Source organism: Dipodomys spectabilis, unplaced genomic scaffold (assembly GCF_019054845.1).
Source record: "Dipodomys spectabilis isolate Male_0828 unplaced genomic scaffold, ASM1905484v1 ptg000094l, whole genome shotgun sequence".
NCBI lineage: Eukaryota > Metazoa > Chordata > Mammalia > Rodentia > Heteromyidae > Dipodomys > Dipodomys spectabilis.
The window spans coordinates 3,862,991-3,933,710 of record NW_024870771.1 but is presented as its reverse complement, the minus strand read 5'-3'; the positions used below and the strand labels follow the sequence as shown (position 1 = coordinate 3,933,710).

General features: G+C 44.8%; 3 protein-coding genes across 3 annotated transcripts; 1 reads left to right on the top strand and 2 right to left on the bottom strand.

The window, feature by feature from the left end:
* Nucleotides 1–612: 612 nt before the first annotated feature.
* On the bottom strand, nucleotides 613–1,374 carry LOC122112337 (extensin-like). Its single transcript, XM_042685114.1, has one exon. The coding sequence runs from the start codon at nucleotides 1,372–1,374 to the stop codon at nucleotides 613–615; it is 762 nt and encodes a 253-aa protein (XP_042541048.1).
* A 7,734-nt stretch (nucleotides 1,375–9,108) lies between these two features.
* On the top strand, nucleotides 9,109–24,272 carry Vstm5 (V-set and transmembrane domain containing 5). The gene is made up of 4 exons (XM_042685113.1): nucleotides 9,109–9,220; nucleotides 21,299–21,625; nucleotides 21,740–21,880; nucleotides 23,836–24,272. The coding sequence occupies exons 1-4, from the start codon at nucleotides 9,109–9,111 to the stop codon at nucleotides 23,877–23,879; spliced, it is 624 nt and encodes a 207-aa protein (XP_042541047.1). The 3' UTR covers nucleotides 23,880–24,272.
* A 12,220-nt stretch (nucleotides 24,273–36,492) lies between these two features.
* Nucleotides 36,493–61,967, bottom strand: Med17 (mediator complex subunit 17). Its single transcript, XM_042685267.1, has 12 exons — nucleotides 61,615–61,967; nucleotides 60,945–61,111; nucleotides 55,520–55,739; nucleotides 52,819–52,955; nucleotides 52,644–52,728; nucleotides 51,636–51,788; nucleotides 49,836–49,966; nucleotides 48,211–48,395; nucleotides 46,012–46,149; nucleotides 41,641–41,758; nucleotides 40,701–40,860; nucleotides 36,493–36,892 (listed from the first exon to the last, which is right to left on the bottom strand). Exons 1-12 carry the CDS (start codon nucleotides 61,856–61,858, stop codon nucleotides 36,681–36,683), a joined length of 1,950 nt encoding a protein of 649 aa, XP_042541201.1. The 5' UTR covers nucleotides 61,859–61,967; the 3' UTR covers nucleotides 36,493–36,680.
* Nucleotides 61,968–70,720: the final 8,753 nt, after the last annotated feature.

Here is a 70,720-nt window from a genome sequence, read left to right as displayed (position 1 = left end):
CAAAGTTTGAAACCAGCTGGGGCAGGAAAGTCTATGGAACTCTTATCTCCAATGAACAAAAAACCGGAAGTGAGCCCGGAGCCCGGAGCTCAAGCCTATAATCCTAGCTACTCAGGAGGCTGAGATCAGAGGATCATGGTTCAAAGCCAGCCTAGGCAGGAGAGTCGGTGAGACGCTTATCTCCAATTAACCATCAGAAAATGGGAAGTGGTGCTGCGGCTCAAGTGCTAGAGCGCTAGCTGAAGAGCTGGGGGACAATGCTGGAGGTGGAGCTCATTCCCCCTTTGGTCCTTTTGGTCCTTTCATCTTAAGGGAAGTATATGAAGGAATATCTACTGTCTTTGCTGTGAGCTGACCGTACCTCGTTTTCCCCTAGTCTATCCGGCTTCATTTCCCCTAAAATGAGTTTGTTCTCTTAATCTTAAGGAAAGTGTATGGACAGGCTCTGGCCTTGAATCCCGAGTTCCCGGCAGCCATTTACCATGCCTCATTTTCCCTAGGCTATCCTGCCTCGGTAGTGTCTCCGTGCCCAGTGCCCAACTTCGTTCCACGGAGGTCTTCTGCGTGAGTAGAAGGCCACATGTGCGGGGGCCCTGCGGACGTGGGCAGCGCTCAGCACACACTTCCTGGGTGAGTGCGGGGTGGATGCGGGGTGGATGTGGGTGGGTACGGGGTGGGTGCAGAGTGGATGCGGGTGGGTGCTGAGTGGATGCGGGGTGGGTACTGAGTGGATGCGGGTGGGTACGGGGTGGGTGCGGGGTGGATGCGGGGTGGGTACGGGGTGGGTGTTGAGTGGGTGCTGGGTGGGTGCGGGGTGGATGCGGGGTGGGTGCAAGGTGAGTGCTGAGTGGGTGCTGGGTGGGTGCGGTTGGGTGCAGCGTGGGTACTGAGTGGATGAGGGTGGGTACGGTGTGGGTGCTGAGTGGATGCGGGGTGGGTACTGAGTGGGTGCGGGTGGGTACGGGGTGGGTGTTGAGTGGGTGCTGGGTGGGTGCGGGGTGGATGCGGGGTGGGTGCAGGGTGAGTGCTGAGTGGGTGCTGGGTGGGTGCGGTTGGGTGCAGCGTGGGTACTGAGTGGATGAGGGTGGGTACGGTGTGGGTGCTGAGTGGATGCGGGGTGGGTACTGAGTGGGTGCGGGTGGGTACGGGGTGGGTGTTGAGTGGGTGCTGGGTGGGTGCGGGGTGGATGCGGGGTGGGTGCAGGGTGAGTGCTGAGTGGGTGCTGGGTGGGTGCGGTTGGGTGCAGCGTGGGTACTGAGTGGATGAGGGTGGATGCGGGGTGGGTACTGAGTGGGTGCGGGGTGGGTACTGAGTGGGTGCGGGTGGGTGGCATTGCAGTGCCCGCGTCGCCTCGGAGCAGGCCACTCCGATCATCCCACGCTGTCCGCGCGCTTCCCCGCCCGCCCCAGCCCGTCCCCGCCCGCGCTCGGGTAGTGGAGTGAGCGCTCGATCGATCGAGGCCAGTCAGGTCGGGTGGCCCCGGAGAGGCTCGCGGTTTGCCGGTGTTCGCTCGGAGTGTGTGCGCTCTCGTTCCTCCCCTCCCCTCCCGGCCCGTCCTCCTTCCTCCCTCCTCCCACCCTTCCTCGGTTTCCCTCCCTCGCGCTCTCTAGGGAGCCAGTTGTTCCACCCCAAGGTGCTGCTCCTCTGCCTGTGGCCTGCAGGACGGCCCGGGGCGGAGCCGGAGCCCGAGCCGGAGCCGGAGCCGGAGCCGGAGCCCGAGCCCGAGGCCGAGCCCGAGCCGGAGCAGGGGCCGGGGCCGGAGTCGGAGCGCGGGGCCGGCGCGGCGGGAGCCTGGGGGGCGGCGGCCCGGGGAGCCCCGCCCGGCCCAGCCGCCCCGCGCCCATGAGGCCCCGGGCGCGCCGGGCGCGGCGGAGAACGAGCCGCGGCGTCTTCCTGGGGCTCCTAGCCCTCTGCGTGGCCGCAGCCCGCGGTCTTCAAAGTAAGCCAGGGCGGGGCGGGCGGGGCGGGCGGGGGCGCGGGGCCCTGGCTCTCCCCGGCTCGTCTCTTGGGCTCCGGGCGGCTCGGAAATCCTCGCGGGGCTCGGGGCGGCGCGGTTCCCGGCGCCGGCGCGGCGGGTGCGGCCGGGCGGAGCGAGGGCGTCGTCGGCCCCGCGCCCCTGGCCACTTCGGGGCGCCGGCTTCGCCTGGGAGCAGCCACCGGATGGGAAGCCGGCGAGGAGCCTCCCCGCAACGCGTTGTTTCCCTTTTCTGGAGCAAGCGGACGGCAGCCCCCTGGGCGCGCGCACCCGGCCCTGCCACGGCGCTTCCGGGGCACCGGAGGCTGCTCCGGATCTCCCTGGCCGTTCCGAGGAACCCACAGCAGCCGGGTCCAGCGAAAAAGGAGGTTCTGGAGGTTTGGGTAGATGTAGGGCCTCCGCTCCTGAGGCCTGAGACGGCCATCGCGTGTTTGTCCCGGGTGGGACCAGGCCGCCCGCTGCCCTGCGCGGAGCGGAGCGCCTAGCCGTGATGGGAGACGCGCGCCGCGCGCTCGGAGCGCTGGGGGCTCAGCGCACACCCCTCGCCGGGAGAGGCTCCAGATCACCCGGACGGCTTCCGCAGTCCCAGACTGAGGCCAAAGGACTCACTAGATGGGCGTGGCGGGGGAGTTAGACAGGGAACACTGGGTGTGGAGACCCGAGAGCCGGTGCAAAACCTGGAGAGCAGGCCAAAGTTCACCGCCGTCCGTGGTCTGCGGAGCAGCTGTGCATACGCGGCAGGGCAAGCCCCCGACCAGCTCCGAGGCTCTGGCTTTGCCCAAATGCTAACCTGCAAAGTGTGAACTGTGCTTCTGCTTGAATGAGACCTGTGCCTTAGGCTAGACCCAAAGCTGTTGTTGGCCGACCTCCAGGCTCTCCCTCCAGGGCACCTATCAAGAGCTTCCTCTAGTTCACACTGGGGCCTCATACCTGTGTAATTCTAGCCATTCTGAAGCCTGAGATCCTTGTTCAAATTCATCCCCTGCAGGCAAATTCAAGACTCTTGTCTCCAATAACTTGGAAAAGCCACAGTGGAGCTGTGCCAGCAACGAGCCAAGCAAGAGCCAGGCCCTGGGTTCAAGTCCCAGTACAGGCACACACACACACACTCTTCAGTCTATGACCAAGTTGATAACTCTGTAGCAGAATTTTTGTCTACCAAGCACAGGCCCTGAGTTTGATTTGGGGGATGAGGGAGATAGCTTTAGTTCAGAAAAGTCTGTGTTAAAAGTATTCCTCAAACATCCTACACTTGGAGACTTTCCTCTCTAAATGAGGATGTTATGGACTAAAGGTTTGTGTCCATCCAAATCTCATAACCTCTGGTGATATTACTGGAAGATGGGCTTTTGTAAGACAATTCACTTTAGATAAGAGAGAATCAAGCAGTCACAGTTTAACAACTTAGGCAGAGGTCCCTCCCAGCATCTTGAACAGTGAGGAAATGAATGTTGGTTCTGTAGGTGTCTTCAAGGGGGAGGAATAGACAAATGTGACTCAAGATCATCTGCACTGCTTCCTCAGTCCAAAGGAGAGATGTGGAGATGTTGTTTTGTGGATTTTGTGAGCGCTGCCCAAGCTAAGACAAAAATTAGCAGGAAGGAGTTAGTGAGATTGTAATAAATAGGTAAAACTGTGGAAGTGGTTGTGGAACTGTGTAGAGCCTGGAGGATTTTTAAGGTGCCTGCTAAAAGTATAAGTGCTAAGGTCAGTTTTGCTGAGGTCCCACAGAGAAAGCAGAAGTGTAGTATTGGATAATGGAGAAGGGAGGATGCTTATAAAATGTCAAAAATTAACTTTATTCTAGTGTTTTGTGAAAAGTATTAGATATTTGCCTTAAAAAAAAAATTGTGTGTGTGGCAGTACGGGAGGGGTGAATGTCACATCCTTATGCTGTTGGTTAGCTTTTCTACACAAGGCTGACACTTTACCACTTGAACCATACCTCTTCTTCTAGCTTTTTCCTAACTGAAGATAAACACCTCTAAGATTTGTATACTTAGGCTGGCTTTTTTTTTTTTTTTTTTTAATGCCAATGCTAAGGCTTGAACTCAGGGCCTAGGTACTGTCCCTGATCTTTTTTGCTCAAAGCTGGTCTTTACCATTTGAGCCACAGCTCCATTTCTGGCTTTTTGATGGTTAATTCAAGAGGAGAGTCTGGTGGACTTTTCTGCCTAGACTGACTGGCTTTGAATCACAATCCTCAGTTCTCAGCTTTCTAAATAGCTAGGATATAGACATGAACCACAAGCATCCAGAGTAGCTGAGAAATTTATGCAAAGTGTTGAAAGAAAGGTTTGGTTCCTCTCATATGAGTATAGCAGAATTTGGGGAAGGGAGGCAATGAATTAAAGAATAAGGAAGCAAATCTTTTTTTTTTTTTTCCCAAGAAAATAGAAGAGCATGTTTGGAAAAGAATAAGGTTGGGGTGAACGGCCATTTGAGAATATTAATGCAGGGGGCTGCCAAGGTGGCTCAGTGGTTGAGCACTTGCCTTGCATGCCTGAGGCCCTGGGTTCGATTCCTCAGCACCACATAAGCAAAAAGCCGGAGGTGGTGCTGTGGCTCAAGTGGTAGAGCGCTAGCCTTGAGTGAAGAGCTGAGGGACAGCCCCCAGGCCCAGAGTTCAGGTCCCACGACCGGACTCTTCCCCCTCCCCGCAAAAAAGAGAATATTAATGCAGATATGAGCCTAGGCACCAATCAGCTACCCCAGATGAAACACTCGTAGTTTGAACTGAAAGGCAGAGAGAACAAGATGAAGGAGGAATATGAACACCTTAGATGCTTTGAATCTGAACCATAGAGCTATTCAGCTGTAAACATGCACAATTCTACAAGAGATGAATAACTAGAAGTCCTTCAGAGTTACCAGGGATGGTCCTGTATCCAAAGGGGAGGGGATGTAGTTTCAGTGACTGTAGCTACCTAGAGCCCCAGGAGGTAGAGTCACCCAGCAGACCATCAAGGGACACACAACCAAAGATTATCCTGTAGGGTTTTTTTTTGTTGTTGTTTGTTTGTTTTTTGTCGGTCATGGGCTTGAACGCTGGGCCTGGGTTATGTCCCTGAGCTCTTCAGTTCAAGGGCAGTGCTCTACTACTTTGAGCCACATCTGGTTGTTAATTGGAGATAAGAGTCTCTAACTTCTCTGCCTGAGTATTCTGTTTACTGGCTATCCTCTTACTAGGTTTTGGACTTGCTTGGAACCTACCATCATTTTCTTCCTTCAGCTTTTCACTTTTGGAAGAAGTCTTTATCCCATGCCTATCCCACCATTGTATTTTGGAAACATATCTTTTGGAGTTTGACAAGTTCATAGCTGGAGAATAATTTGCCTCAGGATGAACTGAACATGGCATCTCACCTATATCTGGCTTAGATGATTTAAAAATGAGACTGTAGACGTAAGAGTTAATGCTAGAATGTGTGAAGACTTTGGGGACTATTTGGGGTGGAATATGTATTTTCCATGCAAGAGGATTTGAATTTTGGGAGTCCAGAAACAAAAGAGAGAAGATTGTATCTAAATTTTGGGTCCCCACAAAATTCATAATTTGAAGTGATACTCTCCAGTGTGATATATAATTTGGAGGTCGGGACTTTTGAGAGTGATTACATTTAGAGAGGATCCTGAGGTAGGAGTTCCAGGATAAGAATAGAGTCCTTAAGTTAGGCTCTGGTGGCCTCGCTTACATGTCTGCAGTTCCAGCTACTCAAGAAGATGAGATCTGAGGATCACAGTTCAAAGCCAGCAGGCACGAAGGTCCATGAGGCTCTTAGCTCCAATTAACTACAGAAAAACTGAAAGTAGGGCTGCGGCTCAAGTGATATAGCACCAGCCTTGAGTGAAAAGGCTAAGGGACAGCACCTAGGCCCTGATTTCAAGCCCCAGTCAAAAAAAATAAAAAGATGAGTATCCTTAAAGAAAAGGTGTTCGGAGACATACCTGTAATCCCTGCTACTTGGGAAGTGGAGGAAGGAAGATACTAGTTGGGCAAAATTAGCCTGATAGCCTATCTAGAAAATAAATAAAATAAAAATAAAAACAAAATGACTGGGAACATGTTTCAAATAGTAGACACCTGCTTGGAAAACATGAAGCCCTTAGTTCACTTCCCAGTTGTGTGTGTGGGGGGGGGGGGGACGGGGGGGGGGGGTTAGGTGAGGGAACTAGATAAAGGATGAAGACTAAAAATTGCCTTTTCCTTGTCATGTGTGAACATAGCAAGATGACAGTCTGCAAACTAGGTAGAGAGGCCTTATCTTGTCAAGAACCAAATCTACAGGCTTCTACATCTTGTACTTTCTGGCCTCCTGAATAATGAGAAAAAATACTTTTTGCATGACACCCTCCCCACCCCCATTCTGTCTCCAGTGTATGCCACAGCCCAGCTGACTAAGACCGGGACTGAAAGGTTTGCCCTTCCAAAGCTGCCGGGAATCAGCAAGTCAGCAGCTCTGCACACTGCAAAGTAGCTATGAGAACTGAGTCTCAGTGCTGTCTCTCTCAGAAGAAGCCTGTGATCCAGGACTGGGGCTTGGGAACAGATGCAGCTAACATTCTTCCTTTGTTCCAATGCCAGTTTCTGAAAAGCAGTTCATTTCTCCAAAACACACATACATACACACAGCACACACTCATACATGCATGCAAACATGTATACACACATATATATAGCACACAGTCACATGAATGCATACATGTGTGCAGATATACACATACACATACCACTCATGCGTGCATATGTGTATGAACATATATATACCACTTATACATGTACACATGTATATACAGATGCATAGACATACACACATCACAACTAAGCCATGCATGCATATGCACATGCACAAGCACGCATATATACACATCCCAGTCATACATGTGTATATATTAACACACATACCCATGCATGCACATGTTTGAACATCCTTTAACAGGGTGGAATCAGGGATAGAGGAGTCAGCCACATTGAGTCACTCACCTTGGTATCATCCCAAGGAGAACAGTGGAATGGGGCTGAGTCTGGGTCTGAGTCTGGAGTATTCTACAAAACTTGTAGAATGTTTAAAATGTTTAAAACATTTTCATATATCAACTGAGAATATAGCTCAAGTAGTAAAGCTCTTACTTAGCAAAGCTAGCATGCATGTTACAGATAACTCTGCTGTAAGCATTGTTGACCTGGACTGAAATTAAGTCCTGCCCAAAACCATGTGAATCTTCCCTACCTGGCAAGTCCAAAGGGGCTTTATAGAGAAAAGGAGGTTGAGTCAGGAAAACCCAGTACCTACATTACACATCCTGGGTATAGAACAAGACAGAATGGAGAAGAGAAGTACAGTTACACAAAAAGTACTCAAAAAGCAGGTGAAATATTTGTCTTGAGTCTGGCAGGGTCTGGATAAGCAAGAATAAAGGGTGTGGACCCAGCAAACATTCTCTGGGAACACAGCTGGTGCTTGGCTGGCAACCAATGTGGCCACTAGCACAACCTTTCACAGCCTGAACACTCAGCTTCTCTGCACCCAGGATTTCCCTGGAACATGAGAGAGGTAGGAATGTATGGTCACATGATGCTGAAGGTGACCGTACAGCCTGAGAAATGGATAATCGGCTAGTTTCCTTTTGTTTTATGCCTGGGGCTTGAATTCTAGGTGCTGTTTCTTAGCTTTTTTGCCTAAGGCTACATATTGCCAATTGAGCTCTACTTCCAGCTTTTGGATAGTTTTGATTAGAGATAAGAATCTCATGGAGTTTCCAGCCTGCTGTCTTAGAGACCATGAATCTCAGATCTCAGCCACCTGGGTGGCTCAAGGGGTAGAGCACTAGCTTTGAGCATAGAGAAGCTCAGGGACAGCATCCAGGCCTTGAGTTCAAGCTCCAGGACCAGGGATTGGGTCGGGGGAGGGCCCAGAGGGACAGAGAAGTAGAAGAGAAAGGATTGGTAAACTCACAGTTGGAAAATGACTCTCCTGTAACTTATTTGCTAGGTTCAGTAGGCCCCAGTCAGTCCTATGGGCAGAGAAGAAATGACTGAGTCAAAAAGGGAGCACAGGACATTCCTTGTCCGAGTGTCCAGCCAGTTAAGGAAACATGCTGACCTTTCCCCTTGTGAGGCACATTCTAGGGGGCTGCTCAAACTGCAGCATGCTAACTCCAGGAGAGAAACCATAGACCATAGCTGGCAGAGGGCAAGGCCTGGGGACCTGGTGCAAAACTAATTTGTTGGACTCAGTAGGTACTAGCCAGCCCTACAGGCAAATGGAGAGTGGTACAGTGGACCGTAAGGTCCTGTTTAACTAGAAAATGATCATCTTTCTCCTAGCAGATGGACTCCACGTGATTCTGGTAGTTCAGACCTTTCTGTTCCTGCTTACCTAACCATGTCCTACTTTACCTTAGTTTTCCTCTTCAGGAAGTTCTTGAGCCCAAAGGAGCCCCCACTTTTCTCAGTGCTTGGGGTTCCTGATGTTCAGTTATCTGCAAGGGGTCTGCCTTCCCCTGGGGCTACTCCCCAGTCTTTTGTGACAGGAACCTGCTGTATACTCCCAGCTCCTGCTATGCTGCCCAGTGCACAGTCAGTGAAAAACTTCAAAGCAAACAGCCTTGTTGTCTGGTGCCGGCGCCTTACATCTGTAATCCTAGCTACTCAGAAGGCTGAGATCTGAGGATCCCAGGGTTCAAAGCCTAGACTCTTATCTCCAGTTTAACCAGCAAAAAATGTTGGCAGTTAGCCTGACGTGAGTGGTTCATACCTATCATCCCAGCTACTACGGAGACTGTAATCTGAGAACCAGGGTTCAAAGACAGCCCAGGCAAGAAAGTCCTTGAGATTGTTATCTCCAATTAACCACTGAAAAGCTAGAAGTGAAGCTGTGGCTCAAGTATTAGAACACTAGCCTTGAGCAGAAAAAAAAGCCAAGAGACCTAAGCTAAGGGACTGGCCCTGAGTTCAAGCCCTAGTACCAGCACAAAAAGACAAAGTGAGAAAGAGAGAGAGGCAGCCTCGTCTTCTGCCCTAAGCTTGGTGAGAAAGTCTTTAGAGGCTGATTGAGATAAAACTGCAAGTAAGATATAAATGATACTCTGTGACACAATGGTAAGTGTTCTGAGAACAGAAGGTGGAAGCCATGTGCATACTTTTTGAGAAGCTATTCCCTGAGAACCAGAAAAAGCCAAAGAGTAGCCTTCTGCCTGTCATAATCACGTGCATAGCTTACAAGCAGACCAAGCTGCTGCTTGGTACTGACCTCAGAGATGCCCATGTCATAGGTCTAAGCTAGGGCATGGGCACCAGCCATCTTGACAAGTTTCTCGGGTTCTAATGTGCAGCCTTGACTGAGAGCCACAAAGCCCCTGTCCCACTCTGCTTGGTACACTCAGAAAAGAAGAGTGATGTCACGGTCAGGACTTGTGGATATGCTAGGCACATCCAGACCCTGTCAGGCCTCCAGAGAGGTTTTTCAACTCATGTCAGTTTCTTCCTATTCAGCTAAGGAGTTGTCTGGCTGGCAAGAGAATAGCTCTTGGGAAAGTCTTAGCTCTAGGGTGGGAGGTGCTGGAATGACTTCTCTGATAGCTCCTTACACTAATACAAGGGGTTGGGGTGGAGGGGAGAGATTCTCTGGGTACCAGAGAATCTGATAAGGGACACAGTTGAAGCTCCTCTGCCTCTCTGTCTTTCTGTACTAATGTGAGATGGTTAGCTGGACACCAGTAGCTCTTGCCTGTAATCCTAGATACTCAGGAGGCTGAGATTGAAGAATAGTGATTCAAAATCAACCTGGGCAAAAAACTCCATGGGATTCTGTTGTAACCCTCCACCGGGGACAAGGCAGTAATGCAGACTGGGCCATAGAATTGAGGGGCCTGAAGCCTTCCACCAACTTCAGGTTTCCTGGGTCCATTTTACAAGATATTTATTGAGTTGGGTATAAGGACATACTTGCAGAAAGTGAGGTATCAAGATTCTTGAAGTCACATGCACCAACATGTCATACAATCTTATTCAAGTGATATATGACGTTTGTATCTTAGGAAGTAGAGGTAAGCAGAAAACCACTTGCTTTTGTCTATCCCCAAGCTCTGGGAAAGTTTGGGGTTGAATTAGCCCACACCCAGGTTAGAAATTTTAATTCCTGTAAAGCCAGGACTGATTGACCTTTCCTGGAATCTCTCAGCATTCTGAGAGTTCATGGTGGGAGGAGGAATTCCAAATTCCCCATCCTTTTGGGTCTAACAGCTAGGTTTCCGGGCCCTTACAAGATTCTCATCTTCAATTAAGCATCATGAAGCCAAAAGTGGAGTTGTGGCTCAAGTGGAAGAGCACCTATCTTGAGCAGAAAACCAAGTGAGATCTTCAGGCCCAGAGTTTCAAGCCCCATTACCAACACACACACACACACACACGCACACACACACACACACACGCACGCACGCACGCACGCACGCAGCATGAGATCCCTGCCCTAGGCTCACTGTGTAGCTAAGTACATAGATGCCTTTTAGAAACTGATGCCTAAGTCAGGTGCTGGCCCGGTGGCTATCTTAGCCACTCAGGAAGCTGAGATGGAAGGTTCCCAGCTCAAAGCCAGCCCTAGCAGGTAAGTCCATGAGACACTTATCTCCAATTAATTTCATCAAAAGCTAGAAATGGTGCTGTAGCTCTAGTGTTAGAGTGCTAGCCTTAAGCAAAAGAAAAAGAAGGGGCTGGGAAGGTGGCTTAGTGGCTTGCATGCATGAGGCCCTGGGTTCAATTCCTCAACATCACATAAGCAGAAAAAGCCAGAAGTGGCACTGTGGCTCAAGTGGTAGAGTGCTCGCCTTGAGCTGAAGAGCTGAGGGACAGCGCCAAGGCCCAGAGTTCAGCCCCCATGACCAACAACAAAAAAAAATGATGCCTAAAAGTAGAATACCAGACTTCTCCCTACCAATCAACCTTTACATACTTTGAGGATGAGATTTCAGGGATTCTTGAACCAGATGGGTGGTCAGCTAAATCCCACAGTTCCTCCCTGGTGCTGGTGATGCCCAGCTAGCTTGGGAGACAAGCAGCCACTTGCTACACAGGACTAAAGGCAGGAATGGAGCTACAGAAGACTTGGAGCCTGGCAGAGGAGACAAGGTCAGATCTACAATGCTATTGGAATAGGAAAGTCCTAATAGATGGGGTTAAAAAAGAAACTTGGAACTAGATTATTGGATCTTTTAGAAATAGGGTATGGTTTAGTAAAATCACTAATAATAACTTCCAGCCAACCTTAAAGAGATGGCTGTATCTCCTGAGAATGTATAACCATTGAAAACAATGGGAAGAGAGTAATAACTGACTTTATTGAGCAGTTACTTGGTGGCAGACACTCTTCACTGCTGTATGTGTATTGGTACTGGTTTTTTTTTCCTTCAGTTGTGGGGCTTGAACCTCATAAGGGTCTGGTTGCTGTCCCTGAGCTTTTTTGTGTTTGAGGCTAGCATTCTACCACTTGAGCCATAGCACTACTTCCAGTTTTGTGTGTGTGTGTGTGTGTGTGTGTGTGTGTGTGTGTGTTTGATTTTTGGTCAATTGTGGGGTCTGAACTCTGGGCCTGCACACTGTCCCTCAGCTCTTCAGCTCAAGGCTAGTGCTGTACCTCTTGAGCCACAGAGCCACTTATGGCTTTTTCTGCTTAAGCGGTGCTGAGGACTTGAACCCAGGGCCTCATGCATGCAAGGCAAGTGCTCTACCATTGAGCCACCTTCCCAGCCCCCACTTCCAGTTTTTGAGTGGTTAATTGGAGATGAGTCTCTTGGGAATTGTTCTGCCCAGACTGGCTTTGAACCATGATCCTCAGATCTCAGCCTCCTAAGTAGTTAGGATTGCAGGCAGGAGCCACAAACCTCTGACATGAGTAAATGCTGCCTTTGAGTCACCTTCACAGTAATCCTGCAAAAAAGGTGATGTGAGTCCCCATATTACATGCAAACTGAGACTCTGAGTTGTTGAGGGACTTGGTTAAAACATTTAGTCAGCAGGTGTTCATGAGGTGTCTGAGCACGAGGCTTTGGCAATGCAGTGAACACATGGGCCAGATTCCGTGTGATCTCAGAGCCAACAGCTGATGAAAGAACCATTAACTAAGAGAATCACAGCAGAGTGGAAGAAATGTGTGGGCCTAAGGAAAAGGGACCAATGGAAACCTAATAAAACTAAGAACTAACAGATAAAGAAGGAACTATTCCATCCATTGAGGGTAGGGGGCTGTTTGTTGTTGGCTTTTGTGTTTTGTGTTCATCATGCTGGTGTTGGAACAGAAAGCCTCACACTTGGTAGACCAGTACCAGCAGCTGGGATTACAGTAGGGAACCACCAGCACCTGGCAGAAATTCTGATTTCATTAGTGCAGGGTAGTATTTTGAAATAGCTTCCTCAGATAGTTTAATGTTCAATCAGGTGTACTGATTCAGTCATTTGTAATTGGAAAACAATACATTGAGGCTGCTGTAGTAGCCGTAACAAACTACCACTTACATGGGTAACTTTCTTTTTCTTTTTTTTTTTTTTTGTCAGTCATGGGGTTTGAACTCTGGGCCTGAGCGCTGTCCCTCAGCTCTTCAGTTTAAGGTGAACACTCTACCTCTTGAGCTACAGCGCCACTTCCGGTTTTCTAGTGGTTTTATTGGAGATAGGAGTCTCACGGTCTTTCCTGCCCAGGCTGGCTTTGAGCCATGATCCTCAGATCTCAGCCTCCTAAGTAGCTAGGATTACAGGCCTGAGCCACCAGTTCTTGGCACGGGTAACTTTCCTGTCTAACATTCTGAAGGAAACCTGAGATCATTGAATTGGCAAAGCTACTTTCTTCCAGGGCTCTGAGACACTCTGAACTACCAAAAAAAAAAAAAAAAACAGCCAGAAGTGGACCTGTGGCTCAAGTGGTAGAGCATAGCATTGGGCAAACCTCCCTAGTTCCAAATAAGATGTTATTGGAGGGGTTTGAGGATGAAGGTAGGAGTAGGATTTTAAACACAACAGGCAGCAAAAAGGTAGGAACCTTGAAGAGCCTGTGGCTCTCATGGAGGCTTCCGGATCCCCTGATCACGCCACTGTGCCATTTCCTCAAACTAGCTTTGATGTAATCTGGAAATACATATGTATTATTTTTAATGTACCTTAGTGTCAGACTCTGACTTCACAACAGTCATGCAAAGTGAGAGGAAGAAACAAATCCCGAGAGACTAAGGACTTGAAGGCTCAGGAAATAATCAAGAGCAAAGTAGGTTACAAGGGAAACACAGACCATGTCTGCCAAGGACAGAAAAGTTAAGTTCAAACCCTGGACTGGGCAAGGATCCCAGAAGCTATCTGGCTTCTCTCCAGCAGTTCGTGGGCAACATAAGCCTCTTTCTCTGCCCACTGCCTTACAGCCTTAGGTGCCCAGAAACTTTCTCCATGATGGCCTTACTGCCACACCGCATCTTTCAGAGGCCCCATGGGACATGCAGAACACCCTGTGTCCAAGTTGTGATGCTCAGGAGAAATCTGATTGACCCATCCCAGTCGAGTTACCCACCTGGTCCAATAAATAACCTAGCCACTGAGGTGCGTGTCCCCAGCTTCCTGTGCAGTCTCAAAGAACAGATGAGATGAGCTGGTACAGTAGCCTCATTAATAAACAATGACCAGCACAAAAGAAAAAGCAGAAAAGAATGTTGTTTGCAGTGGCTAGAAGAGACCAAGCAACCACAGTAAGGTACCTGGAGCCGCTGCTATTGTATGTGAGGAAGCAGCCTGGACAAGGTGACAGAGAAGGAGAGAGAACACACAGGGAGGGAAATTTAGTGGGAACCAGTGACCGTGAGGGTGAGGAAGAGGAGGTGTGGTGTTGGAGTCCTGAGCCTCGTGGTTCTGAGAGCCTTTCCCTGAGGCTGTGGGCACCGGAAGACCACATTGGGGAGAGAGGAGATTTTGAATCAGTCTGATTCTTTTTAATTTTGCTGATGTTTCCATATGTAGTATTTGTACTCAGTCCTAAATCCCAAACATCTGTACTTAAAAGTCTTTCTCTAGCACTCTGGATGTTCCCCCTGCTGCCTGTCACTCATGTCTTCTTACCTCCCAAGACAATTTACATATTGTGACACAACTGTGCGTGCACTTTTTTCAGTTTTTGTTTCTTCGTGTGTGTATGTGTGTGTGCGTACGTGTCAGTACTTGGGTTTGACCTCAGACCCTAGACTCTCTCTAGCTTTTTGCCATGGCTGATTCTCTACCACTTAAACCACAATTTCACTTTTAGCTTTTGGTGCTTAATTGGAGATAAGTGTCTCGCAGACTTTCCCTGCACTGGCTGGCCTTGGATCACTATCCTTAGATCTCAGCCTGCTAGAATTACAGGCATAAACCACTAGCGCCAAGCTGCACATAGTTTTCTTTGGAGATGTTGATTTTGAGGTGCCTGTCAACTGTCAGTACTTGTGAGGTACTGTGCCATTTTCAAATATAAACAATCTAGGACTCAGACTTAGTCTAGGACACCTTTTATTTTTAGGACCAGTGTTTTCCTTTGTTAAGTAATTCACAAACTTCCTAAATTGTTTCAAGTGTTCAAAAGGAAGCAGGTTGCATGCCTGCAATCCTAGCAGTAGGAGGTTGAAGGCAGATGACTATCTTTCAAGGCCAGCTTGGGCTAGATAGTGGAACTTTTAGTCTCCTTTCTAAAACAACTATAGGACCTATTTTTAAAACAATCTTCTATGGAACTCTTACAAACTCTCACAAACTACAGTGGAAATCTAAATTAGCACAGACACTGTGTTGACAGGGATGTAAATCACTAGGTTCAATAAAAAACTAAAAATGGGGGCTAGGAAGGTAGCTCAGTGGTAGAGTGCTTGCCTTGCATGCACGAGGCCCTGGGTTCAATTCCTCAGCACCACATAAGCAGAAAAAGCTGGAAGTGGCGCTGTGGCTCAAATGGTAGAGTGCTAGCCTTGAGTTGAAGAGCTGAGGGACCATGCCCAGGCCCAGAGTTCAGGCCCTACAACCAACAAAACAAACAAACAAACTAAAAACAGAACTCCCTTACAATTGGGTATATATCCAAAAGAATGTAAGTCAGCATAAAAGAGAGATGCCGGTAGAGCCATGATTATTGCTATGTCATTCATAGTTCCTAAGGAATGGAATCAATGTAGGTGCCAATCAACTCATACATGGGTAGAGAAAATGTGGTATATGCAGAGAATGTACAGAAAAGGAGATACAGATGTTTCAGAAAAAAAAAATAATAAATTTAATGAATTTATATGGGTAAGAGTTAGTTTGCATATGTTCAGATGAGTATGTTTATACATATATACTTACTTCACTCAAATAGAAGTACATTGTTCACCCTGTGCTTTTCTCATTTCTTGTGAGATCATCTAATAGCAACACATACGGATCTACCTCCGACTTTTGAAAGCCTTGGTAGTATTCCAAAGTATTGATAAGAGTTGATGGAAAGTGGACCTATGTAGCTTACAGATGGCAGGATAAGCTGATCATCTAACACCTGCCTGACAAGTAAATGAGAGTACAAAAGAATGAGGAAATAAGGACTGGCATCCCAGCCTTACAGGGAACAGAAAAGAGACCTGCCAATCTATCTTCAAGAATCCCAACTCTGGGGCTGGGAAGGTGGCTCAGTGGTAGAGCACTTGCCTTGCATGCTCAAGGCCCTGGGTTCGATTCCTCAGTACCACATAAGAAAAAAGCCGGAAGTGGCGCTGTGGCTCAAGTGGTAGAGTGCTATCCTTGAGCTGAAGAGCTGAGGGCAGTGTCCAGGCCCAGAGTTCAGGCCCCACGACTGGACCCCCCCCCCCCCAAAAAAAAAAAAAAAAAAAGAATCCCAACTCTCACTATTTATCCCAGAGCCAAGCTGTGTGTGGAGAATATGGCACAAGATGGCTGATGGGGTGAACTACCTTTTGTCATGTTTGTGCCACACACTTGCTTTCTCAGCCGTATTTCTCTTCTAACAAACTTTCTTATCACCTTTCCTATGTTCACATCTTGCCTAAATTCTTCTTTTGCCAGGCACTGAGACTAAGGTTGTTTAACTACTGTAAACTTGCTGGTAATATATTCTGTGTGTTGGCTAGGAAGTTAGAGATTAAGTATGTCTTTTTCTGACTTGGACTGATGGAATGGTTATGGAATGAGTACTGGTCATTGAACTAGCAGTGACCACACAGGATAGTGTACCTGGGAAGTCCCAGTTTATATTGCACTTGCATTCATGGTTGCCACTCTGCGCCCTTATCATTCCTAGGATAAGTTCGTGGGTCAAAAGTTATGTGCTTGGTAAATATCTGTATAGATTTTGTCCTGTCCCCTTCCAAGGTTACACCCATTCACAATCCCATTTATAATCACCGTAGTAGTGTTTGATTGTAACTCTGTATACTCCTGAAACACACTTCATCTTTGCCCCACTGATAATAGCCAGGCCATTCAACTTTCCCTCTCTTGGCTAATTGGACTGTGATACTGGTCTGTATTCCTGATAGGAAATGGTAAATGGTGCTGTTCTGAAGTACTTTTTCTGGTTGGAATACAAATTCTCAAACCTGATGACAAGAGCAGTCTGGCAACCTCCTAAACAGACTGCTGGGGAAGTGGGGAGGGGTCAGAAAGAGGGTGAGAGCTGGGTATAGTTAAAGTAGTTTGTTTGCATGTATAAAAAGAAAACAATGAGACCTGTTTTAAGGAGTAGGGCCAGGCACTGGTAGCTCATGCCTGTAATCCTAGCTACTAAGGAGGCTGAGATCTGAGGATTGTGGTTCAAAGCTAGCCTGGGAAGAATGTCCATGAAAGTCTTATCTCCAATAAACTACCAGAATATGGAAGTAGTTCTGTGGCTCAAGTGGTAGTGTGCCAGCCTTGAGCTGAAGAGCTGAGGGACAGCGCCCAGGCCCAGAGTTCAAGCCCCACAATGGAACTCCCCCTCCCCCCGCCAAAAAAAAAAAAAAAAAGGAGTGGGGAGGGAAAGGAAGAGTGATAAAGTAAGTGAGGTTGGTTGGGATACATGTTTATATGTGGGGAAATACCACAATGAAACCTGGTTTGGCCAGGCACTCATGGCTCACACCTGTAATCCTAGCTATTCAGGAAGCTGAGATTTGAGGATCAAGATTAGAAGCCAGCCTGGGCGGACAGATCTATGGACATTATCTCTACTTAACAAGCAAAAAACCAGAAGTAGAGGTATAGCCAAGTGGCAGAGCACCAGCCTTGAGTGGAAAAAAAACTAAGGGACAGTTCCCAAGACATGAGTTCAAGCCTGAGTTCCAGCATAAGAAAGCTAACAACATAGCCAGAGGTCAGTGGCTAATGGCTGTAATCCTACCTACTCAGGAAGCTGAGATCTGAGGATCACTGTCTGATGCTAGCCTGGGCAGGAAAGTCCGTGGGACTTTTGTCTACAGTTCACCAAAAAGCCAGCAGTGGAGCTGTGGTTTATGTGGCAGATTGCTCGCCTTAAGCAACAAAAGCTCAAAGACAGCTCCCAGGCTCTGAGTTCAAGCACCAGGACTTGCACACACAAATCTGTTGTTTACACAACTAATATACTGGAATAAAAAGATGAAATGAAATAAAATAATATAAACATATATCAAATCTTGGTCTAGGGATATGGTTCAAGTGGTAAAGCACCTACCTAGCAAGCAGAGGCCATAGTATCAAACCATAGTATCACTAAAGTCAACCATAGTATCACTGAAAAAGAAAGAGTAGGAGAGAAAGAGAGACAGACAGACAGAGACATAAAGAGAGAAAGAGTAGCATTACACCAATATTAAATTTCAGAGTTGGATAATGTAGAGAGGTACTTTGTCCTGGATGAAATGTCAGGATATCGGCTTCATTTTTTTTTTTTTTTTTAGACAGTGTCTTGCCCAGCCCTGGTAGCTGCTGGTAGCTGTGCAATGTGACCCTCCTGCCCCAGCACCCCATATGCTGGGTAATCAGTGTGTACCAGCATGTCAGGATTCTGCAGCTTTTAAAGTAAAAAATTTAGGGCTATTGGGATTGGTACTCAAGCTGGTGCTCTGCCATTGGAAGCTCCAGGTCTTTTTCTTTAGTTATTTTTTTAGGTAAAGGTCTTGTGTATTTGCTGTGCCAGCCTGGACTGAAGTCCTCCTATCAGTATTTCCCCCAGAGATGGGGTGACTGGGCACCACCATGCCCAGCTTGTTATGATGGGATCTCCTGGACCTTCTGCCTTGACTTCCCTCAAACTGTAATCTTCCCAGTCTTAGCCTCCACATCCTTAGTAGTTAGGATTACAGGGATGAGCCACCATGACAAGTCAATTTTTTTTTCCAGTAGAAGCAAATGTAAGAAAGTGCTGACTATTGATCAGTCTAGGAGAGGATAAGAATATAGATGTTCATTGTATTGTATTTCAGCTTTTCTTTGACTTATTTTTTAACACTATGAAGTTGAGGAGTCTACAAGATTTAAAAACCAAATCTCAGAACTGGCACACACACACACACACACACACACACACACACACACACAAAGAAAACAATAAAGCAAAACAAAAACATGGGGGGAGAGAGAGAGAGAGAAATAGACATATGACAGTGTTGGAGCTTGAACTCAGAGCCTCAGACTCTCATTTAGGATTTTTTTTTTTTTGTCAGTCATGGGGCTTGAACTCTGGGCCTGGGCGCAGTCCCTCAGCTCTTCAGCTCAAGGCTCTACCTCTTGAGCCACAGTGCCACTTCCAGTTTTCTGGTGGTTTATTGGAGGTAAGAGTCTCACAGACTTTCCTGCTGGGGCTGGCTTTGAACCATGATCCTCAGATCTCAGCCTCCTGACTAGCTAGGATTACAGGCTTGAGCCATCAGTGCCCAGCCTTCATTTGGGCTATTTTTTTTTTGCTCAAGCATGGCATTCTACCACTTGAGCCACTAATCTCCTAGACTTTTCTGCACAGGCTGGCTTCATCACTCTCCTCAGATCTCAGCATCCTGACCTAGGATTACAGGCAGGAACCACTAGGCTCCTGGCAATGTCTACTGCTTTTTAACCTCTCAAAGGAGAAGGCAGATGCAGATAGCTCTTTCCTGTCTCCTATTCTTGTAATTTAACATCTAAAAGTTGTTGTGGTGAGAGGGGAGCTAGCTCCTTTGTTATTTTTAATATTTTGGAACTATTATTTAATATTTAACTTGGAAAAGTATTTGACAGTAAGTATTAACACTTAGTGTTGATAAACCTCAGTTTCTCTGTCTCAGCTATCCTGCTTTAGCATTGTATGATGCTTTAATGAGATGGCAAATGTAAAGCACTTACATGGGTACCCACTTAGTACAACAGCACATGCATATGTATGCGTGCATGCACGTACACACACACACACACTCAGCCAGTGGCAGTACTATCCCTCCATATACTCAGTAGATGCCTCGTTGCCCAGCCCATCCCCACCCCCATGTCTGCATTCAGTAGCTCAGCATGTTCTGCCTCATTATTCCAAATGCATGTTCTCAACCAGCCGCTCCATAGTCACCTCCTGTCCCAGTATGTATTATGTTTAGTTTTAGCATATCACAAATGCCAGTGACCTGTGCACAGGTACAGCACTTACTCTCTTTTATTCATAGTAGTTCATATTCTCAAGTGACAAGGTTTGTTTTGGACAGGATGTTCGGTTTTGAACTCAGGGCTTCAGCACTTTACCTATGAGCCATGCCTCCACCAATCCCTTCTTTCTTACTTCTTGCAGTAACGTTCTTACTGCTCCTTTTCCTTCTACTCTTGACTCCCTGGCCCCAGAATATCCTCCATGGCAGACATTGTGAGTTTCTTGGGGACCATCACCCTCCTGTGGGAGCCATCCTGTAGTTTTTTACCCTTAGGAACTGACATCAAGACAAGTCTCCTGTCTCTCTATCCTCTTCTCTTAACCCTCCCCATGCTCGCTGCATTCCAGCACATGGAAACACAGCCAGGCTTTGTCCCGTTTCTGGAAACTCTGCCTGAAGCTGCTTCCTTCTCTTCTTCCTCTTCCTTGCTCTTTTTTATTTCTGGTCCTGAGGCTTGAACTCGGGGCCTGCACTCTGTCCCTGAGCCTCTCTGTGCTCAAGGCTAGTGCTCTACCACTGGAGTCACAGTACCACTTCTGGCTTTTTCTGAGTAGTTTATTGGAGATAAGAGTTTCATGGGGGCTGGGAATGTGGCTTAGTGGTAGAGTGCTTGCCTACCATGCATGAATCCCTGTGTTCTATTCCTCAGTACCACATAAACAGAAAATGCAGGAGGTGGTGCACTGGCTCAAGTGGTAGAGTGCTAGCCTTGAGCAAAAGAAGCTCAGGGACAGTGTCCAGACCCTGAGTTCAAGCCCCAGGATTGGCCAAAAAAAAAAAAGTCAAAGGTTTTCCTGCCAGGCTGGCTTCAAACTGAGATACTTAGATCTCAGCCTCCTGAGTAGCTAGGATTGCAGGTGTGAGCCACAGACTCCCAGCCTCTTCCTTGTTCTTTAGGTCCCAGTTGAAATGTCATTTCCTCAGTGAGGTCTTCCCTGACCATCTAATGTTGCAGATTGCCTCCACCTACCAATATCACCTAGCTTACTGTCTTTAGTTATTGTTATCTAAAATTATCTAATTTATTTTTTCAGCCCTCATATGTCTCCATTTAGAATGTAGTCTAGGGGCTGGGAAGGTGGCTCAGTGGTAGAATGCTTGCCTTGCATGCCTGAGGCCCTGGGTTCGATTCCTCAGCACCACATAAGCAAAAAGAAAAAAGCCCGGAAGTGGCGCTGTGGCTCAAGTGGTAGAGCGCTAGCCTTGAGCTGAAGAGCTGAGGGACAGCGCCCCAGCCCAGAGTTCAAGCCCCATGACCGGACCCCCCCCCAAAAAAATTGTAGTCTAAATAGTGAACCTTGTTTCTTGTCCACAAATACACTGTCAACACCAGAACCTTGTGCTGAGCACCAGTGGCGCACGCCTTTCATCCTAACTAATCAGGAGACTGAGATCTGAGGATTCCAATTGGAAGCCAGCCCAGGCTGAGCAGTGCATGAGATACTTATCTCCAAATAATCAGCTAAGCTAGAAGTGAATCTGTGGCTCAAGTGATACAGTTCCAGCCGTGAGTGAAAAAGCTGAGGGAGAGCACGAGACCTCGAGTTAAAGCCGTAGTATCACGACCAAAAGGAAACAACAGCAGAACCTCCAACCATTCCTGGCCTATAGTCGGCACTTGGTAAATGCTTGTGAAATGTACCAGTGCATTAAGTCCTGTGACATAGGTTACAATTCTATAACGTCTAGCATTCCATCCCGCAGGCCAGGGTGTGTCACTGTACATCCCCCAGTCGGCCATCAATGCCACCGTTGACGAAGACATTCTGCTGTCGGTGGACTACTCCTGCCACGGGGTGCCCACCATCGAGTGGAGGTACACATCCACCTGGGGCATGCAGAAGATTGTGGAGTGGAAACCAGGGACTCCAGCCAACGTTTCCCAGAGCCACAAGGACAGAGTCTGCACTTTTGACAATGGCTCCATCCAGCTGTTCGGTGTGGGCGTGCGGGACTCCGGCTACTATGTCATCACGGTGACAGAGCGCCTGGGGAGCAGCCAGTTCGGCACCATTGTCCTGCATGTGTCCGGTGAGCGCCCGTGGGCCCTCAGAGCTGCAGGTGAGGTGGGGGGGGGGGGGGCGGGGGAACAGCAGACATAGTGACATTAAAGGCCTATGTCTCCCCCCTCTCCCTTCCCCCTAGAGATTCTTTATGAAGACCTTCACTTTGTCGCTGTCTTCCTTGCCTTGCTCGCTGCCGTGGCTGCAGTGTTGATCAGCCTCATGTGGGTGTGCAACAGATGTGCATACAAATTCCAGAGGAAGAGAAGACACAAACTCAAAGGTAATGCTCTGAGCCTAGGAAAGCAAGGACGATCCACTCATGGCTTTTTGGCCAGGCCAAAGATGGTCTGTGTTGTCTTTTTGTTGTTTTTGTTCGTTTTTTGGTGCCAGTCCTAGGTTTTGAACTCAGGGACTGGGCAAGCACTGTCTTTGGGCTTTGTCGCTCAAAGCTAGCACTTACCACTTGAGACACAGATCCACTTCCCATTTTTTCACTTGTTTTTTGGTATTTAATGTGGAGATAAGAATCTTGCGGACTTTTCTGCCCGAGTTGGCTTCAAACCTCCATCCTCAATCTCAGCCTTCTGAGTAGCTAGGATTAGAGGAGTAAGCCTCTTTTGCCCAGCTGGTATAAGTTGTCTTTGATAGTATTGGGGCTTAAAGTCAGTGTCTCTTCCTCTTCCTTTAGCTTTTTCATTCAAGGCTGGTGCTCTGTTCGTTACTTAAGCCACTCCATCTAGCTTTTTGTTGGTTAATTGGAGATAAGAATCTCACAGACTTGCCGGGCGCTGGTGGCTCACGCCTGTAATCCTAGCTACTCAGGAGGCTGAGATCTGAGGATCGCGGTTCAAAGCCAGCCCGGGCAGGAGAGACCGTGAGACTCCTATCTCCAATAAACCACCAGAAAACCAGAAGTGGCGCTATAGCTCAAGTGGTAGAGCGCTCGCCTTGAGCTGAAGAGCTGAGGGACAGTGCCCAGGCCCAGAGTTCAAGCCCCACGATCGACAAAAAAAAAAAAAGAATCTCACAGACTTTTAAACTCAGGCTGTTTTTTTTTTTTTGGGTCCAGTCGGGGGGCCTGAACTCTGGGCCTGGGCGCTGTCCCTCAGCTCTTCAGCTCAAGGCTAACTCTACCACTTGAGCCACAGTGCCACTTCCGGCTTTTTTCTTTATGTGGTGCTGAGGAATCGAACCCAGGGCCTCAGGCATGCAAGGCAAGCGTTCTACCACTGAGCCACCTTCCCAGCCCCTCAGGCTGTTTTTTAAAACACAGTCCCGGGCTGGGAAGGTGGCTCAGCGGTAGAACGCTTGCCTTGCATGCCTGAGGCCCTGGGTTCGATTCCTCAGCACCACATATGCAAAAAGAAAAAAGCCGGAAGTGGTGCTGTGGCTCAAGTGGTAGAGCGCTAGCCTTGAGCTGAAAAGCTGAGGGACAGCGCCCAGGCCCAGTGTTCAGGCCTCACGACCGGACCCACAAAACAAAACAAACAAACAAAACACAGTCCCTAGATCTCAGCTTTCTGAGTAGCTAGGATTACAGGCTTCAGCCACCGCCTTGGGCATTGTGTTGTTCATCCTGTGTGTCAAGGTACCAGTGGCTCATGCCTATAGTCCTAGTTACTCAGGATGCTGAGAACTAAGGATTGCAGTTTGAAGCCAGCCAGAGCAGGAAAGTCCATGAGACTCTTTCTTTTTAATTTTTTTCTAGGCCCGAGACTGGGATTTGAACTCAGTATCTGTGGCTGCTTTCGCTCATTGGCTAGAGTTCTTACAACTGAGCCATGCCTCCAATCCTGAGAATCCTATTTTAATTAACCACCAAAAAAAAAGAAGAAAAAGCAAAGCTGGAAGAGGCACTGTGGCTCCAATAATAAAGCATCAGCCTTGAGCACAAAAGCCATGGACTGTGCCCAAGCCCTGCCCTGAATTCAAGCCCCAGGACCGGCACCCACAAAAAGGGAGAGGAGGGGTGGCTAGAATGTGGGTTAGTGGTAGAGTGCTTGGCTGGCATGCATGAAGCCCTGGGTTCAATTCTTCAGTACCACCTAAACAGAAAAAGCCAGAAGTGGCACTGTGGCTCAAGTGGTAGAGTGCTAACCTTGAGCAAAAGAAGCTCAGGGACAGGGCCCAGGCTCTGAGTCCAAGCCCTAGGACTGGGGGGGAGGGGGGGAGAAGCACCACTATAATCATTGTATAGTTGACTTTCATTTTATTGGCTTGTCTTTTGCTTCACAGAAAGCACAACTGAAGAAATTGAGCTACAGGATGTTGAGTGTTAGCCACAGCTGGGCCCAATTACTTTGCTACCTCAATACCTCAAGAGGAAAGCTTTATTTTCCAATGAAACGAACAAACAGAGCCAGAGCCAATCTGTTCTTCAATCTCCTATGGTCTTGTCACATAAGCCTTCCCAGTGAGACATCTGGAAGGGAAAGAAAATTGACAACATGGAGTTGAAGACTGCAGATTAAACAAATTCAACTTTAGGACTTGCATGAAGTTCACAGAGCAGCTTTGAACCAGGAACTTTGCTTGGCTGCAGCTTCAAGGCCTTGTCTATAACCCATAACTATCGGATGCTGCTCATGACTCTCAAATGGACTTGGATGGCCTTGGGGAGCTTCTGTCTCAGGGGCCAGTGTCTCCAGAGGGCCTGGTCTGCAGCCAGCACTGGAAGACACTCTGTAACTTTATGCTCCTGTCTGCTCTGAAAATAGCTGCACCTCCCAGGAGGGGCTCATGGGATAGTGTCTGTCCAGTGAATGCAAGACCATGAGTCCAAACTCCAATACTTCCTCCAAAAAGAGCAAGCCTGAGAGGTGCTGTAGCAAGTTGCTAAGAGGTGAGGGCCTGTGGCTTGGAGTATTAGAAAAGCTCAGGGTGCTTCTTTGGATACAAAGAAAAGAAAGAAAAACATTGTTCTATTTCTCCTTCATTCCAAAATCAGCTGGATTTCTCCTCCTTAGGCCCAGCTTAGGTCAATGTGAGGAAAGTGCAGCTTACCTCCACCAGGGGCAGCACCTGCAGCCAATGTGTGAGACTGAAACCTTTCTAGTGGATGGAACAACTGGAACTCAGTTTTCTTGGGCAGTCGCTAATACTTTACGCATCTAGTCGAGGTCCCTCCTCTCCTCATGTGGGCTGAGAAGCACTTGGCCTTCACCTACCTCATAGTTAGGATATGAAGGGAGGCCACAGATCGCATACTGCATCTGAGCAATGCAAGAGAAGCATGAGAATTCGTCAAAGATCTGGAAAGCTGTATTGCCAAGTGCTGTCTTATCTGAGTATTGGGAATGACAATGTCCTGGGGTTCTGGGCCCGTTGAGCTTAGGGGTCAGATCAGTTGGCCGTGGGCCTTATTTTCTCAGGTTGGTGGTCACAGTGTTTACCATGCCAGCTTCCACTGAAAAAGCTCTAAAAGCAGGCAAGAATTTATTTTCCACTCCTTTCTCTCTACTGTTCCTAACTGGACCAAAGTCACCACCTTAGTCATGATGGAAGGCTGAGGTCCTTAGCTATGTTTCTACAGCACAGCCGAAAAATCATGCATACAAAAATGGAGTGTTGCTAGAACATTCCTTTTCTTTAAGATCCTCCATGTGGGGGCTGGGAAGGTGGCTCAGTGGTAGAGTGCTTGCCTTGCATGCCTGAGGCCCTGAGTTCGATTCCTCAGCACCACATAAGCAAAAAGAAAAAAGCCGGAAGTGGTACTGTGGCTCAAGTGGTAGAGCGCTAGTCTTGAGCTGAAGAGCTGAGGGACAGCGCCCAGGCCCAGAGTTCAGGCCCATGACCAAACCCAAAAAAAAAAAAAAAAAAGATCCTTCATGTCCCTACTTTTTCTACTGTCCATGTGGCAGGTAAGGAGTTACCTGGAGAAGTCATTTACAGGCCTTTCCCTAAACAGTGAGTCCAGAGCTACAGGAAGGGACCAGACAGGAGCTGGCAGTGATCTTGAGAAAGGCTCCAAATATTCCAGTGCACTTCCCCAAAGACATGAAAGCAATGGGGCTGCACACCTGACATGTAGCTCTGTACCTGACACCTCAGGCCACATCCTGGGTCTCCTCCTCACATTATTGTAGTCAGAAACCAGACCACTTCCAGGACAGTTTCTGTGCACACAATGAAGAAATGCTTTAGAAGAGATCAAAGATAATCTGTCTCCTTCCTCAGAGCACTACCAGTAGGCTGGAGCTTGGAACTGCAGGAGCATCACTTTTTTAAAAAATTTATTTTATTGTTACTGTAAAGGTGATGTACAGGGGCTGGGAAGGTGGCTCAATGGTAGAGTGCTTGCCTTGAATGCATGAGGCCCTGGGTTCGATTCCTCAGCACCACATCAGCACATGGTGCTGTGGCTCAAGTGGTAGAGCTCTAGCCTTGAGCTGAAGAGCTGAGAGACAGTGCCCAGGCTGAGTTCAGGTCCCACAACTGACTGTAACTGTAGTTGCATAAGTCAGGTAATGAGTACATTTCTTTTTGAATAGGGTCACTTCGTTCCTCGTTTTCTCCCAGTTTTTCCCCTCCTGGCCTCCTTCCTTCACAAGGTGTATAGTTCATTTCCAACAGTGTCTAGTGAGTATCACTACTGCATTTGTTCACCCTTTGTTCCACCCTTTCTATGTTCCCCCTTACCCTCCTCAAAACAGATAAACTTACCAGACAAAAGGTACAGAAAACCAGTGGCAAAGGAGAAAAAAGAAAAGCAAAATTAAAACACCTCACTTAAATTTTTTGGAGTTCATTTTGATAAACATTTTATATGATTATATGCATATAGGTATTGAGCCTTTATGATCCTAAGAATGTCCTTTGGTCTCACTGTGAACGTCTAGAGTCTTGTATAATTTATCATGTCCAAGTGTTGTTGTATTTTTTTTTGTATTCTACCATCCAGTGTGTTTACATGTGGATTTATAGGCACAAATTAGTTACAACAAATGAGGGAAACCATGCAACCTGTGTTTCTTTTTTCTTTTTGGGTCCAGTCATGGGCCTGAATTCTGGGCCTGGGCGCTGTCCCTCAGCTCTTCAGCTCAAGGCTAGCACTCTACCACTTGAACCACAGCGCCACTTCTGGCTTTTTTTTCTTTTTGCTTATGTGGTGCTGAGGAATAGAACCCAGGACCTCATGCATGCAAGGCAAGCACTGTACCACTGAGCCACCTTCCCAGCCCCCAACCTGTGTTTCTTTGTGTCTGGGTTACTTCGCTTAACATAATTTTTTCCAAATCTTTCCATTTCCTTATGAATGGTACAATATCATTCTTTCTGATGGAAGTACAGAATTCCATTGTGTACATATACCACATCTTCTTGATCCACTGAGGGGCAACTGGGTTGATTCCCTATCTTGGCTATGGTAAATAGTGCTGCAGTGAACATGGTTGTACTGATAGCTTTAGTGTAGTTGTGGTCATTTGGGTAAATGCCCAGGAGTGGAATTGTTGGGTCATAGGGAAGCTCTGTTGTCTTTTGAGGAACCTCCATACTGCTTTCCAGAGTGGTGAGCTCCTTGGGATTCAGGTATGGGAAGCTTCATAATTAAGGGAAAGGGTCTCCAGTGGAGGCCTTTATGGGCAAACTCATATGTAAAGAAAAAGGTTATTTTCTCAGCTTACTATTTCTTTGAAAAGGGAATGTTTGTGCACTTTAAAGCTTTCCCATTTTAAAATTACAGAGCCTAAAGTGTTTGCTCATTATTAAGGAAAATACTAAATAATAGACATCGTTTAATTTAATGTTGTTTACATTTCAAGCTGTGAAAAATCAATGAATTAAATAAAAGCTGAAAATAAAGTCCTGGTCCTTTGTGTGAGCCCACTCCTACCAAGAACTCAAAGGTGCAGGATAAGGTTTTTGGTCAGCACTGAACACATAGAAGACTCAAATATGCACATCCCCTGACATCTGGCACATATTTTAAATAACAATGGAAGTAATCACATTGGTTCTATGTATTGTAGCCTGAAGACCCCCTTTGTAATTTTGCAGCATCCCTTCTGCTTCTGTGAACTGCCCTAAGTAGAATGTGATGACTACATGACTACTGCCTAGATAAGTATGAGGCAGGATAGATTAGGGGAAAGGAGGCATGGTAAACAGCAGCCAGGAATTGAGAAACAACCACTGTATTTAGAAACATAGAAGCCCTATCTTCTTTGCTGTAACCCTTACAAACTTATAAACCCTTATAAATTTATAACTTCATAAATTGCAATATTAGTACAGGATAAAGAAAAAGGCAAGAACAGCTTTCTCCATCTGGCTTCCTGATGGTCCAGAATAACTAGTGTGCTCTGAAAAAACAGCAAGGGCACCATAAGGAAAAAAAAAAAAAAGACATGTATCCTGGAAGAGCAAATACCGAAGAAAAATGACTCCTCCAGGCACCAAGTACTTATTTCAAGGATGGGCATCTGTCTTGAAAGAAAAAGAAAAAAATGGCAGAATGCATTCTTTGAAGGAATGCCCAAACAATCAAAGTTTAATGAGCAGGGCAGTCTTAGAGACCCTAAGCCCAAGGGATAAAAGTTTACCACCAAGGGTGATTAAATGCACAAGGAATGAGAACAACAACAAAAAAAACACTTATCCTAAGATAACTTTTAACTCAAACCTTGCTTTGATCATGTATAGCCCTGGTGTCAAAGAGCTTGGCTGGCTCTGAGCACCCGCTCTCTGTAACAAAGAGTATGTCTCTGCCTTTCTGTTTTCCTACTTCTTTGCTTGCTTACTCAATAAATCTCTGCTACATTTTCTTAGCATTGTGACTTGTCTGAAAATTCTTATTCTGTAATCCAAGTCAAAGACCTGGGACTAAAACCCAGTAGGGTCTAGAGGGAACTTCCCAAAACCTCACCTGGAACCAGTAACAAGTGTACCACAAGTTCTCTGGAACATACAAACTTTGTCAAGTGTCCCTGGTTAAGAGTGAACAACAAAAAGATGGTTCCTAGCCAGATGCCTGTGATTCATGTTTGCAATCCTAGCTACTCAGGAGGCTGAGATCTGAGGGTAGAGATTCAAAGCCAGCCTGGGCAGACAAATCAAGAGATGCCTATCTCCAGTGAATCAGCAAAAAGCCCAAAGTGGATCTGTGATAGAGCACCAGCTAAGTCAGTGGCCTGGCTGTGGAATGTAAGCCCAAGGATTGGCACAGGAGAAGAGCTGTTCTTTCTCATTTCATAGTGTTCTGGCATGCAGAGAGCTGAACCAGAATCATGTCCTCTCGAGTCCATTGGAGAGTGCACTTGAGGCTTCCTCTGATCTGAAGTAAAGCTATACCAAGGTGAGGGGCAGAAGCAGAGGTCAGAATACAATCAGGAGATTGCCCACTGCCACAATCTGAGAGAGGATACCACTTAACTCATGGGGCTAAGTGCAACCATGGGTGAGAAGTGGAGTGCCAAGAACTATCAAGCCACCAAATGTGAGGAGTGAACCTGCAGGAGACTCAAAATCAGCTCCCCCTACCAAGCCATGTGAGCTGTCAGGGCATGTGCTGTTGGCACCTCCACCCTTTACATGCTGGCTGCTGAGGCTGCTGTCCCGGACCACTGACCTTTCAAAAAACAGGTATGTGTGTTCCATTTAATTTCAATATAAAGACTGTAAGTCTTACTCAACAAGCCAAGTGATACTTAAATCTATGCATACTAAAAGTTCTTCCTTTAACTCAACTTCCCACAAATAGCAATAGTTAAATTTGGTGTATATCCTTCTAAGTAATAAATGCATTTATGAATATATCTGTCAAACACAACCATTTCTTTTCTTCTCTTTTCCTTTTTGTGTGCCAGTACTAGGATTTGAGCTCAGGGCCTCTCTCTCTTGCTTGGCTTTTTTGTTCAAGGCTGGTGCTCTACAACTTGAGCCACAACTCACTTCTGGCTTTTTATTAGTTAATTGTAGGTAAGAGTCTCACTGACCTTTCTGCTTAGGCTGTCTTGGAACCATGATCCTCAGATCTCAGCCTCCTGGAGAGCTAGGATTATAAGTAAAAAGCCAGTGGTGCCAGGATCAACCATTTTACTTTTTAGTCAAATTAGATTCGACCATGTATTACCCTACAATTTGTCTGCTCTTACTAAATGTGTCTTGGACATTGAGTCTCTAGTATTGCTAGATTTAACTTTTTTTTTTTTGCCTGTACAGTAAAAAACAGAGAACCTCTTTATTTTCTAATGATAAATATGAAATAAAAATATTCCATAAGGGCTGGGAATGTCGCTTAGTGGTAGAGTGGTTGCCTATCATTCATGAAGCCCTGGTTTCAATTCCTGAATACCACATAAACAGAAAAAGCTGGAAGTGGTGCTGTGGCTCGAGTGTTGCATGTTAGCTTTGAACAAAAGCTCAGGGACAGTGCCCAGGCCTTGAATTCAAGCCCCAGGACTGGCAAAAAACAAAACAAAAAATTTTAGGTAAATTTTCTATTACATCAGACTAGTTCCTCCAACCAAAATGGCTTCCTCTCATTACCAAGTGCATCTCTTATCTCCTTCAGGAAATTCAATGTTCTTTTGTTGTGCCAGTCCTGGGGATTGAACTCAGGACCTGGGCACAGTCCCTGAGCTTTTGTGCTCAAGGCTAGTGCTCTGCCAATTGAACCACAGCACCACTTTCAGCTTTTTTTATTGGTAGTTAATTGGCAGCAAGATTCTCATGGACTTTCTCCTGCACTGGTTGGCTTTCAGCTGTGATCTTCAAATCTCAGCTTCCACAAGTAGCTAGGATTACAGGCGTGGACCACTGGCTTTGGGCTGAATTCAATATTTTATAATAGGAACAGAATCTTAAGCGAAATTTATCAGAGATGAATAGTTGGTAGTTTAGAAATATTTGTACATTAGCAGTAGCTGTTGTAAAGTAAGTCAAAAGTTTTACCTTTAGGTTTAATTTTGTAAAATGCATGTGTAGGTATGGCAAATTCTTTAGAGGTAATACACCAGTGATTGCTCAGGAAATTGTATGCCTGCAAAGAAAAATTTCCTTTAGGAACCTTTGAACTTTAGTAGGATTTTTTTCCCCAACAAAACTAAGTGCACTTAGTAAATAATTCCATTTCTTGTTTTTTTTTTAAAAATTAACTTACTTGTTGTTATAAAGGTGATGTACAGAGGGATTACAATTTACATGAGTCAGGTAATGAGTACATTTCCTTTTCAAAATGCCTTCTGTTCCTCATTCTCTCCCAGTGTTTTGTTTCTACTCATTGACAGCAGGTTTCGATGAGAACTTCTGCTCATATGGGCCCCACTTTGCTTGATGGTGTTCTAGCAAAGACATGTGGCAAGCTGGGCATCAACGGCTCGAGTGTGTAACCCTAGCTACTCTGGGTCTGAGATCTGAGAGTGCAGTTTGTGGTCAGCCCTCAAAACTTCTTACCTCCAATTAACCAGTAAAAAGCTGGCACTGCAGGTGTGGCTCAAATGGAAGAGCAACAGTCATGAGTGAAAAAAACCAAATGAGAGCACAAGGCCTGGAACTGCCACCAAAAAAAATAAGCTGAGAAGGTAGGTCTGATTTCCATCAGGCCTTAGGTATTACTGCTTCTGTGGGTCCCAGGAGGCTCAAATTATAAAGTTGTTATAAGCTGGAAGAAAAGTTATGTTGAAGGAGATTCTGTCACTGGCCTGACTTGGCATAGTAACTAAAGCATCCTAAGGCAGCTTTTCAGCTTGCATGTCACCTTTGCACCTCAACCTTGTTCTTCATGTCAACTTGCAAGTCAATATAGTGTCTTTCTACAGAGCATGTTTCTATACACTAAGACATGCGCAGCAGTGAGCAGGGAAATGAAGTGTGTAAAGTCTAAGTGGGCAAGGGCAATCAGAAAACAGCACGCAAAAACCCTCCTGTAACGAGCGTTCTTGGACTGTATGTATTATTATAGGCGGAGTCGTGACTTACTGTAATAAAGACAGTTTGTTTAAAAAAAACAAAAATAAAAAAAAACCTCCTGTAACATGCAGGCTCCAAGGCTCCACTTGCAGAGAAGTAAATTCGAAGGCTCCTCCAGCATTATCTCCTTACCATTTACCTTATACAAGGGCATTCAAATGAGTCTCCAGTTCCTATTTTTATAGACCTCTCAGTAATCCCTATGCAGTGAACCCTTGTGAATCTGTGTTTTGTGAAGTAGTACTACAGGACAGATTTCTAAATGAGAACACCAGGCTAGGAGATAGCAAACTTTAGAAAGCTTGAAGGATTGCTAGGTGCTAGTGGCTCATGCCTGTCATCCTAGCTCCTTAGGAGGCTGAGATCTGAGAAAGACAGTCTAGGCATGCAAATGCAAGGCTTTAACCAGCAAAAATCTTCAGTGGAGCTGTGGCTACAGCACCAGCCTTATGAGAAAAAACTAAGTGCAAGTGAAGACTGAATTCAAGCCTCAGTACTGGCACAAAAAGACGGGAGGAGAAGGGAGAAAAAAGAGAAGGAAAGGGCTATAGGTACTGACCAGCTGGAACTGGGACACTGTTTTAAGTTGTGAATGGCCTTTACAATAAGATGAGAAATAGTTACCATCCTAAATAAGATCCAAAGATTCAGCCATCAGATATCAACAAAGAACAGGATTGACAAAATGTCCATGAACAAATTAAGGACAAAGGACAAGGAGTCTGGAAAAGCATGACACAGAGCCTGACTTCAAAATTGGAAAACCCTCAAATCCTCTCACCCACAAAAAACCACGTAGTCTTCACCACATACAATGTATTTGCAAATCAGGCTATGACATTCTAAAATGTTTTGTCCGGATTTTTGTTTTGTTTTTTGGTGTTATTGAGGATGGAGCCTAAGGCTTTGCCATACCTGGTAAAAGCTCTATCACCAAAGTACATTACTAGCCTAGCTGGGCTTTGGCATCACAGCTGTTTAATGCTTTATATTTGCATAGAACTTAGAATTTAAATTACCCTTAGAATTTAAAATACAGTACCAACCTTATGGAAAGCTATGAGGTTAGCAGAGGCTGTGTCCTTCCCATGTATATGGAAAAGAACAAGTTCAAAGGGAACCTGCCAGGCTTGTACAAGCTAGCCAATAGTAGGTAGCTCTTTTGCTATCTTGCTAGTTGTTGAATGACTGTTTTTCTATGCCCTATCTCCCAAGTGCTTACAGCACAAACATCCTTCCAAATGCATACATCAGGCTGGAAGATGTAAATTCAGGCAAGAGAGGCTGCACAGTACTGAAACTGTCATTTCCCCACATCCACACTTTCTAGTTTTTGTTTTTTAAAATGTGTGTGTGCGCGCTTAAGTACTGGGGCTTGAACTCAGTGCCTGGATGCTATCCCTTAGCTTTTTCACTCAAGGCTGGTGCTCTACCACTTGGGCCACAGCTTTACCTCTGGCTTTTTTGCTTAGTTGGATAAGGAATCTCAAAGACTTTCCTACCCTGGTTAGCTTCAGAATGGGATCCTCAAATCTCAGCCTCCTGAATAGGATTACAGGTGTGAACCACAAGCACCCACCATTCAGAATTTTTATATTTCACAATTTGATGTCTGTCTTAAGTAAACAGCTTTATCCCTCTAAAATATCAATTTTCTAGAAATTCATTTTATAACTTACCAAACTATTCAATCAATGGAAATTTAAAGGAACCAAACCAAGCTGGGTGCCCATGGCTCATACCTGTAATCCTAGCTACTCGGGAGGCAGAGATCTGAAGATTATGATTTGAAGCCAGCCCAAGCAGGAAAGTCCATGAGACTCTTATCTCCAATTAACCATCAGAAAGCCTTAAGTAGAACTTTCTACTTCCCAAGTGGCAGAGCTCTAGCTTGAGCAAAAAAGCTCGAGGGGGAGGGGGGGAAGAGAAAGGTGGTGAGGCTGGGAATGTGGCTTAGTAGTAGAGTGCTTGCCTAGCATGCATGAAGCCCCGGCCCTGGGTTCAATTCCTTACTACCACATAAACAGAAAAAGCCAGAAGTGGTGCTGTGGCTCAGTGGTAGAGTGCTAGCCTTGAGCAAAAGCAGCTCAGGGACAGTGGTCAGGTCCTGAGTTCAAGCCCCAGGATTGCAAAAAAAAAACAAAAACAAAAAACTCAAGGACAGTGTCCAGGACCTGAGTTCAAGCTCCAGGACCAGAGTGTAAATGTGCACACACAAACCAAAACTTGATTTTTCACTGTACTAACCATGAGCCCCCCAAATTCAATGTGAGTCTTCATGGGAAAGGAGTACACATTAGGCTTCTAGCCAAAGCAAATATCGTGGACCATCAGAATTTTTTTGACAGTCCTGGGGCTTGAACTCTGGGCCTGGGCACTATCTCTGAGCTCTTTTGCTAAACACTGGTGCTCTTCTACTTTGAGCTACAGATCCACTTCTGGTTTTCTAGTGGTTAACTGAAGAAGACTTTCATGGGCTCTCTTGCCCAGGGTTGGCTTTGAACTGGGATCCTTAAGACCTCAGCCTCCTGAGTGCATTACAGGTGTGAGCCACAAGCTCCAGGTTCAAAATGTAGAATTTTGCTAATGGGAAAAAAGCAAGCCAATGTAACAAGATACTGCCTTATGGCCTGCAAGTGTCATTTAATAATAAATGGGAAAATATAACTTTTTTTTTGTTAGGTGTGGGTCTTGAACTCTGGGCCTGGACGCTGTCCCTCAGCTCTTCAGCTCAAGGCTAGCACTCTACCACTTGAGCGCCACAGCGCAACTTCCAGCCTTTGCTGAGGAATCGAACACAGGGTCTCATGCGTGTGAGGCAAGCACTACCACTGAGCCACCTTCCCAGCCCCATAATGGATTTTTTTAGTATCACAGTTCTCTTATAAATTATTAAAGTAGAATATTTTAAGATTTGAAAACTTTACTTATACGGAAACTTGACTCTTTTCAGTTGTACCAAAAGGAATTCTTTAGGTGCACTTTAGAACTTAAGCTCTATTTCCAAGGAATGCAAACATGTTACTTAGAAGCCACCCCTTAGGTTGGGAAGGTGGCTCAGTGGTAGAGTGCTTGCTTAACATGCATGAAGCTCTGGGTTTGATTCCTAAGTACCACTTAAACAGAAAAAGCCAAAAGTGGCACCGTGGCTCAAGTGGTAGAGCACTATCCTTGAGCTGAAAAGCTCAAGGACAGCATCCAGACCTAGAGTTCAAACCTCACAACCATAAAGAAAAGCAGCAGCCACCCCTTAACCTCATAGAAGAGAGCTAATGACAGAGGCAACGCCGAGCCACGGGAAGGTTTGAAATTGGCAGGGGAGCTGAGTACAGGAGGCTGTGCTCCCAGAGTGGGTTGCTGCCCAGGTAAATACAAAGACAGGAAGTTGGGGGGAGAGTGTGCCTGCTGCCCTCAGCGGTCCCTTGCAGGGAAATTCCTGAGATGTGACACTGAGGCAAGCAGGAAAGAGGCTGAAGAGATTTTCACTTACACTAGGGGAGCACCTTCAGCGCCCTAGTACAGAAGAGTGGACCATCGCTTCTACAGGAAGGGAAAGGGCCTGGCTGACTCAGTGTAAGTACATGTCCCTGTGAAAGTCAGCAAAAGACAAACAGTGGAATGAGGGCTTGAGAAATGGCCCAGGTAGTCAATGGTTTACATTCAATCTCCAATAATGACACAAACAAATGTAGAATGAATAGTTGATTTGAGACATAATTTATCTGAGTTGTTGTTAGGAAAATATTTGTGTCTGTGTGTGTATGCTGGACATGGGGCCTGGGTACCATACCTGAGCTTCTTAACTCAAGGTTAGTGCTCTACCACTTGAGCTACAGCTCCACTTCAGGCTTTTTTGATGGCTAGAGATAAGGAGTCTCATGGACTTTCTCGCCCTGGCTGGCTTTGAACTGCAATCCTTAGATCTTAGCCTACTGGGTAACTAGGATTACAAGTGTGACACACAAGTGTCCAGATACTTGGAGATTTTTCAAACATTTATGTATTTAGTGCCGGTCCTGAGGCTTCAACTTGAGGCTAGATGTGCTCTTAGCTTTTTTGCTCAAGGCAACTGTTCTACCACTTGAGCCACAGCTCCACTTCGGTATTTTTTGGTGGGTAACTGGAGATAAAGAGCTTTCTGGGGGCTGTGAACGTGGCTTAGTGGTAAAGTGTTTCCTAGCACGCATGAAGCCTTGGATTTGATTCCCCAGTACCACATAAACAGAAAAAGATGGAAGTGGCGCTGTGGCTCAAGTGGTAGAGCGCTAGCCTTGAGCAAAAGGAGCTCAGAGACAGTGTTCAGGCCCAGGTCAACCCCAGGACTCACCAAAAAAAAAAAAAGAGCCTCTGAACTTTCCGCCCAGAATGCCTTTGAACTGGGATCCTCAAATCTCAGCCTCCTGAGGAGCTAGGGTAACAGGTATTAGCCATTGGTGCCTGACTTGAGATTTTTTTTTTTTTTTTTGGGTCCGGTCGTGGGGCCTGAACTCTGGGCCTGGGCGCTGTCCCTCAGCTCTGCAGCTTAAGGCTAGCACTCTACACTTGAGCCACAGCGCCACTTCTGGCTTTTTTTTTCTGTTTATGTGGTGCTGAGGAATCGAACCCAGGGCCTCATGCATGCAAGGCAAGTGCTCTACCACTGAGCCACCTTACCAGCCCCCTAACTTGAGATTTTTTTTGGGGGGGGGGGGGGGGGGTCTGGTCATGGGCCTGGGCATTGTCCCTCAGCTCTTCAGCTCAAGGCTAGCGCTCTACCACTTGAACCACAGTGCCACTTCCGGCTTTTTTTTCTTTTTGCTTATGTGGTGCTGAGGAATTGAACCCAAGGCCTCATGCACGCAAGGCAAGTACTCTACCACCGAGCCACCTTCCCAGCCCCCTGACTTGAGATTTTTAACCACACACTTTAACTGACATTACCATCAAAGAAAGGCTATTTTAAAGCAAATTTTAAATAATTTTCAGTTTAGCTGCATAAAAATATATTTTCCCATACTGTTTATCTACAACTGTACCACATTTTAAAGTACTTGTCACTTACAAAGTGAAAGGTTTCAAACTGACAGATAAATGTTTATTACATTGCTTTAAGAAGAAGCTCCTTTAGAAGGTCTTTCTTCCTTGTGCTTATAATTGTCCTCGAAACATCTCGAGTCCACTCTCCGGAAGAATCAGAGCAGGCAAGGGCTGAGTGCAGACATGAGCAGCTCCATTTTATAAACAAAGTTTCGACCTTCCATTTTGTTCCACTGAACTTCTCTGAAGGGCCCGCGGAGATGGCTCCACTTGCTGTCCTGCAGCACATCGCTTTTGGGAAGATCTTTGCACTGGATCCGGGGAAACTGCACCAGGACTTTGCTGCCACTCTCAGGCCCATTTCGAACTAGGGAGGAAAACCCAAATACCAGTAACTCATTCTGCATTCAGAAAATAGCAAGGGGAATAAATCCAACAATGTCATGTGCTGTGAATACAAAAACTAACTGTTGCCGGGCGCCGGTGGCTCACACCTGTAATCCTAGCTACTCAGGAGGCTGAGATCTAAGGATCACGGTTCAAAGCCAACCCAGGCAGGAAAGCCCATGAGACTCTTATCTCCAATAAACAACTAGAAAACCAGAAGTGTCGCTGTGGCTCAAGAGGTAGAGTGCTGGTAGAGTTCAAGCCCCATGACCGACAAAAACAAAAACAAAAAAAAAAACACCTAACTGTTGAACAACTTAAGTGTTTTTCAGTTCCAAATGCAATCTTTTTTCTTTTTTGGTGTTGGTCCTGGGACTTGAACTGAGGCCTGGGGTGTTGTCCTTTTAGCTTTCTGCTCAAAGCTAGCATTCTAACACTTGAACCACAGCTCCACTTCTGGCTTTCTTGGTGGTTAGCTGGGAGATCAGTTTCTAGACTCTGACTCCAGACTCCAGCCAGCCAGAGTCTCCAGATCAGAGCATTTGGTACTCAAGCTGAGTCATGAATAGATAGCATTACAGGCATGAACCACTGGGCCCAGCAGTGGCTTTAGAATTTGAACCCCAGGAAGGAGAAGGATTGGGGGGGAGGGGGGAGGCTGGGAAGGGATGTGAAGGGTAAACAAAGGAGGAGGCTGCAATGCTTGGTAAGAAATGTACGCATTATCCTGCCCATGTAACTGTAACTCCTCTGTACAGTATGTTCACAAATAAAATTAAATTAAAAAAAAAAAAAAAAAAGAATTTGAACCCCAGGGCCTCAAGCACTCATCAATTGAACTACATACACCTTCAGCTGGTTTTTGCTTTAGCTATATTTTGGATAGGGTCTTGTACCCAGGACTTGGGACTTTGATCCCCCATACCTTGAAAACAGTTGGGATTATAGATATAAAACATCACATCTACCTTGTTAGATAATAGTCTCAGTAAGTTTTTGCCAGGGCTGGTCTCACACCAAAATCCTCTCAATCTCCACCTCCCAAGGCAGAACTTCAGGTTATAAATGTGGCTCAGCACAATGAAAATCCCTAGCAACAGGGAACAGAGGATGCAGTGGAATGTATGCTTGGCAATTTTGAGGCCCTAAGTTCAATCCCTATGATCAAAAAAAGAGAAATTCCTAGCAATAAAAAGTCAAACTTGGGCTGGGAAGGTGGCTCAGTGGTAGAGCACTTGCCTTGCATGCCTGAGGCCCTGGGTTCGATTCCTCAGCACCACATAAGCAAAAAGAAAAAAGCCGGAAGTGGAGCTGTGGCTCAAGTGGTAGCGCGCTAGCTTTGAGCTGAAGAGCTGAGGGACAGCGCCCCGGCCCAGAGTTCAGGCCCCACGACAGGACTCCCCCCCCCCCCCCCCCCCAAAAAAAAGTCAAACTTGCAGTCTCAAGCTGGGTTCCTATGGGGAAATATTTTGTAACTATCCAATCTTTCAAATTAAAAGTATTAGAGAAGATAGCAGAAAAGAAGTTCATATTTAAAAGTTCTAGGACTAGGAATGTGGCTTAGTGGTAGAGTGCTTGCCTAGCATGCATGAAGGCCCTGGGCTCAATTTCTCAGTACCACCTAAACAGAAAAAGTCAGAGTGGTGCTGTGGCTCAAGTAGTACAGTGTTGAGTTAAAGAAGCTCAGGGACAGTGCTCAGGCTCTGAGCTCAAGCTCCAGGACTGGCAAAAAAAATAAAATAAACATCTTAAAAAATAATTTAATCTAGATAATGTATTTGTAAGTTACGACTGAAACACGTGCTCACTGGGTGAGGCAACTCCTATAATCCCAGCTACTAACAGGCAGAAATCAGAAAGACTGGGGTTTGAGGCCAGCTGGGTAAAAAGTTAGCAAGACCCATATTTTAACCAGTGTGGTAATGCATAGATACCCAGATACCTATAACCTAAGGTTGGCTTGATGAAAAAGGAGAAAGATCCTATCTGAAAAACATCTAAAGCAAAATAAGGTATCGCTAGAGGAATGAATCAAGTGGCAAGTGCCTAACAAGCATGGGATCCAAATTCAAACCCCAATACAGTAAAAAAGAAAAGTACTCAAAGTAGGTGCTCAATAAAATGTTCTCTGCTCTATCCTATTACTACTGCTTTTAGGGCCTTTAGGGCCAGATACTGTCCTTTTCAAGTTTACTTATTTACTTTTCAAGCTGCTTATTTATTTCATTTTAGTTTATTGACTAATTGCTGGTACTGGTATTTGAATTTAGGGCCTTACTCTTCCTTAGCCTTTTCTGCTCAAGACTGGCACTCTACCACCTGAGCTACACCTCCACTTCTGGCTTTTGCTGGTTAAATGAAGCTAGGAATATTTTGAAGCTGGGAATGTGGCTTTAGTGGTAGAGTGCTTACCTGGCATGCTTGAAGCCCTGGGTTTGATTCCTCAGTACCACATTAAAAAAAATGCAGAAGTGGCACTATGGCTCAAGTGGTGGAGAATTAGTGTGAGCAAAAGAAGCTCAGGGCCGGGCGCTGGTGGCTCACGCCTGTAATCCTAGCTACTCAGGAGGCTGAGATCTGAGGATCACGGTTCAAAGCCAGCCCGGGCAGGAGAGACCGTGAGACTCCTATCTCCAATAAACCACCAGAAAACCGGAAGTGGCGCTGTAGCTCAAGTGGTAGAGCGCTCGCCTTGAGCTGAAGAGCTGAGGGACAGCGCCCAGGCCCAGAGTTCAAGCCCCACGACTGACCAAAAAAAAAAAAAAAAAAAAAAAAAGCTCAGGGACAGTGCCCAGGCCCTGAGTTTGATCCCCAGGACTGGCAAAAAAAAAAAGAATTTAAAAAGTACACACACACACCACACAAAATCTTGGATCTGTCTAGTCAGGCTGGCTTCAAATCCATGATCCTAGGATCTTAAGCCTCCTGAGTAGGTAGGCTTATGGGCCTGAGCCACTGGTGCCCAGCAAGCTGAAGCTTTTAAAAAATACATAAGCCAGTCTTCTATAAAGGTAAGCTGAGATCACAGGATTCCAATTCTAAGCCATCCGAGGCAGAAAAGTTTGTGAGATTTCCCACCAAAAAGTCAGAATGGATGGAGATGTGGCTAAAGTGGTAGAGTATCAACATCTGGAGAAAAAGCTAAGGGACAGCGCCCAGGCCCTAAATTCAAGCCCCGGTACACAAAAAATAAAAATAAAATAAAAATACTTCATCCACTAAAGATTTAGGAAGTAGATGCGACAATCAATGTCAGTTCTTCAGAGATTTGTTAGGATGGAACATGGACTGAAGTGTTCTTTTTTTCTCTTTATGTTTCTTGGGATCTAGGCAAGTGCTCTACCATGGGTCTAAAGCCTTAAGCTAAATAATTTTTTAAGTACTAGAAAGAAAAGTAATGATGCCTTGCTCTTAATAACAGATATAGTCAGATAAGCAACAATGGAAATATAGGTTAATTCACTGCAGAGGTAAATCCAGTTTACACATACTTAATACAATAGCTAAATACTGAGTCACTCTCAAAAGCCCTTCCTATAAGTGGCAGACATGGCTCACGCCTGTAATCCCAGCTTCTCAGGAGGCTGAGATCCAAGAAGTGCGGTTTGAAGCCAGCCTGGGAGGACAAAGTCCAGGAGACTCTCATCTCCAATTCATCAACAAAATGCCACTTGGGCTGTGGCTCAAGTGGTAGAGCCCTAGCCTTGAACAAAAAAGCTCAGAGAAAGCGCTCAAGCCTGAGGTCAAGCCCCAGAGCCTGCACATACACACACAGCAGCAGACAATACCTGAGATGGCGTAGTCCCCGCTGGGGGAGGCCACAGTGATGGCGGAGGCATTGCCAATGCTCTCCACTGGCCCCAGGCCCACATGGTTGCTGAAGCTCAGGACCTGCCAGCCCATGACCTTTGCCAGCTGCTGAACTGCATGCACCTGGTGCTGGGACATCTGCAAATGGAAAAGGGAACACTGCAGTGACCCAACGTGGCCACTGTAAGCTCTTGTTGGGACTATTGATGTCTAGCAGTATTCTGTGTGTGTATGAGGGAGCTGGGCCCCATCTACACTCAGAAGCTGACATCAGCTGATTCTCTCACTTTACAGCCACTGGGCAGCTCTAGCAGAGCCACATGACCTGAACATGACACGCAGAGTCTACCCCTGGGACCACCAGGTATGGAGCACACTAGAAGCAGCAAACAGGCTCAATGTCTTCCATTTGCCCTTCAAGGCTGGGCTCTTCCCCATGGGCTGAGGCTGAACTGTTAGCCACGGTAACTGCTTCCTAAGCTCTGTGGTTTCAGGTCATGCATTAAGTATGCCTCCTATGGGAGGCAGTAGGATGACAAGGCACATCAAGGCTGGAGTAGTTATTCCTTTGGCATTTGCCCTGTGACATCATCTAAATGGCTCAATCCTGGCAGAAAGAGGCTGGCTCTGTAACTTAAATAAAAAGTCTAAGTTCAAGGCTAGCTTGGGCTACACAGCAAGACCCTGTCTCATGGCTGAGACAAAACCAAACAAAGCAAGTGTAAACAAATCTAGAATAGCTGACACTTTCAATTATGCAGCAGCCTGCAAAATGCAGTAGAAAGTAAAATGCCAAACCAAAAACCCAGTGCTTTTCTCCTTATATAGCTCACTATATTTTAACGGTTCAGTATATTTTAACTAGTTTTTTTAAGCAGTTATGAGAGGAAAGGGTTAAAGACTGTGTGCAGCTGTTACCTGAGACAGAAGAAAATCCTGTAGCTCCTGCTCCTGATGAGACAGTGTGATCACTCTTCCATCTCTGTGCACAACTCGGATCTGCTCAACTCCCACGTTCAATTGCAGTTGAATGGACCTCCAGACACAGAAGTCAAAATTACCTTACGCAATGCATAGCAACACAATCTTAGTATTACGGAGAAAGGTAAAGATTTCAACATCATCTTAGGCATAAGCCACCAGTGCAAGGCCAGGAGTAAATTATTTTGACAATTGCCTACATAATTTTTTTGGTTGTGGGGCTTAAACTCAGGGCCTAGGCACTTCCCTGATGTTTTTCGCTCAAAGTTAGAGCTCTACCACTTTGAGCCACAATGCTACTTCTAATTTTCTGTTGGTTAATTGGAGTCTCATGGACTTTCCTGTCCAGGCTGGCTTCAAATCATGATCCTCAGATCCTAGGATTACAGGTGTGAGCCACTGGCACCCAGCATAAAATTGCAATTTTAACCAATTAAAGTTTTTTCAAAGAAAGTATATTTTAGAAAGCTTTAAAGGAAAATACACAAAAATAAATGAACTATAAAAAAATTGAAGCTATGAAGGAATAGAAATTCTCATTACTAGGAGAAGCATACTTATCACAACCATTATGAAGAACAAATTTGGTATTTAACAGAAATTGAAAAGTTCTGCCAGACACCAAGGCTCATGCCTATAATCCTAGCTACTCAGGAGGTTGAGATCTGAGGATGGTGGTTCAAAGCCAGCCTGGGCAGAAAAATATGTGAGACTATCTCCAATTAACCACCCAAAAGCCCAAAGTAGAGGTGTGGCTGAAGTGGTAGAGCACCAGACTTGAATGAAAAATTAAGGGAGAGTGCCCAGGCCCTGAGTTTATGCCCTAGTAAATGTCCTTATCTTTTAATCTGGCAATTATATTTATAAAAACTTTCTTCTAATCTGGGTGCCGGTGGCTCACGCCTGTAATCCTAGCTACTGAGGAGGCTGAGATCTGAGGATCGCAATTCAAAGCCAGACTGGGCAGAAAAATCCGTGAGACTCTTATCTCCAATAAACCACCAGAAAACCAGAAGTGGTGCTGTGGCTCAAGTGGTAGAGCACTCACCTTGAGCTGAAGAGTGCAGGGACAGCGCCCAAACCCAGAGCTCAAGACCCACGACCGACAAAAACAAAACAAAATAAAACAAAAAAAACTTTCTCCTATACATACACTTAGAAATATTTGCTGACACGCAATGAAAATGTTCACTAGTAGAAGTCTCAATGCCTATAAATGAAAGACGGTAAGACTTTAAGAAAAGAATGAAGTAAATCTGTATGTGCTGATAAGGAATGCGCATTTACCACCATGCCACTGAGTAAAAGCAGCAGGCCAGTCAGGTGTGAAGGCACATACATGCCTATGGCCCCAGCCCTTGGGAAGCAGAGGCTAGAGAATCGTGATTTCAAGGCCAGCTTAGTCTCACTACCGAGTGAGCCCATCTCAACAAGGGAAACAAAACACCACAAACTGATGACTGCTAATGTGCATTTTCTTTTGGGGTTAGTGGAAATATTCTTAAACTAGATAATTACAGTATTATACAACACAGGAGACCTAAAAATTGTATGAAAGTTCAATTTTTTTCAAAAAAAGCACATGCTTTGTAAAGGAAGTCAGGTGCAAGTAGGAGATGTTTGTGTGTGTGTGTGTGTGTGTGTGTGTGTGTGTGTGTGCGCGCGCGCGCGTGCACGGGCATGCATGTGTGCTTATAATTACCCAGACTTTTCTAGAAAGATTAAAAAATTTTAACTTGGCCAGGCACTGGTGGCTCATGCCTGAAATCCTAGCTACTCAGGAGGTTGAGATGTGAGGATCCCGGTTCAAAGCGAGCCTGGGCAGGAAAGTGCGTAAGACTATTATCTCCAATTAACCACTAGAAAACTGGAAGTGGTGCTGTGGCTAAGCAGTAGAGCGCTTGCCTTGAGCTGAAGAGCTGAGGGACAGCACCCAGGCCCAGAGTTCAAACCCTATGACCAACCAAAAAAAAAAAATTTAGCTTGTCAGGCACTGGTGTCTCACGCCTGTAATCCTAGCTACTCAGGATCTGAGGATTGTGGTTCAAAGCCATACAGGCAGAAAAGTACATGAGACTCTTATATCCAATTAACTACCAAAAGCCAGAAGTGAAGTTGTGGCTCAAGTGTTATAATACCAGCCATGAGGAAAAAAGCTAAGTGACAGTGTAAATGCTGAGTTCAGGCCCAAATATGGGCACACACACAAGGTTGGGAAGGTGGCTCAGTGGTAGAGCGCTCGTATTGCATGCCTGAGGCCCTGGGTTCGATTCCTCAGCACCACATAAGCAAAAAGAAAAAAGCCGGAAGTGGCGCTGTGGCTCAAGTGGTAGAGTGCTAGCCTTGAGCTGAGGGACAGCGCCCAGGCCCAGAGTTCAAGCCCCATGACCGGACCCAAAAAAATGAGGAAAAAGGCATTCAGTTTCTCCCTCTATCTCCTTTCTCTCCTCTGATTCTTTTTTCCATTTTATTGCTCTCTCTCTCTTTTTTTTTTTTGGTTTTGGTGAGAAAGTTTTGCTATGTAGTCTGGGCTGGCCTCAAGCTTGAAATCCTCCTGTCTTAGCTTCCCAAATGCTGGGATTATAGGAAGGAATTACCATACTCACTCAGCTCTCTTCTACTAATTCTGTCAAGGCTACATCATTACTAAACTTTCTTCACAGAACTTACATACATTGGGTACTATAACCAGAATCCCAGTTGCTTTGGTGTTGAGTCTAGACATAAATGAACTGTTGGGATGCTAGTAATTATCTCTTTCTTTTATGCTCATTTGTTCTCCAGTTACGGAAAATTTTAAACACAAAAGTAGATGACCATACAACTATAGTTTGTGATACTTTTACCTAGTCTTAACAGGTTAAAAACTCACTTGGAATTTGTTTCATCTATGTTCAACACCCATTTCTCCCATCCCACTGCCACATCACCCAATAACCATATTTCATTAGATAGAGAAGAAAGCTATGATTTAGTTTTACTCCACTTCCTTCCCTAGAAGATTCAAGTTTCACCGTGTGTTCCTGTATGATCCTACACTTATGCACCACTTTTCATTAGAAATACTAAAGTTAAACTGCCACACTGAAAATAGCATTATAAATGCACATTCTGTTCCTGCTTCAAAGGGTGATGATTTTGTGTCTCAAAGTGTTTGTTCACATACTAGATAGGTCTGAAATATAACAGCTGCCACTTGGAAAACAGACACACTAACTCAGGGAGGAGACTCACTCAGCTGTATCTTGTCAATTACTTATTGGCTAGAGGCTCAAAGAGAAGCCTCAATATTTTTTCATGGCTCTGAGACAATTTTACTAACTTCTGACTTGTGAGTATAAATCAAGCATCTCTGAGAACAGTGGGACAAAATTATGTTGCTACTTCACAGACCCACTGATATCAGCCTGGTTTAATAGGTATAATCGAAGCCAGGCACTGGTGACTCAGGCCTGAAATCCTAGCTATTCAGGAGGCTGAGAATCTTGATTCAAAGTCCCAGCCCAGGGAGAAAAATCCCCATGAGACTCTTGTCTCCAACTAACCACTCAAAACTCGAAATTGGCACCATGGCTCAAAGTAGTAGGGCACTAGCCTTGAGCAAAAGAGGTCAGGGACAGAGGTGCCCAGGCCCTGAGTTCAAGCCCCACAACCAAAACAACAACAAAAATGCATAATCATGAGTTAAACTAGATGCTGCACCAACACAAGGTAAATAAAGAGCTACAAAATTTAGGTCATTGCAGTTGCAAGATGCAGAGCACATGCTGTAACATAAATGACCATCCTTATTTCTAGTATGCTACTTGCACACTTCTAGGCAAAATTTGAAGTAGCTGTAATATATATATATGGAGGCAGGGCCTTATGCTCAATGTTCCCTGTAGCACAAATGTGTGGGCCTAATTTACCTAATAGACAATTCTAGACATCCTGACTCCTTGGTCTTGCTAACACCTAACAGTTAGGTAATTGACTGAAATGTATATCACCCTAGCAAACCAAAAACATAAAGGCATTCTCTAGCAAACACCCATGAATAACAACTCAAGGGCTGGGAAGGTGGCTCAGTGGTAGAGAGCTTGCCTTGCATGCATGAGGCCCTGGGTTCGATTCCTCATTACCACATAAGCAGAAAAAGCCTGAAGTGGCACTGTGGCTCAAGTGGTAGAACACTAGCCTTGAGCTGAAGAGCTGAGGGACAGTGCCAAGGCCCAGAGTTCAGGCCCCATGTCCAACAAAAAACAATAACAACAACAACAACCAAGCAACTCAATAAAATGCCTAACTTCAATGTGTGATACTTACTTGCATATTTGTTCATAGCCCTGTGATGTGATCAATACCTTCACACTGGATTCGTAAACATCGTTGATATTGGACCAGTGAGCCTGTATCTGGGGATCCTCAATGCGGCTTGACAAGCTGTCAATGGTTGCAGCTGTTCTTTAAAAGAAAAGAAGTTAAATGTTTATAAAAAGTCACCATATCCCATGCCAGGGTTTGAATCACTCATCAAGTATATGAAAATTTGCAAATCAAGTTACTATTTTCTTATAATCCCAACATTTGAAAAGTGAGGATTTTAAAGAAATAGCTGGGGGGGGGGGGGGGGGGGGGGCCTGTGGCTCATGTCTACAACTAGGAGACTGGGCTCTGAGGGTCAAGGTTTGAAACCAGTGATTTCAGTAAAGTCTGTGAGGCTCTTCACCTCCAATTAACCATCAAAAAGCCAGAAGTGGTTGCTGTTGGTGGTGTTTATTTTTGCTCTAGGTTTTTTTTTTTTTTCTCTTTCAGACAGATCAAAGCAGGAACCCAGAAAGGGAAGGAAGAAGGGTAAACAAATGCAATCATGCTATTCAGTATACACTATGTGGATATACCTATGTAACTTATGGGCAGGGACAAAAGAGGGAAAACAGGGAAAGAGCAAAGGGATGACATTTCCCAAAAAGAAATGTACTCATTACCTGACTTATGAAATGGTAAAAACCCATATGTACAATACCTTAATAATAACAATAAAATTAAATTTTTTTAAAAAGCCAGAAGTGGAGCTATAGCTCAAGTGGCACAGCACTAGCTTTGAGTAAAAAGGTTCAGGGAAAGCTGGGTGCTGGTAGCTCACCCCTGTAATCCTACTCAGGAGGCTGACATCTGAGGATTGCAGTTCAAAGCCAGTCTGGGCAGGAAAGTCTGTGAGACTCTTATCTCCAATTAACCACCAGAAAACCAGAAGTGGTGCTGTGGATCCAGTGGTAGTGTGCTTGCCTTGAGCTGAAGAACTGAGAGACGACACACAGATCCAGACTTCAAGCCCCATGACCAAAATTAATAAAGTTCAGGGAAGCTGGGCGCCAGTAGCTCATTCCTATAATTCTAGCTACTCAGGAGGCTGAGATCTGAGGATCACAGTTTGAAGCCGGGAAGGTCCGTGAGACTATTATCTCCAACTAACCACCAGAAAACTCAAAAGTGGAACTGTAGCTCAGAGTGGTAGAACTTGAGCACAAAGAGGAACAGTGCCCAGGCCTTGAGTTTAAACCCCAGGACTGGCACAAAAAAAAAGAAAGAAAAGAAAAAAAGAGAAAGACATATGATTCTGGATTCAAAATAAAGAAAAAACAAATCTGGTTTCATAAGGCACATTTCATTTTTGGCTGATCCTGGCGCCTGAACTCTTGGCCTGGGTGCTGTCTCTGATTCTTTTGCTCAAGGTGAGCCCTCTACCACCTGAGTCACAGTGCCACTTCTGGCTTTTTTGAGTAGTGGAAATTAGAGTCACGGATTTCCCTGCCTGGGCTGGCTTTGAACCTCGATCCTCAGATAGGCATGAGCCACTGGCACCTGCTTCTAAAGCACATTTCTAATCAACAATGTCTGCCATTTTTTTTAACTTAAAAAGATTATTTTTAGTTGTACAAAAGTTTCCCATCAACATGCTCATTGATGAGTACAATGCATCTTGGTCGTCATATACTCCACCCCTCCCCCTTTCCCAACTGTGTCTTTGGGGGGGGGGGGGGGGGAGATATTTTTTTTTTTTTGGTCGGTCGTGGGGCTTGAACTCTGGGCTTGGGCACTGTCCCTCAGCTCTTCAATTCAAGGCTAGTGCTCTACCACTTGAACCACAGCGCCACTTCTGATTTTCTGATGGTTTTTTGGAGATAAGAGTTTCCCAGACTTTCCTGCCTTGGGCTGGCTTTGAATCGTGATCCTCAGAGCTCAGCCTCCTAAGTAGCTAGGATTACAGGTGTGAGCCACTGGCACCTGGCTGTCTTTGCAAATTTTTAAAGACTTAATTAAGAATGGCTATGGATTTAAGTCTTCTCTATATTTAACAGGAACAAGTGGATGACCATAAACTCCCACATTGCAGCCACCCCCTTCCTTCTAGAAAAAAAGGTTAGGGCATCCAAAAAAAATCACAAAAAAATCACTGCATGAAGCAATACTGGAAAAAGGATTTCAGCTTCATAAAGAAATCATAAGTTGCCTCATCCTTACCTGTTCCTCAGAAAAATATGTTTTGCTTGTTTAATTATTTTTTCCAGAAGCCCTTCACTGGACTGTAATGAATTAATTTCATTTTTATCAAAAGCTTGAGGACCTGAAAGCCTCATTCTCTTGTGGCCAAAAGGTGCACTTGCTGGGTGCGGCATCATGACAGAACTCAAGGTCTGTTTATGAAACTGACAAGAAAAACCATTTTAATTAACTAATACAAACTAGTAAATAGTACACAACATTTAATCACAACATAGCTGCTATCCTGGACCATGAAAAACAATTTGAATTTGTTTCTATTTGAATTACAAATAAAAGGAACAGAGTGTTTACTAGCATCACTAAGTCATACTAATACAGGTTTGTAAAAAGAAGGGTACTTCTCAAGTTGTAATTTTTATTATAAAAGTTTTAAAAGAGGGGAAGGGAAAAAACAAATGGGGAAGATGATGATGGGAGGGCAGGGAGGGTAAGGGAAAACAAAGGAGGAGGCAGCAATGCTTGATAAGAAATGTACTCGTTACCTTGCTCATGTAATTGTAACCCCTCTGTATGGTATTTTCACAATAAAAAAGTTATTAATAAAATAAAAAGTTTAAAAATACAAAACAATTGGATGCTGCTGGATCAGGCCTGTAATCCTAGCCATTTAGGAGGCTGAGATCTGAGGATCATGGTTCAAAGCCAGCCTGCACAGCAGGAAAGTCCGTGAGACTTCTGTTTCTAATTAACAATCAAAGCAGGAAGTAGAGCTATGGTTCAGAATGGTAGAGCACTAGCCATGAGCTATCGTTAAGGGACAGAAGCTCAGGGACAGCACTCAGGCCCTGAGTTCAAGTCCCAGGACAAGCACAAAATAGTAAGTAAAAAAATACAAAACAATTTTGTCATTGAGCCTCAAGAACAGAACATATGCAATCAGTAGATAAGGTATTCCACTACACCCTGTACTCGAGATTCCTAAGTCTGTCTCCTTAGTATCACAGCAGCCTTTTGGAAGCAACGGCTTTTATGCCATTATAATCAAGTAAAGCAGATCTGGGAGTATGACAGAGATTAGAACAAGTATTTCTATGTAATTCCTCAGATCCTTTTAAAATTAGTCTTCCAGGGGCTAGGAAGATGGCTCATTGGTAGAGTGCTTGCCTTGCATGCATGAGACCCTGGGTTCGATTCCTCAGCACCACATAAGCAGAAAAAGCCAGAAGTAGTGCCATGGCTCAAGTGGTAGAGTGCTAGCCTTGACCTGAAGTGAACAGGGATAGCACCCAGAACCAGAGTTCAAGCACCACAACTGACAAAAAAAGAAAAAGGAAATTAGTCTTCCACTGTGAAGCAGTACTCTTGAAACTTTCTATTCACACAAGCAGTGGCAAGAATTTCCCATCCCTTTCTTTCCCTGTTGGAATTCCTCTTCTCTCTGATCTTCTCAGTTGTGTCCTGAACTTCAACTACAAAACCTATGATATATTCCTACCTCTAGAAAGCGTGCTTGGGAACCTCTGAATCCCCCAGTACAGCAAACATCTTCCACACCAGGTACTGTGTGTTGTTACTATGCACTGACATGAAGCTGAGGGGAGGTACTTGCTGGCCACAGTTCACAGAAACAGCTACTTTATTACCTCTCTAATCAGCAGGTGCAAGTTATGCTCTAGAACATAGAGGTGGTCCTCTGCACTTTGCTTCTCAGAAGCTGATTTTTGGGATTTCTTATCATTTGAGGAATGGCACAATGAAATAGATAACTGTAAACCTGTTTATAAAAAGAACAGATGCAAGTTACCCAAGATGTAAAAAAGAACTATCTTCACAAAGTTTAACCATAGCCATATTCTCAAATGTCTTCCTAAGGGATAATGACAGCTCATTCACAAACAAGATGCTAAACTTGAAGATCAGGTCTTATGATCAATGTTTTTATTCCAAAATGATCATTTATACATATAATACTCTCATGTATTTTAATCATTCAAATTTTGTTAAATAACTGATCATTTCAATTGTATACAATATAGCTCCTGACCTCAAGCTGTGGCTAGTGAATAAGCAATCTATTCATTTTTCTTCCTTCCTTTACAAAACTATAAAAAGCAAGTTTTAGCCCGGCGCTGGTGACTCATGCCTATAATCCTAGCTACTCAGGAGACTGAGATCTGAGGATCATGGTTCATCAAAGCCAGCCCAGGCAGGAAAAGCCATGAAACACTTATCTCCAATAAACCAATAGGAAACTGGAAGTGATGCCATGGCTCAAGTGGTAGAGCACTACACTTGAGCTGAAGAGCTGAGGAACAGTTCTCAGTCCCTGAGTTCAAGCCCCATGACCAACCAAAAAAAAAAAAAAAAAAAAGCAAGTTTTGTTTTTTCCTTTAGTACACAGTATCTGGCCTTACCAAGTAGAACAGATACTCTTTCCTGCTTCCATGAGAGCTATGATGGACTTCTTTACTTGTAAAACCTTATTTCCGTGATAAGACTTAAAGTCTTACAAATTTATGTGAAAAAAGTAAACACCTAATAACAAACTGATTTCTAAAGTAAGTCAAATTGCATTTGAACAGTTAAAAACTGGCATTCATATATATATATATATATATCACTTCCAAACAACTACTGCAGCTGGGTGCTGGTGGCTTAACACCTGTAATGCTAGATACTCAGGAGGCTGAGAACCAAGGATTGCAGTTTAAAGCCCAGCCAGGGCTTTGGAGATAAGACTCTTAACTCCAATTAACCACCAGAAAATTGGAAGTGGAGCTATGGCTTAAAAGTGATAGAGCAATAGTCTTGAGCAGAAGAGATCAGGGGTCAGGGCAAGTACCCAGGCCCTGAGTTCAAGCCCCATAACTAATACCAACAACAAAAAACTAGTACACACTGGGGAAGATAGGTCATGCCTGAATCCCAGCTACTCCAAAGGCAGAAGTCAGGAAGATCTCACAGTGTGAGGCCAGTCTAGGCAAAAAGTTAGACCACATCTCAAAAATAAGCAAGTATAGTGGAATTCATCTGTAATGCCAGGTATGTGGAAGGCAGAGCTAGAATGGTGATCCAAGGCTGGCCCTGGCAAAAATGTTAGTCGCAATCTGAAACCTAACAAAGTAAAAAGTCCTGAATGTATGATTCAAGTGGTAGAACAAAGTATGAAGCTCTGAATTCAAACCCCATTACCACCACCACCACCAAGAAAGAAATACTGTTGCTAACAGTCATGCAAATACAGACTTGTAACATACAGTTTTAAAGCCCACTGCTGCATCAAACGCAGCACACAACTGGCAATTACACCTTAGTCTGGATGCCACTTGGATACCATCACGGGCAGTACACCACCTCTGCTCTTGTTATTTTCCCCACACAGGCAAAGAGCGGCCTCCAAACCAGTCTTATTATTACGTCTCAAAAGGGTTGGCTGTTCTTACTTGGGAAGGGCTGAGAGATAATCTGGTTTTTCACCACGATGTGAGGTATCTGTGATTTAATTTGAACAGCTTCCCGAGAGAGCTGTGAAAAAATTTCTTTGCACAAGAGAACGTTCTGTGCTGCTTCTAACTTCATCTGCCAGTGTGGGGAGCCTGAAAGATAAGCAGCACAGGTATAATTCAAATTATCTATCCACATAACCCAGAAAACTCTAAAATATGAACCATCTTACTTCTTTTAAACAGAGAATACTAGTAAATTTAATCCCAAAATAAAAGTACAGCTAAGCTCTTCATTTACTTACAAAATCATAAGGAGTATAATTTCAAAACTAGGCACAATGATGCATGCCTATAACCAAAGAACTTGTAAAGTTGAGATTAGGAGTGCAAGTTCAAGGCCACCCTGTCTAAAAAAAAGCAAATAAATAAATAAACAACAGGCTGGGTGCCAGTGGCTCACACCTGTAATCTTAACTACTCAGGAGGCTGAGATCTGAAGGATCACAGTTCATAGCCAACCCAGAGAAAAGTCCTTAAGGCACTATATCTAATTAAGCAGTAAAAAGCCAAGCTGAGCAGGGTACTGATGGCTTATGCTTATAATCCTAGCTACTCAGAAGACTGAGATCTGAGGACCGTGGTTCAAAGTCAGCCCAAGCAGTAAAGTCTAAGAGACTCATATCTCCAATTAACCACCAGAAAACTGAAAGTGGCTGGGGCTCAAAGTGGCAGAACACTATTCTTGAGTTCAGAGACAGCGTCCAGGCCCTGAGTTCAAGCCCTGTGACTGAAAGGGGGGGAAAAAAAGCCAGGCTGGAGGCATGGCAATCAAGCTAGCTGGGTAAGCACAAACCCTGGTACCAGCAAAAAAATAACAATAATATAGTTTTAAGTTATATTCCCATTATTCTTACTTCAAAGTACCTATTTTCCTTTTCTATATTTATACCTGACTTATTTGTAAATGTAAATTAAGATTAAAAAAAGGATGGCACATAACTACACCTGGCTTGGACTTGGGCAAAGGTCGCTTGAAGAGATTAACTGTGCCAAGATCACCTATGTCTGGAGCCTGCTTCTGAATAGAAACCTGTATGACAATAAAGACATGAAGGAAACATTAGCAAAGTAGCTTCAAGGAGTATTAACAAGATTTATTGAGGAATTCTTTCACAAATACCTTGATGTATGCAGATCCCTCTAAATCACTAGGAATTTGGACATCCAAGGGACAGTAGTCTTCAGGTATCTTCTTATCCAGATCAATATCTGTGTTCTTTATTACTTCAAATGTACCATGATGTGGAAAAAGAGATCCTAAAGAGGTAATCAAGATAGGGAAACAGAAAACATTTAATATATTCAGTTAGAATATGTTATTATGTATGTAATACTTCACATGCACAAAAATTAAGTTCCCAACAAAAAAAGTTGTATGTTTGGGGAAAAAGGAAGTAGCAGTGAGCAAAGGGGAAAAAGCAGAAACTGTTATTGTGTGTGTGTGTGTGTGTGAGTATGTGTATTAGGCCTTGAACTCATGAGCCTGGTTACTGACTGTCCTTTATCGTTTGTGCTCAAGGCTAGCACTTTACCACTTCAGCCACAGCTCCACTTTCAGCTGGTAGTACATTGGAGATAAGATTCTCACAGATTTTCCTGCCTTGGCTGGTTTCCAACTATGGTCCTCAGATCTCAGCCCCCTGGAGCAGTAATCCTAGCTAAGATTAAAGCATGGGCCACTAGTGTCCAGCTTGTTCATTATTTTTTTCAGTGGGTCATGGGGCTTGAACTCTGGGCCTGGGGGCTGTCCCTGCGCTCTTCAGCTCAAGGCGAGCATTCTACCGCTTGAGACAGTGCCACCTCCCGTTTTCAAGTGGTTTATTGGAAATGAGTTTCACAGACTTTTCTGCCCAGGCTGGCTTTGAACTGTGATTTTAGCCTCCTGAGTAGCTAGGATTACAGACATGAGCCACCGGCACCCAGCTTGTTCCTTATTTTAAAAACATAATAAACCTAGGCTGGGACTATAGCTCAGTATCTTTAGTCTTATGGTATCATTGTTATATAAAATGCATAAGCCAGGGGCTGGGAAGGTGGCTCAGTGGTAGAGTGCTTGCCTCACATGCACGAGGCCCTGGGTTCAATTCTTCAGCACCACATAAGCAGAAAAAGCCAGAAGCGGCACTGTGGCTCAAATGGTAGGTGCTAGCCTTGAGCTGAAGAGCTGAGGGACAGTGCCCAGGCCCAGAGTTCAGCCCCCACGAACTGCCAAAAAATAAAAAAATAAAATGCATAGGTCAAATATTTGGAATGCATATTTGATAACAGATTGCTTTTAGAAGATAATTCCTCAGACTGAGGTCTCAGGAATGAGACACCACTGGAGCTCAGCCTCTGTAACCAGATTACAATGGAAGTATTCTGAATCTAGCCACAGAAAGATGAAGAACATACATACAATATCTTTTTTTCAACCATTTCATATTCACACTAACACACATGCAATGTAACTGAATTCTTTCACAATCAAGGATAGTTATCCGTAAAAGAAATATATTTGTGTATAATTATTTGTGGATTAAAAACACGTTTAAAACCAGAAAGCACTGCTTCTAATAGTCTTACCTATTAAAATGTAAAAATAACTTTGTTAGCTTTGCAGGGGGATTTTTATTTTCTTGGTTCAGAATTCCCCTACTTCATACTAATGCTGAAGCATTTAGGTCCTCCAGTATGTCACTTAACTATCTCAGTTTACCTTCTTTTAATTTTAAGATATGGTGGCTTGCTCTGCACGAGTCTTCGTCATAACACATCACTCTGCTACTGCTGTCACAAGTGTCCCAGCCAGGACTCCTTGCTTCAACTCTTAGCATTGAAAGCTTTCACTCTACTGAATTGTAACCCTGATAAACACGTTGAATCTTCTATTAAATGTACTTAGTAGAGATTCAGATAAAAGCTAAGTTACTTATTATAGGACTATCATAGAAATAGTTTTGGTTGGGCAACCATAACTCATTGATATAATCTTAGCTACTCAGGAAGCTGAGACCTGGAGGATTGCAGTTCAAAGCCAGCAGGGGCAGAAAAGTCCAAGAGACAGTATCCCAATCTCCAATTAAACAGTTTAAAAAAAAAAAGTGGAATGTGGCTTAGAGGTAGAATGCTTGCCTAGCATGCACGAAGCCCTGAGTTCCATTCCTTAGTACCACAGAAACAGAAAAAACAAGTAGCACTGTGGCTCCAGTGGCAGAGCACTAGCCTTGTGCAAATGAAGCTCGGAGACAGTTTCTAGGCCCTAAGTTCAAGCCCCAGGACTAGGGAAAAAAAAATAAAAAGACTGGAAATATAGCTTAAGTGATGGAGTGTCAACTATGAGAGGCCCTGAGTTCAAAAACCTAGTATCAACACAAAAAAAGGGAAGGGAGAATAGCAGTAGCATATGTGTACAGAAGTAATTTTTAAGTAAGTTCAGGTACAGAATGTATTTTAAAATTATATTTTTTTATTATCTTAAAATAGAAATAAATTTTTAAATGTAACATGCAGCTGACAATGTCTTATTTAAAAAACATAACATTACAGTCAACTTCTTCCACAAGAAGCGGAGTTTTTGTGTTGTTCGTGGGGCTTGAACTCTGGGCCTGCGTGCTATCCCTCAGCTCTTCAGCTTAAGAATAGAGCTCTACCACTTTAGCCACAGCACCACTTCCAGTTTTCTGGTGGTTTTAGTGGCAATTACGAGTCTCATGGACTTTCCTGCCTGGGCTTGCTTTGAACCGTGATCCTCAGATCTTAGCTTCCTAAGTAGCTAGGATTACAGGCGTGAGCCACCGGTGCCTGGCTTACAAGAAGCATTTTTAAACAATCATCTATACCTGCACTTCTGTAGCTCAGATCTCCAAGAATTTTATCTCCAACTTTTCTAAGTTTCCAGTGTTGCCTTAATCTCAAGAGTTCAGAGTTGAAGTCTCTTTGCAACTTGCTCTCCTGGTTTTCCGTCACGGATTTCGTCAGTCTTTCTGCGCCCTTCAGGAGGATCTGTGCGGCTCCAGCAAGTGACTTCTTTTTAGATATCAGCTGCAGTGTCTGGGGATTCTATCAAAAACAATCTATTAAGTTTGTATCCCAAACTGCTGCTGTATATGTAGATGACATTAAAATTGCATGTTTTCATAGTAACAAGATATCTACTTGAGAGAAAATTTAGAAACTACAGAGGGAGGATGACCTATACACAGCAATCCTTTGACTATCTTATCCTCAGCACTGCAAAAAGAAGTTTTTAAGATAATAAAAAAATTGTGTGGGAGGTGTGGCCCAAATGTTAGCATACTTACCTCATAAGCCAAAGGCCAAAGCCCTGGGTTCCATCCCAGTACCACAAAACAAAGAAGCAAACTATAAATTAATAAAAGAAAATCTGAACCTACTTCTTTGGTCAACTCACAAAGTTCTCTGTTGGAGGAAAAACATCAAATGGACATTAGGACTTACTACTGCATCACCTCTGTGAAAGCTAGCTTAGATACAACCCCTTCGTAACAGGCTGCCCTTAACATTGCTATTCACAAGTATTCTTTTGTGTCACTCATATTCTAACATCTGTAATCCTGTGCTGAAGGCCTGGCTTCATGATTAAGCACCAATCCTTGAGAAAGATCAGCTGAGGAAAATTCCACTGGTTTAAGGTCTTTGAAGAACTCACAGTCTGGGCTGGGAAGGAGGCTCAGTGGTGGAGTGTTTGCCTTGCATGCATGAGGCCTTGGGTTCGATTTCTCAGCACCACATAAGCAGAAAAAGCCGGAGCAGCACTGTGGCTCAAGTGGTGTGCTAGCCTTGAGCTGAGGGACAGCGCCCAGGCCCAGAGTTCAGACCCCATGACAGACAAAAAAAAAAAAAAAAAAAAGAAGTCACAGTCTAACAAAATGAATACCAGGAAGTACATATTGAACATGAGGTCAAGAGCAGAGGGAAAGGGAAAGAGGAAAGGTGGGAGAATGGAATCATAATATTCAACGAATATATATGCAAATGCAATTAAGAAAATTGAGGGAATAAGGTAGAGTTAGAAGGGAGAATGATAAAAAGGGTAACATTGGTCAAGATGCAGTGTACTCAAAGACTGACGTGTTGAATTGAAACCCTCTGTACAACTACCTAGAGATAATTAAAAAAAAGAAAAGAAAGAAAGAAAAGAAGCCCAGCACCAAAGAGTGACAGAGACTGGGAATGTGGCTTACCGGTAAAGTGCTTGCCTAACATGCATGAGGCTCTAGCTTTAATTCCTCAGTACCACATAAACAAAAAAATAAAAAGAATGAGGGGCTGGGAAGGTGGCTCAGTGGTAGAGCGCTTGCCTTGCATGCCTGAGGCCCTGGGTTTGATTCCTCAGCACCACATAAGCAAAAAGAAAAAAGCCGGAAGTGGCACTGTGGCTCAAGTGGTAGAGCACTAGCCTTGAGCTGAAGAGCTGAGGGACAGCGCCCAGGCCCAGAGTTCAGGCCCCACGACCGGACCCAAAAAAAAATTTAATTAATTAAAAAAATAAGATAAAATAAAAAGAATGAAGGAAAGAAAAAAAGTGACTGAGGGGATGATATAAATTGAGTGGAACCTGTGCCTCTGAGTTCAGTATGAAAGAAAATAAATCTATCATCCCGCTGAATGTAATTTACATGAGCAAAAAGCAGTTTATTTTTGGAACTATGATTGAAATCATGTATTAATATCATATACAGCATTGAATGCTGATTTCTGAAAACTAATCACAAATCAAAATCTATGCATCATATGTAAATACATATATATCCATAATCACTATCAATTTGTATACTGTATTAAACAGTACTAAGGGACTATTTACTCTGGGCTTTAAAGAGTGGAAATAACAAGTTTCAAAGAAATGCCAAATTAATCTTTTCACCATATAAGGGAGCCTAACAAAAGCAGCTCTTAGAGGCAGTGAGCTAGCTCCTGGAGACTACTCTCTGGAGAAGCAGAGGGGTGGAGAAAGCAGGGTCCAGTGGATGAGGTGCTGGAGTTCAGGTCTTGGCTCCCAAACTACTGGCTTGACTACAACATGAGCAAAGGAAAATCTCTGTACCTTAGTTTTTTCTTTTCAAAATGAAGTAGATTTAGTGAGTCCCCTGAAGTCTTTCAGCTCAATATTCCTAAAGCTATTGCTTCCAATCTTGTTTTCCTAAGGACTTTCCCAGCAGTCTCCTTGTTTACTGGCTCTCCATTTCCCAATTCCTCAGTCTGACACCTCTCTTTCATAGTCAAATGTTCAAAGACTGAACATACTTTTTTTGTTTGTTATGATGGTACTTCTTAAAGCCACTTTTTCAGCTGTGGCTACATTTTTAATATATTTTATTGGGCTGGGAATGTGGCTCAGAAGTAGAGTGCTTGCCTAGCATACATGAAGCCCTGGGTTCAATTCCTCAGTACCACATAAACAGAAAAAGCCAGAAGTGGTGCTGTGACTCAAATGCTAGTCTTGAGCAAAAGCAGCTCAGGACAGTGCCCAGGACCTGAGCTCAAGCCCCATGATTGGCACAAAAAAAAAAAACAAAACCCAAACATATATATGTACATACATACATATATATACATATCATTGTTATGGTAGAGGTAATGTAGATGGTTAGTTACGTAAGTCACGTAATGAATACATTTCTTTTTGAACCATGTTACCTCCTTCCTTCACTCTCTCAGTTTTTTCCTTCCATCCTCCCCACCAAGTTGTATAGTTCATTTTCAACATAGTGTAGAGTACCAATGCTACATATGTCCACCCTTTGTTCCATCTTTTTTGTGCTCCCCTCTGACCCTCCCAAAGACATCTAACTAAAAAAGGAAGATACAACAAAAACAGCAACAACATGGTGGCTCATGCCTATAATTCTAGCTACTCAGGAGGCTGAGATCTGAGGATCATGGTTCAAAGCCAGCCCAGGCAGGAAAGTCTGTGAGATTCTTATCTCCAATAAACCGCTCAGAAAACTGGAAGTGGCATTGTGGCTCAAGTGGTAGAGTGCTTGCCTTGAACTAAAGATCTGAGGGACAGCACCCAGGCCCAGAGCTAGTCTCACAACTGACCAAAAAAAAAAAAAAAAACTCTTGGGAGTTCATTTAGTAAAATATTATTTTCTATGATTATATGCACATAGCTATTGAGCCTTTGTGATCTGCTCCTAATCATAAACTATTTTGGTCTTACTGTGTGACTGTCTAGAGAGCTGTATAATTTATCATGTCCCAGTGTTGTTTTCATGTTTGTTTTGTAACCATCCAGTGTGCTTACTTGTAGATTTATAGGCACATTCTAGTTACCATGAATGAGGGAAACCATGCAATCTATGTTTCTTTGGGTCTGGCTTACTTTGTTTAATTTTTTCCAAGTCTTTCCATTTCCTTACAAATGGTACAATATTATTCTTTCTGATGGATGAGTAGAATTCCACTGTGTTGAATACATTTTTTTGCTGTTGTTAGTCATGGGGCTTGAACTCAGGGCCTGCAAGCTGTCCCTGAGCTTTTTTTGTCTAAGGATGGTAGTCTATGACTTTGAGTCACAGCACTACTTCTTGGGTTTCTGGTGGTTAGCTGGAAGTAAGAGTCTCATAGACTTTCCTGCCTGGGGTTGGCTTTAAACCACAATCCTCAGATAGCAGCCTCCTGAGTAGCTAGATTACAGACAACTGGCAACCATCTGAATGCACTTTTTTAAAAAGGCAAGTATTAACATCTATCTAGTTCGCACTATGCTCCACAGTTTGGTCTTATTTTTCTGAGAAGTCACAAAAAAAAAAAAAAGAGAGAGAGAGAGACTTGAGGGGAGAACTGAGATTTTTTTTAAGAAAATAAACCACTAATGCTACCAGCTATTTAGGACAGAAGAAGGATTTAAACTCAAGTCTATGCACCACTTCTGGGTTTTTGTTTATGTGGTACAAACCCAGGGCTTCATGCATGCTAGGCAAGTACTCTACCACTAAGCCACATTCTTATCCCTGTCATCACATTTTGTATACCAAAAACAAAGGACCAAGATTGTAAAAATTTCCAAATATTTGGGAAGCTTTAAAGTATGACATTATGAACAAATCTCTTCCAAGGGCAAATATGTAAGAGATATAGTTTTATGATTTTGTTTTGAACCAGCTAGTCTTCAAATCTGTTCTGGACTTAATTTTTCAAGGAAAAAATAAAGAATACCACTTGGGGTTAAAGGCTTAGCTCAGGTCACACAGAGTACCAGCCAATAAGTGAATGTAAGCATCAGATACTGAGCTTAAGACCTAATCCTGGTCCCAAAGTAGGAATGGATTTAAAAAAAAAAAAAAAGTGGTCCTACACATGGAATCTTACACAGCCTTTAGGAAGATTACATTATTTGCAGGGAAATGGATGGACCTAGAACAAATCATGCTAAGTGAGGTAAGCCAAGCTCAGAGAGACAAACCATCCATCTTTTGTCTCATATGCAGAAGTTAGATCTAAAATACACTGGGACATCATAAACTACAAAAGGACTCTAGGCATTCACACACAGTGAGACCAAAGGAGGAAACTCTTAGAAGAGAACCACAAAGATGCGATCCTTCGATCATACAAAATAGTATTGGCCAAAATGAACTCAAGGAAATAGAAGCAATAGTTTTTGTTGTTTTTTTTTTCTTGTTTGTTCATTTGTCTTTAGGAGGGTAAGAAGAGCACAGAAATGGAGGGACAAAGGGTGAACAAAGGCAACAGGGGTACTCACTAGACATTATATTGAAAATGAACTATACAACATGTAGGTGAGGATGGAAGGAAAAAACTGGGAGAGAGTGAAGAGGTAACACTGTCCAAAAAGAAATGTATTCATTACCTGACTTAGGTAATCCTTCTGTACATCACCTTTATAACAACTAAAGTTTTGTTTAAGAAAAATGAAAAAAAAATAAAGGAGCACGATGAAACATACAATCAGGGGCTGGGAAGGTGGCTCAGTGGTAGAGTGCTTGCCTTGCATGCCTGAGGCCCTGGGTCCGATTCGGCAGCACCACATAAGCAAAAAGAAAAAAAAGCCGGAAGTGGCACTGTGACTCAAGTGGTAGAGCGCTAGCCTTGAGCTGAAGAGCTGAGGGACAGCGCCCAGGCCCAGAGTTCAGGCACCAAGACCGGACCCCCCCCCCCCCCAAAAAAAAGAAACATACAATCAAAAGAGAAGGGAACCACCAAAAATAAGCACAGAACCAAAATATAATCCAGAAACTGAGTAGGAAAGTATTATTCAGATGAGTATTACTATACCTGTTTTGGAGGGATGGCATCCTGAGAGACTGGGTCCAGAGTCATGAACTTTTTATCTCTAACAATACTGAGGACATCATAGAGCACACACATCTCTGTCAGAGCACTTCTCAGATTGTTCCTCACTGAGTCCCAAGGCCATAAGGAAGGTTGAAATTTTACTAATCCTAAAAAGCAAAAGAAGAAATACAAACTATTACACTGAACATAAGACAGAAATATCACTGAGTGGCTTAAAAGTACTGAAAGGAAAACTCGTTATTTTTCTTTCCAACACCCCCCTTTTATCTAATTGCTTTCCTCCCTCCCTCCCTGTTTTTGTGCCAGTAGCGGGACTTGAACTCCAGCAATTTCCACTCAAGGCCAGCATTTTACCACTTAAGCCACAGCTCAACTGGGGACGACTCAGTCTCTCCCTCCCAGGCTGGCTTCTGTGAGCCTCATACTTCTTTATAGCAGGACCACAGGCGTAAACCACCGGTGCCAGGCTTCTTCCAGCATGCTCCCCTTAAACAGGTGGTTGCGGGGAATCTCCTGTGGCGGTGCGGTTGAACCCGCACCGTGCCCGCGTACTGAGCGGAACCCCACCGCCACCTCCGGGGCAGTGGCTGGAAACCGCGGCGAATCCCAACCACCAGGGGATCACAAGGGTCCACAAACTGCCCCGCACCTTCCTCGTCGTCCTGGTCGGCGCCGGCGCCCGGCCAGTCCGGCGCGTCGCCCTCGGGCCCCGCCGCCTCCTCCTCCTCGGAGCCCGAGCCCTGGCTGAAGTCGATGCGCTGGGCCAGGCGCGCCAAGTTCTGGGACATGGACAGCGGCTGCAGGTACGTCTCCGTGCCATCGAGGCCCACCTCCTGCACCTGCTTCTCGCAGGCCGACTCGATGCTGATGCGTACAGCGCGCACGCCCGACATGCTGCCGACGGGGCGGGAAGAACCCCGACGCCTGGGCGGGAGCCGGGAGAACTCGAGAAGCCGAGCGGAGCCCGGGGCGCCCGCCCTGAGCCACAGACCACCCGCGCTGCGCCGCTCCCACAAAGCACTGCGAGGCCCCGCCCCCGAGTCTCACAGCACGAAACTGCGCACGCACGGGGCTTCCGGCGGGGCGGGCTTCCGGCGGGGCGGGCTTCCGGCGGGGCGGGCTTCCGGCGGGGCGGGCTTCCGGCGGGGCGGGCTTCCGGCGGGGCGGGCTTCCGGCGGGGCGGGCTTCCGGCGGGGCGGGCTTCCGGCGGGGCGGGCTTCCGGCGGGGCGGGCTTCCGGCGGGGCGGGCTTCCGGCGGGGCGGGGCCAGGCGAGCTTCCGGTCTGTGTTGCCGGGACTGCTAAATGTGGAGATGCGAGGTTCGGGTCCGTCCGGGTTTTAGTTATTTGTTTGTTTTTTGAAGGTTTCAGTAGGAATTTATTCTAGTATGACAGAGCTAAAATAGGGAGAATTGAAGAAGACAGAAGGAAATGGGAGTCTGGCCTCGATGGCTCTCGCCTATAATCCTAGCTGCTCCCGAGGCTGAGATCTGAGGATCAAGGTTCAAAGCCAGCCAGGGCGGGAAAATCCTCCAGACTCTAATCTCCAGTCAGCCCGCAAAAAAACTGTAAGTGGAGGCCTGGCTCAAGTGATAGAGCGACAATGTGAGGCTCTTGAGTTCAAGCCCCAGAACTGGCACACGAAAAAGGACTCTCCTTATTTACATGTTAAGTGTTAGCTGCTTTATATTCAGGGTCAAAAAAAGGTAAGACAAGGACGTCAGTGGATTTTGTACCTTGACAACAAGAGCCCTGAGCCGTGGACACTAACACCTAGAGCAGAAACATGTCTGATGACTATTTGCTAGTCCTGTGGCTTGAACTCAGGGCCTGGGACAGTCCCTGAGCTGCTTTTGCTTAAGGCTAGCACTTTACCACTTGAGCCACAGTGCCACTTCTGATATTTTCTGTGTATGTGGTACTGAGGAATCAAACTCAGGGCTCCATGCATGCTAGGCAAGCACTCTACAACTGAGCCACATTCCCAGCCAGACATAATTTAAAGATACAATGCCAGGTGCTGGTGGTTTATGCCCTTAATCCTAGTGCTACTCAGGAAGCTGAAATCTGAGGATCGTGGTTTGAAGCCAGCTGGGGCAGGAAAATCTGAACTCATCTCCAATTAACCACAGAAAGCAGGATGTGGAACTGTGGCTCAAGCCTTGAGCACAAAAGCTCAGGGAGAGAAACCAGGCCCAAAGTTCAGTCCCCGTGATTAACAACAACAAAAGATACAATTGGAAAAAAAAAAAAAAAAACCAGCCATGCTCATCACTAAAGTTATGCTGCATATGTTTTGAAACAAGGAGACTGGGTCTAAATAACATACCTTGTTCCCACAGTCATCCTGGTGTCTTGGTTGGGTAGTGAGGGGCTTTTCACCCAGCTCTGAAAGGGTTAGAAGTGAGATAGGCCATTCTTTGAATCACAGATGTCATGCTGTTTAGCATTTTCTTACATAGTTTGAATTGCTCAAACCAGACTTTGCCTATGTGGAAAGTTTAGCTAGCTCCTGAATACTTCTTTTCGCTAGGTGGAAAGCTTTGCCTCCCCCTGAGTATTTCCTATATGGTTTGCTTCTGTTGGGTTTGGGTCTCCAGCCCAAACATGTAGGTTTTGTCTTTAAAAGTATTGTGGGCGCCAGGGGCTCATGCCTGTAATCCTAGAGCTACTCAGGAGGCTGAGATCTGAGGATCAGGGTTCAAAGCCAGCCCAGGCAGGAATATCCGTGAGACTCTTATTTCCAATTAACCACCAGAAAACCAGAAGTGGCGCTGTGGCTCAAGTGGTAGAGCCCTAGTCTTGAGTTGAAGAGCTTAGGGACAGTGCCCAAGCCCAGAGTTCAAGACCCATAACTCAAAAAAAAAAAAAAAAGTTTTGTGCAAGATGGGGTGGGAATGTGGCTTAGTCATAGAATGCTTGCCTAGCATGCATGAAGCCCTGATTTCGATTCCTCAGTACCATATAAATAGAAAAAGCTGGAAATGGTGCTGTGGCTCTAGTGGTAGAGTGCTATCCTTGAGCAAAAAGAAACTCAGGAACAGTGCCCAGGCAGAGTTCAAGCCCCAGGACTGGCAAAGAAAGCCTTGTGCGAGCTCATTCTGGGCTGCAGGTCTTTGAGACAGGAGTTCACCTGCAGTCACCAACTCTCCAATAAAGACTCCCACGTCGACCTCTTAAAATGTGGCTTCTCTGTTTCTGATCAAGTTCCCGTACAACTATTGATTAGCTGGTTCTCAATAAGTTTTGCAACAGCAAGTGTCAAACAAATCTAAATCTCAGGCATGTATTAGTAATAAACATTTACTTCAGTCTCTAGTGATATAAGTAATATTTATTTTGTTTTTGTTTTTTTTTTGTCGGTCGTGGGGCTTGAACTCTGGGCCTGGGCGCTGTCCCTCAGCTCTTCAGCTCAAGGCGAGCGCTCTACCACTTGAGCTACAGCGCCACTTCCAATGATATAAGTAATATTTAAAACAAAGAAGCAGTGATATAACTTCAGACTCAATGCATGGGAATATGTTTCATTAGTAATAATTTTTACAGAACAGAATTGCTTTACATGGCAAAACTATACTTAATTTTTTTTGTTGTTGTTGGTCATGGGGCTTGAACTCAGCGACGGCACTATCCCTGAGCTCTTTTGCTCAAGGCTAGCCCTCTACCACTTTGAGCCATACCACTACTTCTAGTTTTTGAATGGTTGGTTGGAGATAAGGGAACTTTTCTGCCCCAGCTGGCTCTGAACACAAATCCTCAGATCTCAGCCTCCTGAGTAGCTGGAATTATGGGCATGAGCCACTGGTGCCGAGCTTATGGTTAATTTTTAAGGAACCATGTTTATCATTTATCATGAGCCTTTTCTAAGTTTTATTCTGAACAAGATACAACTAGAATATTGAACTACTTTTCTAAGAAACTTGGAAAAATAAGATTGCTTATACCACCAGAAAGTACGTGAGAGGTGGAATTAAGTGGTAAATTTTCAAAAGGGAGGAACCTATTTTGGACAAACCAAACAAATGCTTCAGTCACAGTCTTAAAAACCTCTGTACTTACTTTTTGTTGCACACATTTGTAAAAATTTTCCTAATACTTGAAAAGTTGAATAATATTTCTCATAAACTTTTGTGCCACTCACTGGGCTGTTTACATGTGTTTTTCATTTAATCTTTCTGTGTGTGTGTGTGTGTGTGTGTGTGTGTGTGTGTGTGTGTGTGTGTGTGTGTGTGTGTGTGTGTGTGTGTGTGTGTGTGTGTGTGTGTGTGTGTGAAGAGAGAGAGAGAGAGAGCAAGTACTGATCCTGTTGCTTGAACTCAGGATCAGGGCATCATCCTTGAGATTTTTGCTCAAGACTACTGAAGGATTGACGTACACCCTATTTTCCCAGGTGCATACAGATACCAGACAAGCCACCAAAGATAAGTGCAAACCGCCTGACCCAGGCAGGGCAATCCACCTAAGCCTGGCTGTAAATATTCCATTGTGGACCTAGTTTATAAGGCTGTGAGGACTGGAAAGGGTTAAGAGGTTGGAAGACTAAAAATTATCCTGTGAAGGTTTAGGCAAGGCAGATGTAGAACTGTTTGAACATTGGGGGGGAAAAAAAAAAAAAAAGGTTGAGAGCCGGGCGCTGGTGGCTCACGCCTGTAATCCTAGCTACTCAGGAGGCTGAGATCTGAGGATCGCGGTTCAAAGCCAGCCCGGGCAAGAAAGACCATTAGACTCCTATCTCCAATAAACCACCAGAAAACCGGAAGTGGCGCTGTAGCTCAAGTGGTAGAGCGCTCGCCTTGAGCTGAAGAGCTGAGGGACAGCGCCCAGGCCCAGAGTTCAAGCCCCACGACCGACAAAAAAAAAAAAAAAAAAAAGGTTGAGACCTTGGATAAGGGAATACTTACCCTATTGCCTGCCCATACCTGCAGTCATCCCCTATACTAAACTCATGTAACCCTTGTCTCTTTGCTCAGATCCTATAAAACCCTTTACTCCAATCCCCCTATTCCCCCTCCCCCCCCCCCCCCCCTCCGCCAGGTCCCCCCCCCCACAGCCTCCATACCCGCCGGAAGGTATGTGTCCCTTGCTGGCAATAAACAGTCCTAGCCTATCGAGATCGAGTCTGGCCTCTTCCTTTCTTTTTTCTTTTTTTTTTGTCAGTCGTGGGGCTTGAACTCTGGGCCTGGGAGCTATCCCTGAGCTCTTCAGCTCAAGGCTAGCACTCTACCACTTGAGCCACAGCACCACTTTCAGTTTTCTGGTAGTTAATTGGAGATAAGAGACTCACGGCTTTCCTGCCCAGGCTGGTTTTGAACCATGATACTCAGATCTCAGCCTCCTGAGTTGCTAGGAGGCATGAGCCACTGACATCTGGCTCTCCTCTGTTTTCCTAACATCTACTCTTGAACCATAGTTCCACGTCAGCTTTTTTGGTGACTAACTGGAGATGAGTCTCATAGACTTTCCTGCCCCCACTGACTTAGAATTGTGATTCTAAGATCTTAGCCTTCTGAGTAGTTGGGATTACAGGTGAGTTGCTGGCACCCAGCATTTGTTTTGTTTTGTTTTAAAACATGATTCTGGCATAGCCATTAAAAATAATATATCATTTGCAGGGAAATGGATGGACCTAGAACAAATCATATTAAGTGAGGTAAGCCTATATTTTCTTTCATATGCAGAAGCTAGATCTAAACTACACCAGGACATGATAAGCTATACAGGTTTCTAGCCATCCACACAGAATGAGACCAAGGGAGGACACTCTTAGGGGAAGAACACAGATGTAATGCTTATGTGCCTCTGATCATATTGTTGAGGGGAGATCACCAGGAGAGACCACACAGACACAGAATACCTCCAATAGAATGTCTTCATTACTGAATGGAACTACACTGGGGCTTTGGGCCCCAAAAAGAACAGTACCTAGTTTAGTCTCATGGCTCCTTTTAAAGCAGAAAACCCATCCCCTTTATCGCTCAGGGGTGGAAAGTCCCTAGTGGTTCTTTGCTAAAGGTTCAAGCCAAGCTTGGTTACAGAAGCTAAAAGAATGCTGTAAAAGAGCATGAGCAGTGGCAACAAAACAGTTACTGTGACATTTCTATAACTGTTACTATAATTGTTACCTAGAAACAAAAGAACAATGTTGGTTGTAGGGCTTAAACTCTGGGCCAGCTCTTCAACTCAAGGCTAGAGCCACAGTGCCACTTCCAGTTTTCTGGTGGTTAATTGGAGATAAGAGACTCATGGACTTTCCTGTCTGGGATGGCTTTAAAATGTGCAATTCTCAGATGTTAGCCTCCTGAGTAGCTAGGATTACAGGTGTGAGCCACAGTCATCCAGCAAAAAACGCACTCTTTACCTGACTTATGCAATGATAACGCCTCTGTACATCATCTTTATAATAACAATTATAAAGGAAATGAATATTAAGCCATGTGCTGGTGGCTCACGCCTGTAATCCTAGTACTCAGGAGGCTGAGACCTGAGGGTCCTGGTTCAAAGCCAACCCAGGTAGGAGAGTCTGTGAGACTCTTATCTCCAATTCACCACCAGAAAACCCAGAAGTGCCACTGTGGCTCAAAGTGGTAGACTGCTGACAAAAAAATATAAAATATTAAAGACACCTTAAAAGAAATGTACTTATTTACAGAAGGGTTATGTAACTGTAATCCCTCTGTAAATCACCTTTATGACTATATATATATATATATATATATTTTTTTTTTTTTTTTTTGAAGTCATGGGGCTTGAACTCTAGGCCTGGGTGCTGTCCCTGAGCTCTTCAGCTCAAGGCTGGTGCTATACCACTTGAGCCACAGCACCACTTCTGGCCTTTTCTGTTTATGTGGTGTTGAGGAATTGAACCCAGGGCCCCATGCATGCAAGGCAAGCACTCTACTGCTGAGCCACCTAAACAGCCCTAAAATTATTTTTAAAAATAAATATTTGTCAAAATAAACTCTAGAAAATGGAAACACGGTTTCTTTGTTGTTTTTTTCTTTTTGTCTTACTTTATGTCTTTGGGAGGGTAAGGAGACACAGAAATTGAGGGACAAAGGCTGAACAAATGAAGCAATGGTACTCACTAGCCACTATGTTGAAAATGAAGTATACAACTTATGGATGGGGACAGGAGGGTAAATTTGGGAGAGAACAAGGAAAGAGGTGAGATTGTCCAAAAAGAAATGCACTCTTTATCTGACTTATGTAACTCTAACCCCTCTGTACGTCACCTTTATAATAACAATGAAAAATAAAATGCTTCTGGGATCACACTCTGCAGAGCACATGGACAGCAAAGATGGCGCTGAGAGGGACTTGAGTGGGCAGAGCCCAATTTGCCTTACGTTCAGTGCATAACCAGCGCATAACCAGCCCGTGAAGGCTTAGGTGCATGATAGGGTGTGACCTTGACAGTGATTGGTTCCTCTTCCTCCCCTGCCATGCCACCCGCTCTTTTTGGCTTTAAAAAAGGGCTGCTCTCTGTTAATAAATGAGTTTTCTACTTGCTGGATTTGGCTCCCCACTGTGTCTGATTGTCTCCCGGGCTGAGGGAGGCTGGGGAACCGGCAAGCACCGCACTTACCTTTCCTCGGACCCTCTCCTCTTTCATGATCGTGAGATGGACAAAGACCCAACAACACTCTGCCTTGTCAGTGCCTTGGCAAGCACTGTACCAACAAAGTTTAACCTTGCTTGGGAATTTTATTCTAAACTATGAGTCGTTTGACTCAGATATGTGGGGGTAGGCTGAGACCTCTATTCTGGGTTCAATCCCCAGCACCACAAAAACAAAATTTTTAGATTAAGCCAGTAGTGGTGGTATACACCTATAACCCCAGCACTCAAGTTGATTGAAAAATCCAAAATCAACCTAGATCCTGTCTCAAAAATACCTTAGTTGATAGCCAGGCGCTGGTGGCTCATGCCTGTAATCCTAGCTACTCAGGAGGCTGAGATCTGAGGATCACAGTTCAAAGCCAGCCCGGGCAGGAAAGACCGTGACACTCCTATCTCCAATAAACCACCAGAAAACTGGAAGTGGCGCTGTAGTTCAAGTGGTAGAGCGCTCGCCTTGAGCTGAAGAGCTGAGGGACAGCGCCCAGGCCCAGAGTTCAAGCCCCACGACCGACAAAAAAAAAAAACCTTAGTTGAAATAGAGAAACTTCAGTCACATGTCAGAGAGGGAAAGCAGAGTCAGGAATCCATTCTTCATGGAAAATACTCCAGTCATATTCCCTTTTCATACCAGAAAGGGGAAGCAAAAGCTTACAAATAGATTAAAAATCTACATTCGAAGAAGTTTCTAAGCTATAATCCTAGCTACTCAGGAGGCAGAAATATAAGGATTTTGGTTCCAAACTGGCACAGGCAGGAAAGTCCTAGAGACAATCTCCAATTAACCACCAAATTGTGGTTCAAGTTGTACTGTGCTAGCCTTGAGCAATAAAGCTAAGGGAAAGTGACTTGGCCCTGATTCCAAGCCCCAGTGTTGATTTAAAACCACACACACACACACACACACACACACACACACACACACACACACACTCAACACATTACACTTTCTTTAGTTAAAAACAAAAATATTTTAAGTCAGGTGTAGTGGTTCTCACCTGTAACCCTAGCTACATGGAAATAGAGATGTGGAGGATCGTGATTACAAGCCAACCCAAGCATGAAAGTTCATGAGACCCCAAATCAAACATCCCAGATGGGCATGGTGTCATGTGCCTGCCACCTAGCAACACTAGAAGGGCCTGTCATCCCAGCAATAAGGACTGACATCTAGGCCATACAAGGTATAAACATGAGGCTCTATTTGAAAAATAACTAAAACAAAAGGTCTGGGGGATAATTCCAGTGTTAGAACACCAGCTTAGCAAGCACCATACCTGGAGTTTGAACCCAGTATGACCAAACCATGAAAAAGACAAAGGTATTGATATGGTGGAGGACATAATGATGGAATATGATATTTGACTTGGATTGTGTAAAATGGATAATGAATGATTTTAAAATATAAATGTAAGCTGGGTGCTGGTGGCTCACGCCTGTAATCCTAGGTACTCAGAAGGTTGAGATCTGAGGATCACAGTTCAAAGCCAGCCCGGGCAGGAAAGACCTTGAGACTCCTATCTCCAATAAACCACCAGAAAACAAGAAGTGGCGCTGTAGCTCAAGGGGTAGAGTGCCAGCCTTGAGCTGAAGAGCTGAGGGACAGTGCCCAAGCCCAGCGTTCAAGCCCCATGTGACAAAAAAAAAAAAAGATGTAAGTGTGCTGTGGATAAGACTTCTCTGGTAACTCATTACTTTAGCTAGTAACTGTAATTGTAACTCTGTTTTTGTTTTGTTTTTGGGTCCAGTCCTGGGGCCTGAACTCTTGGCCTGGGCGCTGCCCCTCAGCTCTTCAGCTCAAGGCTAGCGCTCTACCATTTGAGCCACAGTGCCACTTCCGGCTTTTTTCTTTTTGCTTATGTGGTGCTGAGGAATAGAACCCAGGGCCTCATGCGTGCAAGGCAAGCGCTCTACCACTGAGCCACCTTCCCAGCCCTGTAATTGTAACTCTGTAACTCCCTAACCCTGTAACTTTGTAACTCTGCTTCTGCTGTTTTCTGAGCAATGGGAGCCCTAACCCAGCGAACCATCACCACCCTTTGTTCTATTCCCCTGCTTCCCACCAGCAAAATCTTGCGGGAAATTTAAACTTAAGGTGTGCATTTCTTGTAACAATCATTGGCTCAAACGAACACCTAGC

Bases quoted from the DNA above. Each gene is read 5' to 3' on its own strand.
- LOC122112337 (XM_042685114.1), bottom strand. From the start codon at position 1,374: ATGATCGGAGTGGCCTGCTCCGAGGCGACGCGGGCACTGCAATGCCAC.
- Vstm5 (XM_042685113.1), top strand. From the start codon at position 9,109: ATGTGCATACTTTTTGAGAAGCTATTCCCTGAGAACCAGAAAAAGCCA. The intron at 9,221-21,298 runs GTACTGACCTCA...TCCATCCCGCAG, and splicing joins GCAGACCAAGCTGCTGCTTG to GCCAGGGTGTGTCACTGTAC. The intron at 21,626-21,739 runs GTGAGCGCCCGT...CCTTCCCCCTAG, and splicing joins CATTGTCCTGCATGTGTCCG to AGATTCTTTATGAAGACCTT.
- Med17 (XM_042685267.1), bottom strand. From the start codon at position 61,858: ATGTCGGGCGTGCGCGCTGTACGCATCAGCATCGAGTCGGCCTGCGAG. The intron at 48,396-49,835 runs GTAATAAAGTAG...TTTTCTTGTCAG, and splicing joins TGCACCTGCTGATTAGAGAG to TTTCATAAACAGACCTTGAG. The intron at 40,861-41,640 runs GTAACAGCTGCA...TTCCATTTGCAG, and splicing joins AGGATTTTCTTCTGTCTCAG to ATGTCCCAGCACCAGGTGCA.